The sequence below is a fragment of the Dryas octopetala genome, chromosome 4 (assembly GCF_963921425.1).
Source record: "Dryas octopetala chromosome 4, drDryOcto1.1, whole genome shotgun sequence".
Taxonomy (NCBI): domain Eukaryota; kingdom Viridiplantae; phylum Streptophyta; class Magnoliopsida; order Rosales; family Rosaceae; genus Dryas; species Dryas octopetala.
In genome coordinates, this window is record NC_141369.1 from 21,895,692 (window position 1) to 21,963,674 (window position 67,983).

Below are 67,983 nucleotides of genomic sequence, written 5' to 3' on the forward strand. Positions count from 1 at the left end.
ATCAACGAAAATTTTCACATACAGACACTATTGTATGTACGTGATACATTTACTTTTTGACCCAAACTATATAAAAAATGATAAAAACTCTATCTTCCCTAAGATAAGAAGAGAATCCAAATTTCTTATAGACAAGAGCTTTCATTATATACATACTCATTCATATAATTTCTATTATTGGACAAATCATGCATATGTATGTGGCCACTGGCCAATAATATTTTAGATTGCAATAATATTCTATCAACAAACTAAGGCCTTGTTTGATATTGCGGTGGAGACCCAAAAAATGTTATGGATGATAATTCTCAATCACCTACAATAGTTTTGGTGTTTGATAAAAAAATTAAAAACTGTTTTTTCCCACAATTCTCAACTCCTCACAGCAAAAATAAAAAATAGGTTTCTACATGCTTTTGAAAACTACAGTCTACAGTGAATTACAACAACAATTTTTAGTAATTATACATAGACATAACACTTTTATATTAACATTTATCTTGATACTGTTTTTTACACTTACAGCACTTTTGAAAACATAGTTTACTAAACACTCAACTGCTTTACTTTACAGCTGACTTTACTTCTTAGATGTTTCACTTCACAGCTATTTTTTCTCACAACAATATCAAAATGTCCCTTATTTACCAAACAATGTGTGAGTGTACATGGTAGTATCTTAAATTCTTAATTATGAGGTTGAGAGTGGCCTTATATTTCAATAACTAAAAAATTGTCATATCAATACTGTTTAGATTAAAGAATTACGATTTCATGCCATATTGAAGTTTAGGGCTTCTTGTTGGTTGGGCTGATTTTGGTATTTGGCCTTTGGGCTATCCTGTTGTTTATTTGGGGAATTATGTTCTAAAGTCTCTCAGATAATAGCGGTTATTTAGTTAACCAAGAATTGGAGACCTAAAATTCGCTGGTCGATCCTATTATGGGTTGTGATGAGCTTTTAAGAGAAAGCTAGCTAGGCCTGCACTTTGGTCCACATTCAGAGAGAGGGAACATGCATGGCAGCATATGAACTTGCCAACTTAGGTTATCATTTTTAGTGAAACCATCCAACGTGATGCAAACATATTCACGTATGGAGAATCTATACTATAATATATGGAAAATGGGAACGAATTCATTAATACTTAAAAGTATGAACTGTTGTGTGAATGTAAAACATACCTAGCTCTACTCTATATGGGTAGGTCAGTAGGTCCAAGGCTATTTGTCCAGGCTCCTAATTACTCTGAGTGGATGTACATGGTTGATCTGTAACTGTCGGTCGTATATATGAAAGAGTGAAAGAGATGCCGCATGCAGGTACCATACCCTCCTACTTAATTTCTTAAGGCACATAATGATTTAGGGCATGTGGTCTCATGAAATTGAAACAACAGTCGAACCCAAAGCCTTTGTACGTATCTGCATACATAATTAAGCTACATGCAAACTTGTACATCTTTATTAAATCCTTGTGCGAACAGTATGCAGTTTGTCTAAGCATATTGCTAACTCATATTCAATCAATGAAGACAGCCAGCAAATTCCTGCCACTGCCAGGAAGGACTCATTTCATTATTTTTCCATTCAACACATGCACTTTTTGAATGTGTATGGAGTATGGACACAAATGTATCATGTATGTACGTAGTAGAACTACATTTCAGTATTACTATTTTTCTATTCATCGTACTTTTTGGACAACTCTATTATATTTTGTGTTATTTAACTTATTGTTAATGCTATATATATAGCATAGGCCCAACTCTAGGAGTTTAGATTCTAGAATATGGTCTGCGCAGTCTGCATGTGATGGAAACAAACATTGCAGATTCTTCGGTTTCCTTTCAGTGACAGTGGCAGTAGCTAAGTCCTGACTGATTAGGTTGTCATAAAAAATTCATGTCTTTGGAAGGACACCTTGTTTCAGACCTTTATAGCTAAAAGCCTAAAAGGACAGCTTCTGTGCAACTACAATCATATATATATATATATGCCTCCTTTTAATTACTGAGTACTCTCAGTCTCTCCCCCTTTTTCTTTTTCTTTTTTGCCCTTTTCTCGCATTAACCATACATATTTAGGCCGGCCAAAGGTTATACATTGAACAACATACATATTATATATGTTTATAGAGACCTACCCTCTATCAATGAGATTGTACATTTAGTACAATTGGACAAAAATGCACTTGTCTCACGACAAAATGGTGATGCTCAATGGTTAAAAAGAAAAAATCTAACCGGCTATGCCATAGGTCCATAACCCTCTTGTAAATATTATCAAGTTGATGAATTATGGGGTTATTTTTGTAATTCCATTGGAGGCTACATTGGATATATAGTTACAGATAGAAGAGAAACAAAAACAGTGTGTCAAGTTGTTAACTGTTAATTGCCATAAGATTATTATTTTATATTGAAGAAAGAAGAGAACTGAGAAGTTTATTTTGGAGTCCAAACTGTGCAAACAGTGCAACCAACATTTTTGCGTTAAAATAGGACAACACAAAAAAGTAGACAACGTAGTCAAGCTGATTGACATCGAAATTAACGAAACGGTCAATTGGTCATCATTGATGTAAAAAAACAAAAACATCGTCTATAGGAGCAAGGAAGGAACACTTTTGTAAATTAATTCACTAAATTCTCGAAAGGCGTGACAAAGATGCTCTTATATACAAACAAACCCAACCCATGATCCATGATCCATGATCCATCCAAGAATAAGAATTAATTTAAAAAATTTAACAGCTGCTTTCCAAAATTAAAAAAGAAGAAAAAAAAAAAAAAAGAGTAAACATAAACAAAAATAATTGTGACAAATTAAATTGCAGGCTTTGCAGCTAAGCATGGACAGGACCTGGAGTCAGCTGCACCTGACTTGGTGGACTGTACTGAGGCGCTGCCGTTGAAACTGGCGGCGGAGGCGGTGGCAGATTGGAGATTGGATTAGGCGGTGGCGGATTGGGGGTGGTGTCAGTCGGCGGAGGTGGGCTCAAATCGGGGTTGGGTGGGCCGGAATTGGGGCTCGGTGGAGGTGGGCCGAAATTGGGGTTAGGTGGGCTGGGCTGGGTCAGAGCACTGGAATCGGGGCTGGGTGGGGTGGGTTGGTTGGAACTGGAGCTGGGGTTGGGGAGGAGCTGCGGCGGAGAAACAGAAGGGCAGGAGCCGTCGTCGGCGGAGCACTTGTGGGTCTTCTCATGAAGGCCATGTCGCAGAACGCCGAAGCCCAAAACAAGTCCGAGAACCACCAAGACTGTGACGACGAAGATGAAGATCTTTGTTGCTTTGCCCACATAACACATTTTTGTTTATCTGGGTCTTGTGGGTTTTCTTTTTTCTGGGTTGTCTCAGAGTCTGAGAGATTGGCAGAGGGAATGGTGGGTGTGGGGTTTGGTTCTTTTTCGTCTTCTTCTCATGATGAAGAAGACGAAAGAGATGGAGTGTGCATTTTGGTTTGGGTTTTGGCTTTTCTGTTTTCTAGGATTGGGAAGGAGTAGATAGGTGGCACGTGAAGGCCAATTCATACACAGAAAAAGAAAAGGTAGATGGGCAGCAGAGGCAGAGCAATAGCATCGGTTTTCTTCTTAATTGGGTGCCAATGCCAGATTGCCGAGTACATTGACCTGTTCTCCAAACCAAACGACCTGTTGTAGCTGCACTGCTGCAGTGTAGCAGAGAGTGTGTGTGTGTGTGAGAGAGTGTGACTTTCTCTCAAGTCTCAATGCCCTTCGTCTTCCTAGTAATCACCATTTTGGGTAGAAGCTAGAGAGAAGACTTGAGGGACATTTTGGGTATTCAGGAAAGGTAAGTAGTATTTTCTTCTTTTTTGGGTAAGTAGGTAAGGAGTATTTAATCTTACATTAAATGGTAGGGTTCGTAATTAAGGGGAGAGATAAATCTGGGCCACATTAAAGCCGTTGAAGGGGATATATTGGGAGTCGAGCCACCAAAACATGTCTGCCATAGTGCCATGTCATTCCTTGGGATGGAGCTGGATTACTTGTTTAACCTTATTTACCATCCGATGGGCTCCCAAATGCCTTTCAAAGCCTTTTTAGTTGTGGGCTGTTTTTGAATGATCACAAATAGTCCACTTACTTGGGCTTGGCAGGAGGAGGGGTCCTCCTTTTTTTTTTTTTTTTTTTTTTAAATAAAAATAAAAAATAAAAATTTAAAAGATATTTTCTTATTGTTCATTTTAGTCATTTTGTAAAAGGATATTGTTGTCATTAAAAAATTTAAACCTTGAGTGTTCAAAAATGATTTTAGGGTGTCCATAAAATCACTCAAGATTAACTTAAAAAAAGAAAGCTTGGATTTATGATAGCCAAGCCCAATGTCCAAAATTATTGGCTCTGCAAAATGTAATTTGCTTTGGAGGGTAATCTTCATATCACAATTTACAAACTTGGCTTCTCACCACCCCTCCTTTTAAACAATGCAAATTGAAAAATTCCGTTTTACTTGGTTTTTGAATAGAGATAACCTTTTTGTATGGATGCATTTTCTGGTCCTGTCCTTCAGCAGATGCTCTACAGTCCACAAAAAATAGACTCGAAAGAAGACAATAAGCAAAATAAGCATGGCCAGAAACTAATGTGGGAATTGGGATTGTATTTCTCTACTCGTTTTGTATCCACTATGTGTTCTCTTTGTCTTGCCAACCAGAGGTTTCTAGTAAAGACTCCATAAGCATATATACACCACTTTGAAACATCACTAAAAGAACCCGATATCAATAAGCTTTAACATATCAATGTAAGAAACAAGAAAGCATATTTTTCATGCAAGAAAATTGTGCTAGAGTTATACAATCCATCACACCATTTCATGCTCTGTTCAGAACGTTCTCTTTTCTGCTCAATTACATTATAGTATAGCTATAGCATTGTCATGTCAGCACCTTGGTAACCATAAGCAAGAAAAGAGCCAGATAAGCCATAGTCACCATGACAAGCATAAGTCGAAGTGGTTTGGGAGAGAAAATTAGGCTGCACAACAGGTACTTCTGCCGAGATGTTCGATTTTTAAATCTGCTTGAAAGCGCAGAAAGAACAAGCAAAGTATGGAGGCAAGGAGCCAAAGGTGCTCCTACATTCATCAGCTTCCGCAGTATGGTCAGAAGTACTCCTCAAGCTGTGGCATCTGAAATTTCCACCACAGAACCAGAGGTAAGTGACTGCCTCACAATACTTTGGTGTACGAATTCTGCTGTACATATCTTAAGGCCTGAAACAGACACACCAGCATGAGTTAAAATAGCTTTTCTAACATGTGCCCGAGGAAGTGAGTCGCTCCAAGTTTATTTTTCATTTTGAGATTATTGATGGTAGGTAAAGTTCTGTAGCCAATGGGGACCAAAATGACCATAACGACCCTTAGTTCCTGCATTTATGACACACTTTTGTAAAGATAAATGAGGGCATCAAGATCACTAGATCACGCTGTTAGAAGTGGTCCAAATGGCAGATCTGACGCCTATAAGATACCCATGTGAATTTTAGCAGACACATGGTCCCCATTGGCTTGGCAATAATTTATGCACTCATTTTAATGCAAAGATAAGATGCCTACAAAGTGTTGTTCTTTTTGTGTTTTTGGTCATCAAGAGAGTGATATATTTTCTATAAAAGCAAGCGGGCTGAAGTAGTAAGTTTCACCAGTTCCATCCTTTTAGAGAAATTAAAGCATAAAACATTAAAACCTCTTCTCTTACTCAAAAATGCAGGCTGCAAGTACTCTCACTTACAATGAAAAGATGCTCGCAAATTATGTGCCAATCTATGTGATGCTCCCTGTAAGTGACAAACAATTCTAGTATATTATGCATGCACTGTGCTGTAGTATACAATATAATTATCATGACCAACTACCAAGTAAAAGTGCTAATTTTTGTTTGAATTTTCCTTTCATACCAGTTAGGAGTTATTACGACTGATAATGTTTTAGAAGACAAAGACAAACTCGAGAAACAGCTTAAGGAGCTACAAGCAGCAGGTGTTGATGGGGTCATGGTAGATGTGTGGTGGGGGATCATAGAATCCAAAGGGCCTAAGCAGTATGATTGGACTGCTTATAGGAGCTTGTTTCAAGTAGTTCAAGAATGTGGACTGAAATTACAAGCTATAATGTCACTCCACCAATGTGGTGGGAATGTAGGAGATGTTCTAAACATCCCACTCCCCCACTGGGTACTTGATATCGGAGAATCAGACCCTGATATCTTTTATACCAATCTAAAAGGTAACAGGAACAAGGAATACCTCACCCTAGGTGTGGATAACCAGCGTCTCTTTCATGGACGAACTGCAGTTCAGGTAAGCTTCTCAAAGATTTCAATATGATTAAATTCATGCAGTCATCTAGTATTCAATCTTTTATGGTTAAGTATAGGTTAATTGTTGTATTACATGATTTTTTCGAAATCAAGATAGATAATCTGACTCAAATAATCACAGGGTCAGCAAATTCAAGTTTGTCTTTTATGCATTTGTTTGTTTAAAGTCTGGACTAGTGCTTTATTAGGTTTAAAATCTATCTGGTTACCCGATCATTTAATTTACTTCATGCCAAAACTGACTAGTAATTTTGTAGATATATAGTGACTACATGAAGAGCTTCAGAGAGAACATGTCAGATTTTCTAGAAGCTGGACTTATTATAGACATTGAAGTGGGGCTTGGGCCTGCCGGAGAGCTTAGGTATCCCTCTTATCCGCAAAATCAAGGATGGGCTTTTCCAGGCATTGGAGAATTTCAGGTGGGACTGATTTTATTAATTTGATAATCCTATGGCTTATTGGTCCTGTTCAAACAAACTCAAGTTTAAAACACATTACCTATCGACTATTGCAGTGCTATGACAAGTATCTCAAAGCAGAGTTCGAAGAGGCTGCAACAACTGCAGGTCATCCTGAATGGGTGTTGCCAGATGATGCAGGAGAATACAATGACACTCCTGAATCTACAGAGTTCTTCAAATTAAACGGGACATACCTTACTGAGAAAGGGAAGTTCTTCTTGACTTGGTACTCTAACAAACTGCTGAGCCATGGTGATCAGATCCTGGATGAGGCCAACAAAGTTTTCCTGGGCTGTAAATTAAAGCTAGCAGCCAAAGTAAATCTTCTAATGTCATAACTAACTCATATTAGGAGTACTTACCATCTTTCACCCAATGTAAATCTAAGAGTCCATGCTTGATCATGAAAACAGGTCTCTGGAATCCACTGGTGGTACGAAGCTGATAATCATGCTGCGGAGCTTACTGCAGGATACTACAACTTGAAAGATAGAGATGGTTACCGACCTATAGCAAGGATGCTGTCAAGGCATCATGCCATGTTGAATTTCACATGTTTAGAGATGAGGAACTCTGAACAAAGTGCTGATGCCAAAAGTAGACCTCAGGAACTTGTTCAGCAGGTAAAATCGAGAAATCTATTAAAACCTGATTTCCTAAAACATATGAAATGCTCCTTTTTTTTTTTTGGAAGAAACCTACAGAAATATATCTTTCTTCACTCAACAATTATATAGTATGAGAAACATGAAATTCCATTCCAAACCTCCAGTAAAACCCAGGCACTAGCTAGAACCTATAAAATATAATTCTTACCTTAAGTATTCTCCACAATTAAAGAACATAGGAAAAGTACAAAGAACTTTAATAACCAGGAAAACGATTATGATAGTGATGCATCACAAAGTACAATTGCATACTATGACAAATATGTGTTGCACATGCATGTGCAGGTTTTGAGTGGAGGTTGGAGAGAGACCATAGAAGTTGCAGGGGAAAATGCACTTGCAAGGTACGACAGTGCAGCTTATAACCAAATCCTTTTAAATGCTAGACCAAATGGCGTCAATAAGGAAGGCCCACCAATATTGAGGATGTATGGCGTGACATACCTTCGTTTGTCTGATGAACTGCTACAAAAGACGAATTTCAATATGTTCAAGACATTTGTAAAGAAGATGCATGCTGATCAGGTAAGCCACCTTCATGCATGTGCCTTAAGAATATGTTCTTTCATGATGAAAGATAAAATCTCATACTGTTCCTCTTTACTGCAGGATTACTGTCCAGACCCAGAGAAGTACAACCACCACCTAGTTCCCTTGAAGCGGTCAAAACCAAAGATTCCAATTGAAGATCTTCTGGAAGCAACTAATCCAGTGGAGCCATTCCCGTGGGATGAAGAAACAGATATGAGTGTCAGTGGTGGTATACTTGCTAATTTGATTAGAAAAATCTTTTCTCTATTTAAGTGATACAAGTATACAACAGCCAAGTAGGAAGGTCTAGAAGCAGCCATTAATGAATTAAATAAAGTAGTTGGATCGGGATAACCAATAAATTAGCATAGTGGCAATGTCAAAACAGTTTGAGATGTCTGCTTTCTGAATGAAAGAATTTGTATTTCCCTATGGAATATATGTACAAATATGTAATGAAAAAAGATTAAGATTATTCACCAATAATCACCACAAGAGCAAACTCCCTGTCTAAAGTGGTGGAACCTATGGATGTCTCGCATTATAATCTCTCGAGTCATAAGCTTAGAAATCATTTTCGTTACAGTGTGGCAATCATTGCATACTCGGAGATTCTTGGTGATCCTGATTGTGGTACCTGGTTCTGTGTTAATAAGGGCGAAAGCAATTGCCAATCTCTCACTATGATCCCAAAGCATCTTCTCCTTGACTTCTTCTTCAACATCATAGAACACTGAAGTGGTGTCAGGCTTGTATCCAGCCTCCTTGAGTCGCAGGTTCAAGTCTTTTAGCTTGGCATAAATATCCTCTGTCTGCGGGTGTGACTTATCTCCCACTACGAACCAATGTACCATCTTATCTAACTCCACAAAGCTGCAGCCGGGTGGTTTTTTCAATCCTTTCTTTCTCACCATGGCTCTCACTCTTACCACATCATCCCATCGCTTCTCAGCAGCATAAATATTGGAAAGGCAAATGTAGCTGCCAACTCCTTTTGGGTTCATTTCGAAAACTCTCTGTGCCGAAATCTCCGCCAGCTTGACATTTGGGTGTAGCCTGCAAGCAGAAAGAAGTGCAGCCCATATATCACTGCTGGGTTTTACTGCCATAGTCTTAATGAGCTCATATGCTTCATCTAAGCGCCCTGCTCTGCCAAGAAGATCCACCAAACATGAATAGTGCGCAAGTCCAGGCTTCACATTGTATTCTATGGCCATTCTATTGAAAATATCTTTACCCTCATTGACCAGGCCTGCATGGCTACATGCTGACAAAACTGAAGTAAGAACCCCCTCATCCGGAGTAAAATTGTTTGCCAACAATTCATGATAACAGGAGACAGCCTCTTCTCCCCTTCCATGAACACCATATCCTGCAACCATAGCACTCCAACAAATCAAATTTTTTCTAGGCATCTCATCAAAAACACGACGTGAACAAGACAAACTTCCACATTTAGAATACATGTCTATTAGGGAAGTTCCCACAATGATATTTACACCAAACCCTTTCTTCACAAGGTATGAATGAACAGACATGCCAAATTGCAAAGCGCTGATTTGGTAACAAGCTCCAAGCATAGTTATGATAGTTACTTCATCAACTTCTGCACCTTCCATAACCATTCGACAGAAAAGTCTTAAGCTTTCAAAAGCATCTCCATTCCGCTCATAACCGCTAATCATAGAGTTCCATGACACAGTATCTTTCAATTTCACCCCATCAAATAATCGCCTTGAATAAGCCACAGATTTGCAATTGCAATACATTTCAATAAGAGAATTGGTCAAAAACTCATTACAAACCTCACCGCTATTTCGAACCACATAGGCATGAATTGCCTTCCCCTGCTTCAAGGCCATTAACTTAGCACAAGCAGTGAGGATTCCAAGCAAAGTCGTACCATCTGCTTTTAATCCAGCTTTTCCCATTTTTTCAAAAACTGCTAACCCCTCTCTCGGGTTATCGTTCTTCACATAACCCGAAATCATTGTATTCCAAGAAGTTAAATCTCTCTCTAGCATTCTATCAAACAGCATCCTGGCCGATCCCATATCCCCAAACTTCGAGTACATTGCAAGAAGAGCATTGGCCACATAAATATCTGACTCCAACCCACTAACCACTACCTCACTATGAACTCTTCTCCCAATTTTCACAAGCAACAAATCACCGCACGCCTTAAGAACAAAAGGGTACGTAAAATTATCCGCCTTTTGTCCAAAACTAAGCATTTCGCGGTACAAAACAATGGAATTCAATGAACATCCATTACAAGCATAGCCCCTAATCATGAAATTCCACAAGAACGAATTTTTCAACAGAATACCATCAAAGATCACCTGGGCTTGGGCCATCCTACCGCAATTTGCGTAAAAAGCAGCGAGCTTGGTGCTTAGATAGGTGTTGTTTTGCAGATTGCCAGAAGTGACCATGAGGGCATGGAGCTTCTGGCCTTTTGGGAAAGATTTGGTGGTGGTGAGTGATTGTAACATGGTTCCACATTGTAAGGAAGTGAATGGTGGGCTGAGAGCTTGGTCTTTGAAATGGACAGTAATGGAGGTGCAGAGAGATTTCCTGAGGAGTTTGAAATTGGTATTGCCATTCATGAGAAACGAGGTTCGGAAACATAAAAAAAAAACTTCTACAAAGTTGTCAAAGACTATGGCAGTGTATTAGTGTAGTGTATAAGAGGTGGCGGGCATTTCAGTTCATCACTGTATTTTGGCTCGTCTCACTCTTCAGGCTTCACTCTCCAAAAGAGTACAGTAAATTAAAACAAAAAACCTGAACAAAATCAATAAACGTGGAGATGCGGGGTATCGATCCCCGTACCTCTCGCATGCTAAGCGAGCGCTCTACCATCTGAGCTACATCCCCTATTTGTTAATATTATGTACTGAGTATTTATTTAACCGTTGGATCCATTTATTTGATTTCGAAGTCCTACTCCAATTTCTGCCTCTGGTTTATAACGGGTTCGGAATGAGCATGAGTGGAGCTCATCACTCTTCTTTCATGGCAGGTAAAGCCTCATGGATTCTTTATTATTTATCAGATGAGTTCGAATGACCTTTTAACGAAACACATGCAATAATCAAGTGGCATTAGGCCTACAGAAGTTGCTCGAATTGATATGCTATTGCATCAATTGATAATTTGATTTGACAGCTACTGTTACAAAATTGGTGATAATTCGTAACCTCTAGTGTTGAGTGTTGACCAAGATTGCTTGGCAAGGACCAACTGGGCACTATATATATGTGTATTAGTTTTATTATTTTATGTGTTTACTATTAATATATGTTGGGTTGGTTTCTTATAATAAATCTTGCACTAAAAATATTTGTTAAGAGAAACAAATATGGCAGTCGCCAGGAGGTGTAATTATAGGGGAGAGCGTCCCACATCGATTGTTCTCCGCACGTCTACATTACATTACGCGACGTTTTCTTTCTCTCTCCTCCTAAATCCCCGAAAAACAAGAAACATCCGGACGAAGAAAACTCCCAACATCCTTTCTGGGTTGGAATTGGAGGAGGCGGAGGAGGCTCTGCGCGCATGACTCTGTGCTTTGAATATTCATTTGCAGAGCATTTGTTACATTGGTGGTCGTGGAGAAGACATTGCATTGTTTGGATTGGTAAAAGTATAATATGCGTTGCTGCTTTGCATGAAACGAATATTGAATCTCAGGCGTTGAGAATGAAGCTTGTGGGTTCTTCATAAAGGTGAAGAATTTTTACGTGGGTTATCGGCAAATTGAGTTGAAGAAGACGCAGAGACGGGCACGCGGCCGGCCATTGTTGGAAGATAAAGGCTGGTGGTGTGGAAACGTTTCTGTTTGGTTGGAGGGAAAATTTGGAGGATTTTTCTGTCAAAGTTCTATGAAATGAGAAGGGAAATATACGGTGGATATGGTGATTTGGGAAGGATCAGGAACGCAAATGAGAAGAGGGAGTTATGCGGCTGTTTTCGGGATTCTGCTGTGTGCATTGGTAATAGGGGCCTCAGAGGGGGTCCGGAGGACAAAGGAAACGTTTTGGCGCGATGGAGGAGCTGATTGGGTTCCTCACCAGGACATAGACCAAGACATGGTAAGGACAAAATTTTAATCCCCTTCACTTTTTTATTTCTTTTTTATTTCTTTACAATTGGGATGGTTGTTGCTACATATAGCTGTGTGCTTTAAAGAATTGGGAAAATTGTTTTGCATTTAATTAGAAATTATTTGAAATATTAATTCCATCTAAGATTCAAAAGAATAGGAATTCAAGAGAAGAGAGCCGAATTTTATTCATTGGGAATTCTAGATGAATTTGCAATAATTTTGCGTAATGTAATGTGTGTAACATATTGAATATTCATCCCAAAAGTTTAAGCTAATAGATGGAGGCACTCGATGAGTATATATATATATATATTCTTATTAGACGCTTAGTCCACCAATTTCGCAGATAGGAGCAAGTGATTTGTAGAAGTAGTTTCAATTGAAGTGTACATGATGCTGACAGAAAAAGGTCAAATGACCAATGGCAAAAATAAAATAGCAGAACTATCAAGGAGAAGAATATAGTGTTAAGATTGTAATATTGGGAAACTGGATTTGGCTGTGCGGAGAAATGACACCTGCAGTAAGAGGAAAGAGTGAAAACTGCATTTGGCTGTGGAGAAATGAACTCATGCTAGTTTGTTAGTTCATTCTTACACAAGATTATCACCAAAATTGACTAGATATTCTGATTACAGGCAGAACAGGTATGGGTCCATTGCACGAAAGAACTGATAGATGGGAAAGATGCTGTTGAGAATTTTGACTTGTATATCCCACAGGATGCAACAAGTGACTTGGAAGCAGTGTTCTTAACAAAAAGAAACAAGCACAATGAAATTTTAGATCTTCCTCCTGATGTGAAACAAACACTTGTTGATTGCTTAAGAAAGAAAGGAGTTCTGTTCCATGCTTCTGGAAAAAGGGCTAGCTCCAACAATTGGTATATCTACTGCCTTGAGTGGCTTTTAGGTTGGCCAAATGCTCCTAGAAGATATTTGGCCAGTGATTCAGATAGGCCAATGGAACCAAGCCCTGCTCCATCTCTAGCTCCAGGCCCTGCTCGAGTTCCAGCTCCAGGCCCTGCTCGAGTTCCAACTCCAGGCCCTGCTCGAATTCCAGCTCCAGGCCCTGCTCGAATTCTAGCTCAAAACCCTCCAGCTAAATCGCCCGAAAAGAAAGCACCTTCAGGTTCAAGTTCTAAAAAAAGTCCTACTGCTTCTGATTCCGTTCCAAAACCACCATCAAAGGAAGCAAAAGAGAAAAATACACCATCCAAGAAGAGTGACAGCAGTCGAACCAAAATAATTGCTATTGCTGGAACTGTAGCAGTAACAATTGTCGTTTTTGCACTGTTTTTGTTTTGCTGTCTTAAGAAAAAGAGAAACACACAAGTTGGTCCAAGAAATGAACAAAAGGATGACAGGCCTCTTCTCACCTTAGCTTCTGCTGGTATGTAATTTTTACATTTCTTTTATTGACTGGTGACCGTCTTCAAATTCTAAGGCATGCCACAATCTTTGTAATGCCGCAGGTTCTTCACAGAAGTCTACTAGTATAGGAAATGTCAGTAACAAAGAGTTCAACGCTAGCGTTAAGTTTGTAAACAATTTGTCCATGAAAAATGAAAATGATTCTTCACTGGCTGAGGCAAAATCATCAGAAGCTACAGCCGCAGCACCATTGCCTCTCCTACCACCTCCTCCTGGAAGACCAGCACCTCCGCCTCCTGGACCACCTCCACCACCTCCCCCTCGTGCTCGCCCCCCACCACCTCCAAAAGCTGCACCTATTCCACCAAAACCATTGCCTGGAAGAACCCAAATTCCACCAGTAGGAGCACATCGCAAAGGAAAGAGTGGCGACAGTGGTGATTTTGATGGTGATGGATCTCAAAAGGCCAAGTTAAAACCATTCTTCTGGGACAAGGTTGTTGCCAACCCTGATCAATCAATGGTCTGGAATGACATCAGTGCAGGATCATTCCAGTAAGTCTATAACTCTATCATGATGAATCTTTAAAAACTAACTTTCCACTATTAAACTGATTTTAAATACCCCAAACTTCCTACTTCTTTACAGGTTCAATGAGGAGCAGATAGAGTCTCTATTTGGTTATGCCGCTGTGGATAAAAACAAAATTGAGCGCAGGAAGGAGTCATCATCCTTAGAACCTGCAATCCAGTATATTCAGATTATTGACAGAAGAAAAGCACAAAATCTATCAATTCTTCTACGAGCATTGAACGTGACAACCGAAGAAGTTGCTGATGCCCTACGAGAAGGTGAATCTCCCTCCCTCCCTCCCCCCCCCCCCCTCTCTCTCTTTCTCCTCGAAGAAATGTCTCATGGTGACAAAGATTTTATGTGAGCAGCATACATAAAATAAGTTTCTTTTATAGGAGACATTCAATTTGTCATATGCTCTTTACTTGGGGACATTCTTCATTGTTTGCCAATCTAAAGTTCCAAGCATATCTTTTATTTGCTCTTCGTGTTAATGCTGTTTATGTGGCTTCAGATCAAACCAATGTCCCATGTCAATTGTTGAAGAACTGCCCCTCATACTTGGAACCACAAGGAAAATTCTATTTAAAGAAAATGGAAGATTATTGAAAAGTTTGGTTTGGAAACGATATTGAATTGATCAGCACATGTACAGGACTAACTATCAAGTTGAAAATAATAAAAACTAGAAATACTATGTTTTTTTTTGGTTGACAGAAATACTCTGTTTTTAGTCACTATTATGTTGTCCTGGATAATTGGCTAGCCAATGTGTTATTTCTTATCTTTTAAACATTGAGACTGTCAGGTTCAAAAGGTATCAACGACTTACCTCTATTGATTGAATTAGGTAATGAGCTTCCTGTGGAGCTCCTCCAAACCTTGTTGAAGATGGCACCAACTTCCGAAGAAGAACTGAAGCTTAGGTTATTCACTGGTGATCTTTCTCAACTTGGCCCTGCAGAGCGGTTCCTCAAAGTCATGGTCGACATACCATTTGCTTTCAAACGCATAGAGTCACTACTCTTCATGTGTTCTCTCCCAGAGGAGGTCTCTAACGCTAAAGAGTCCTTTGCAACTTTAGAGGTGAGACACTAGATCTCTCAATGCATATTCATATCCAATCATATGTTGCAAGCTTTCTTTAGAACAATTCTTAGTTTAATAGTCAGTCATGCCCTTTCTTTTCTTTTTCTTTTCTTGGTAATAAGTATGTGCATATTCGGGATAAGAAAGCATCATTTAAGTAATAATAGCAAGATGTTTCTGTATTTCTAACTATCCTCATCTTAAATGGCAGGTTGCTTGCAACAAACTTAGAAAGAGCAGGCTATTCCTAAAACTTTTAGAAGCAGTTCTCAAAACTGGCAACCGCATGAATGACGGTACCTACCGTGGTGGTGCTCAGGCATTTAGGCTTGATACACTCTTGAAATTGTCTGATGTAAAAGGAACTGATGGCAAGACCACACTCTTGCACTTTGTTGTTCAGGAGATCATCCGTTCTGAGGGCGTACGTGCTGCGCGCGCAGCCAAAGCAAGCCGGAGCATGTCCAATATGAGTACAGAGGATTTTGTCGAGGATATCGGTGAGGAATCCCCAGAGCACTATCGTAGCCTTGGTCTTCAGGTTGTCTCAGGTTTAAGCGATGAACTTGAAGATGTGAAAAAGGCAGCACTTGTAGATTCTGATGGCCTAACGTCGACAGTAGCAAATCTTGGCCAGTCACTACTAAAAACTCGAGAATTTATAAATATTGAGATGAAGAATTTGGACGAAGACAGTGAATTCCAACGTACACTGGCGAGTTTTGTGGAGCGTGCAGAATCTGATATTACATTGCTGTTGGAAGAAGAAAAGAGAATAACGGCTCTTGTGAAGAGCACGGCAGATTACTTTCATGGGAACGCAGGGAAAGATGAAGGCATTCGTTTGTTTGCAATTGTACGCGAATTCTTGGTAATGCTAAATAAGGCATGTACAGAGGTTAGAAATGCAGCAATGAAGGCGGGGAAGCTTGCCAAGAAAGAGGCTCCCACCACAGCAAATTCAAAAGAGGCTCCCACAGCAGCAAGTTCGAAAGAGGCTCCCACAGCAGCAACTTCAGAAAATGGTCAACCACCTTCAGAAAATTCTCAGCCACCTTCAGAAAATCGACAGCCACCTGCAGATTTTCAACAGTCAGCTGCAGAAATGCGTCAGAAACTCTTTCCAGCAATTGCAGAACGGCGGATGGACATTTCCAGTTCAGATGATGAAGAATAGGTATGCAAGAGTTTTTCATCTCTGGTTTCGCTATCTGAAATGAGAAGAAAAATTTCAATTATGTATTATATATGCTTTGGCTGGGTTTGCAGGCATTGAAGGTAAGCTGGAGTCAATCAGTCAAGTAATCCAATCGTGCTAAAATTACATATGCATAATGAAATTGGCCTTCAATTTTTTGGATTTTAGAAGACAATGCTATGTATGAAAAACTATGCTTCAAACAGATATCTATTCCCTACAAGTAAGCTAGTAATCTTTTTTATGTGCAAACTACAACTTCAAACAGATATTTATTCCCTAAATACATGTCCTCACTATTTTCCATTCTCTGCTGCAGATATCCAGGTGACTTAGAAATCATGAGGACCAGATGGTCCTTTGCAGAATTAGTCCATATCTCAAAACTTGTTGGTCAATGAAGGCTATCCGTTTCCAGAAAGAGCACTGCTTGAAAAAGGGACTCCATCCAGAGGCAAACAGGATGTTCAAATATACAGAAAGACCAGAACACCACCAACATTATTGCTGTTTTTGTCATCTTTATGATTGTACACTCTCATACGAACCAAATGCATTTAGTCCATAACTTTTAGTTTGTATTTTATGAACGTGATGTCTTGTTGAAGATGATGGGGGTTACATATTCTCCTAATCTTTTGGATTTTTTTTTTCTTTTAATCTTTTGGAATTGGAAGCTAGCTAGTTAGTTGTTCTAATTATTATGTTAAATATATAATTATATCAATGCAAAATTGGCTTCTCCAAATATATGCTTTAGCTTTGAAAAACATATATATATGCTTTAGCTATAACATTTTTTATGTGACCAAATCACACTTGTGACCTTACTTTGTTTTATTATGAGAATACGAGGAAAATTTCCGTTGAATTAGGCAATTAGCGTTGGAAAGCAACCCAAGGGATGTGGTCCCACCACCATAGCCCAATAGCTCCACGACACGTCACGAAGTCGCTGGTCAAAACCCTACTACAAGCCCTATATAAATCCTCTACTCTCTTATCAGCAATCGTCCCAATTACCCTTGTTATTCTGAAGGTTAGAAATCAAGACCGTCTCTTTCTGAATTCTGATGGCTCCGAAGCAACCTCTTGAAGACCAACCTCCCGCCACTTTAACTGTCGAGGAAGAGTCAGACGACGACACCGTCGACGAAGAAGAAAACGGCCCCGTTGAAGGTGAAGACGACAAAGAAAATTCTGGGGACGACGATGAAGAAGAAGAAGAAGAAGAAGAAGAAGAAGACGACGAGGAAGAAGAAGAAGAAGAGGATAATGAGGAAGAGAAAGAGAAATCCTTTTCTATGAAGACCCTTGTGACTTCTTCATCGGCGGTTTCAAATTCCCAATCGCACTCCGCCTCCGAAGACGAGTCCGAATCCGGGTCGGACACAGAGTCCGATAACAACAACAACAACCAATCGCCTTCGGCTTCGGACTTCACCATCAAGCCCATTGTCTCCAAGCCCATGAACGACTCCGTCAAGCCCGAAAAGAAGAACGCTCCGGCAAAGCCCAGCTCGTCGACGCCGGCCAATCCCGGGTCGAAGCGCCCGGCGGAGAGTGAATTGAATCCGAAGGATCCCAAAAAGAAGAAGGTGATGAACAGTGGCGATGATGAGGATGCCAGAAAGGGACGGCTTTGGAGCGAAGACGATGAGATTGCGATCTTGAAGGGAATGATAGACTATCAAGCCAAGAAAGGGTCCGACCCTTATGCGAATATGGGTGCATTCCATGAATATATGAAGAAAAATTTACGAGTCGATGTGAGCAAGAACCAGTTGATGGATAAGATCAGGAGGTTGAGGAAGAAGTACCTGACCAATGCGGAGAAGGGCGAGAATGGCGAGGACCCAGTGTTCTCTAAGGCCCATGAATCCAAGTCCTTTGAGCTTTCGAAGAAGATTTGGGGTGTTGAAGCTAATGGGATGGATGATAATGCAAAGAGCAGTAAGAGGAAGCCAAAGCAGAGTAACAAGGTTAGCAATGCCACAGTCTTGGCGTTGCCTGTTTCGGGTGTGGCTGCGAAGAAAGAGGAGTTGAATGTGACTAACGGTGGAGTTAAGGCTGACCCAGATGAGTTTTGGTCCAAGTACCCATGCCTGAGTGGTTCTTTGCGGTTGGAGAATTGCTCGCCGAGGTCGGAGGATTTAGTGAGACTTATGATTCAGAGAATGCCTTTGATTGGGAGTTCGAAGGCTAAAGAGTTGGACGACAGGTGGAGGAAGTTGCAGCTCGTTGAAATGGAGCTGTCTGTCAAGAAGCTTGATTTGATGCATGAACAGTCTAGACTTGTATTGGATGCAATGAAGTCCCCGAAGGATTAGAGTTTAGCTTGAAGGTAATTCATGGCATCTTCGATTTTATGTTTATATTTTGAGCTGAAACAGTATTTTAGGTTTTGTTCTGATGAAAGCGGTTTTGTTTGAACCATGGGGGTTCTCAAATTTTGGTGAAGAGTATTATTTTGCTTATTACTCAGGAGTATTATACATCTGTTACATGGAGATTATATTGCTATAACTCAAGTGTTTTTCTTTATGGCATTATAGATCTCTCTTTTGAAGTTTAGCTTCATTGGAATTGAATTCTTTTTAATTTTGAGACTGGATGATGTCTGCTAAATTGTCTGGTTAATCTGAGAATAATATTAGAAAATGGCCTTTGTTGCGTGGTAACAATTTGTTTTATTGGTGGTGGAGACCATGATAGGGTTCTGTGTAGTCGTATTCTGAAGAATCAGGGGTAGGAAATCAGATCTAATTTAACGTATTAAATTTTTACCAAGCTGACTTATGGGGAGAATTTTGTCCTGTACAAGGGGTAGGCGTCCAATAGTTCAGTTTTGCATTACTAATCCAGTACTTAGATGGGTGGGATTATAAGAGGCACATAACATTTCGCTGTGAGCTGCAATTGTCATCCATGGAGTCCCCATCGTACCCAGTTGGGTGCAGTGGATCTTACTTTCTACGGATAGCAGCCCTCCATAGGCTGCTCTACGATGGAGTTGTAGCCAATACTACTTCCAATTCCATACTTGGTGTGTGTTTCATATGATACCAAATGATATGAGTCCATCTGTTTGCTATAAAACTGGCTTGCAAGGGAGTAGGGTTCAACCATCCGACGTGGGATTACAATTTACAAGAGGCACATAGCACAAGCTTTCTTTATGGAATTGTGATGCCTTTCTAAGTCCTGTTTCTAATTAATATGCATTTTTTAGGGTGATTGGTGTCCGTACTGAAGAGGTTCCTTGTTATTGTGGTCTGGAGAATCAGGGTAGGGACTGACCTAAATTAAATTTCATCAAGTTTTCTTTATGGAATTGAGATGCTTCTCTTAATCTGCTCTTTAATTAATACACATTCTTAAGGGTGATTAAAACTAATGGTGAACACGATAGGATAACTTTATGGTAAAGGGTCTTATTTAATTTTGGATAGGATAGGAAAAAATCCTCCCACATGTCTAATGTGTCAAACGGGGGGCGGGGGGGGGTTGGTTTTCCATTGGAGGGAAGCTAGCTTATGATGTTTGACTTGCGGGTTAAGTTTACTAGTTGTTAAACAAGTATGTCAATTAGGACATGCATCTGGGTACGAATTTGTATAAAGTCCATGATTTCAAATGTGCTGGCTACCAATCCCTTCTGCTTCTGGATTGATACATGATATTTTTGATTGTGTCCTCTCGTTTTGTATTTGGGTTTAGAGCTTCAAAGTGATGCACACTCCAAATGGCAGTGCTATCCAGCTGATCTATTTGGAGGATGTTTGAATTTAGACCCAGTTAGCCTCTTGTGTGTTTCGTTCTGCCTGCCCTGCTTCATTGAAGATGTATTGCACCGTTATCAGCTTTTTCAGTTTTTAGTTGATAGCTCTGTCATACTTAACTCTGCTACTGCTTACTGAGCTGATTCTTGTGACTGTAAGCAGTGTGCCTAGAAGAGATTTTGGCAGAGGACTAACTAAAAACATTCCAAAAATCTGTTCCATTTGAAGATAAGCTAAGTTGAGATGAGATTCTGTTTTAAGTTTCTGAGTTTGCATGTGGTCTATATTCTTGAAAATGTCGGTAAAACTGCAATTTTTTTCCTCTCCCTAGGAATGTTTGAATTATTGGACCTAATGAAGAAAAGATAGAGGTTGCTTAAATCACAGATACGAGCACCTAATTGTTATCGTTCATTAGCCCCATGTTTCCAAGTCTTAAAATAGCTCGCATTAAAATGGTTCCTTGGATGAGATGATCTTCTGTGATGTTGCAAAACCCATTCAGTGCTTCATACTCTAAATGTAGAAAGTGCCAAAGTTCCCCCAGTCAGATCAAATTTCTCTCATTGTTAAATCTGAACCATTGAAACAATCTAGCGGTGGAAATTAGCATCCCGAACTCAAATCGCATTTATTGTCCTGCAATCGAGAAAAATCCTACACTATGGTAGTGGTCCTAGTGGACATGGCCCAAAGAAAAGAATGCTGCTCTGTAAAGGCCCAAAAATGGGGAACATGTTTTATAAATGGTTCTGTACATGTAAGACTGACGTAATTGAGCACTATGGACCATGGTAGTGGAAATTGTGGAATACTGGAATTGGGATCTGTTCATGTGGAACACGTTTTTGCCTTTTTGGTGTGTGTTTCATATGATACCACGTTATATGAATCCATCTGTTTTTGGTGTCCCACTGTTGTCACTAACGACTGCAATATATAATTAAAACGTGCAATAAAACCTGCAAAAAGATATATTTTGTTCGTTAATTAATGTTCATCCAAATCCTTTCTTTTATGTAACAAATACAAGAATATATATGTTTGTCTGTTTCCCATCCAAATTAAACTTCCTCGGACCTGCAATGAGATATATTTTGTTCGTTAATTAATGCTCATTCAAATCGTTTCTTTAATGTAACAAATATAAGAATATATATATATATGTTTGTCTGTTTCTCATCCAAATTAAACTTCCTCATAATTAACGTGTTTAAAGTATCTTTAATTGCTATTTGTATTAATTGTATATAACTAATAACTCTCTTTTTTCTTCATTGGTGGGCTTGCTAATCTATTGTACTATTTATATAATAATGTGACGAAGTTTCTACTCTCTCTCTCTCTCTCTATACCCAGTGGACCATATTTAAGCACGTAGTCTGCTAATATGTATTCATCATCAAAATCTCAACACAAATGGAACTTGCATTATCCTTCCTTTCTTCCTCCTTGCCCTTGATGAGGACAACTCCTTCTCGTTGTCGTCAAACCAAACTAATTTCACGACTTACGATGACGACGACGACAACAACAACAAAAGAATCCTCCTCGATTCTACTCCAAAACAGTCCTCCACCTCAGCGCCGATTTGCTCAGTATCATCCTACCATTTGGGATTTCAAACTCATTAACTCCTTCACCACTCATTACACTGTACGTATCTTCGACACTTGAAACCAAAATTAAACATACACATCAATTGTTAGCAGCTCACTTTATTTTTCGTTTTTGAAAATTTTGATTTCTTGCAGTACGAGTTACATGGCACGCAATTGGAGGGTCTGAAGCAGAATGCTGCTAAATCACTACTGGCATCCTGCAGTATTAGTACTTGTTCGATTCTAAAGCTTATCGACTCAATGCAGCGGCTGGGAGTTGCCTATCACTTCGAAAAAGAGATCGAGGCAGCTCTTAGCCTTGTTGCTTCCAGTTGTACTGTCAATACCACAAACGATGATCTCCACACGGTTGCTTTGCAATTCCGAATTCTGAGACAACATGGCATTTCTGTTAGTCCAGGTAAAGCTCTTTGGGCCTTCATGTGTTGTACATTAGGCTGCAAAGGCCTAATATGTACAACACATTTGAGAGAAGCTTCTTAATTACTAACTCTTGTACTATATATGCTGACAAATTGATTGACATGCAGATGTGTTTAACAAGTTTAGAAGCAGAGACGGAAACTTCAAAGACAGCATAAGCAAGGACGCGGAGGGACTTTTGAGTTTGTATGAAGCCTCACACCTTGGAATGGTTGGGGAAGATGATGTTTTTGAAGAAGCAAAGAGTTTTAGTATCAAAAATTTGAAACAATTAATGGCCACGATGGACGACAACAATTTATTGAAGCAATTAGTAGAGCAATCACTGGAAACTCCCCTGCACTGGAGGATGCCGAGGATCGAAGCTTGGAACTTCATCGATATCTACCAAAGGGACGATTCTAGGAACTTGGCTTTGCTTGAGTTGGCCAAGTTGGACTATAATCTTGTCCAATCCATATATCAAAGGGAGATAAAGGAGCTATCAAGGCAAGATGCGCATATATGCATAATATTAGAGAGGGATCGATCATAGCTTCATTTCAATATTCAAAATTTGTGTCTGCTGTTCCTGCTACGTGGCAATGTTCAGTAGCAGAACAGTCTGTTTAAAACATAGCATGTGTCCAAGAAATATAAAATTATTATCAAATTTGGACACATATCATTTTTAATTCTGCTACGTGACAAAACCAGCTTGATTGACCCAAGTTTTGCTTTCACATATATGCAGGTGGTGGAGAGACTTGGATTTTAAAGATAAGGCAAGTTTCTCGAGGGATAGATTGATGGAGAATTTCTTGTGGGCCTTGGGGATCGTTTATGAGCCCCAACTCTCGGAATGCAGGATTGGCCTCACCAAATTTGTATGCATATTAACAGCTATTGATGACATGTATGATGTGTATGGATTTTTGGATGAGCTTCACCACTTCACAGATGCAGTATCTCGGTAAGTAATTAAGATCATGTATGATGTGTTAGGATATTTGGTTAATTAATTACTTTAATCTTCTCAAAGCTCCTCCTACATCCCTACATTCCTGTATTGGGAGCATCAATCTTAACTCATCACTTTGTGAACCTTTTTTCTAATAGAGGTGGAACCCACCTGCGTGAGTATCACATGGTTTGAACATGATCGAGCTATCTATGTGGGTCTCATCTTTATTAGAGAGATGGTCCATAATATGATCAGTTAAGATGATCCAAATAATTTTATTCTTACTAAAATAAAACTTAATATATAGTTCTCAAATTTGTTGCATGAATATTATCTGACAATAATATTAATGATAATAGATGGGATATGGAAGCAAAGGAGGACCTTCCAGGGTACATGAAGCCACTGTATATTGCCATGCTCAAGTTTGGCAATGAATTAGCTGATCATAACGCATTAAAAAATAATAATGGTTTGAACATCCTTCCTTATATTAAGAGAGAGGTAATTAGTACTTAATTAATTAAATTATTAAGAAGTCTATCTCTTAATTAAATTACTCTAACAAAAGCGCTACCTTTTTATTGCCTATATATTGCAGTGGGCAAATCTTTGTGAATCATATTTGGTAGAAGCAAAATGGTTTTACAGTGGACACACACCAACTTTGGAAGAGTACATAGAGAATGCATGGACTTCAGTGGGTGGTCCTGGAGCTATGCTCCATGCTTATGTGTTAAGGCTGGGTTGCCACTCAACAAAAACTTCACTTGACTCCTTTAACCATGCCTCTCAGTTAATATATTGGTCTTCCCTCATGACTCGACTTAGCGATGATTTGGGGACCTCCAAGGTATGTATATGTGTGATCTACCTAATTATATTTGTGTTAGCTTAATTACTAGCTAATTAGCAAACTCACTTGATAAATTGTAATTATTAATTGGCATGTGTTTTTGTTCAAAGGCTGAGAGGGTGAGAGGTGATGTTGCAAAAGCCGTAGAGTGCTACATGGAAGAGAAAGGCATATCCGAAGAAGAAGCACAGGATTACATAAAGGGTTTGATATGCCATTCATGGAAGAAAATCAATGAAGAGAGTGCCAAACCTAGCATACCAAAACCCATTGTGAACATGTCATTGAATATGGCGAGGACTGCTCACTGCATCTTTCAGCATGGAGATGGCATTGGAACATCAAATGGGGTCACCAAAGATCGTTTGATCTCTTTGATTACAAATCCTATCCCTATCACCATCCACAATTAAGATTTGTTTTACAATTAATTAATTAGATTTTTAATAACATGCCCCTTGGATAGCTAGAAATTGTAAGTTTTTGGTGAAAAGCCGAAAGCAATTGTATGAACGCTACGGATGGATGAAGATAATGTCGATCTAAAGATTAACTAAATAAGTCATTTTTTATTTATGTTTTATGTGTTGAAATTGCATTAGTCCAAGGGTTCACATTGCTCCCAATTAAAATGTAAAGTATTCAAAATTGCATGTACCATCTTTTATATTCCACGACATCGATCCTTTAAAAAAAAGTACCTAACATGTTGTTGGCAGTATTTTTATAATATATATGCAATGCATTCCTTATTAAATTAATCAGAGAGTAATTAAAGACTAAAGACACTACACCATTTCATGCCTTTCATCACCTTGAAAAGCAACTAGATTAGAGTTAGTGGCTATTGACTTCTTTTTCATCACTAATTATTAGTTTAGTAGAGGTAAATATGTAGAGGTGGAGTTAAAAGTTGCCACATGTTCTACTAATAGGTATATTAGTTGACTTATGGGTAGTATGAGACAAATAAAAATCTGTTCGGTGGAATATTAACTAAAAACAACTAACTAATGACCCAAACGTCTGTTATACAACTAAACAAGTTGGTTGGGCTGTGGGTGGTAAAACCCCCTTGTCTAGGATACTTTCTCCCCACCGCAAATTCAACCAAAATTTTGAACAGTTGGAAATTTCCCTCACTTCCTACAGTGGCTGGCGCATGAGTTTGGGTTGCAGCCCCTTCGGTCACTGTTTACACCTGCGTTGCTACTGGGTTGTTCAGGTTTAAATATTGGGATGAAAGCTTCCACGGTAATCGGGCAAAGGTGGGAGACAATTAACAAGTGATATCGTTATTGTTGATGAATGGGTTTCCACTGTCATGGAAGATAGAGAAATTTCTGTGGAGTTTGTGATTATCCGAGCTATTGACCCCCAAAGAGAAGAGGCAGAAGATAATTCAAGCTGGCATCGGCAACAACAGCAGCTTTTTCGAATTCGACTCTCAGGTATTCATTCAACCTTTTCCTTTTGATTAATGTTTGTCCTTTTTGTTTTGTTGGCTTTATTAATTGGGTTCTTGTCTTTCTCTGCCTCACCCTGTTCTATGATTGTCTTCAAAAATTTACATGTCTATTGCGTAATTGGGATATGGGTTTTAATACAGTATCAATGGAAAGTAACTCCGGAGAATTAGTGGTAATACCATCAGCTAGTGAAGGCTAGTGATATTGTGATTTCAAGAAGCCATTTCTCACATATGTGTCATATGTGAGATCAGGATTATAGGAGCTAACCACTTTATATGATTAAATCTATATTTAAACTCTATACCCAAAACTACTCATTGATTCGGATATAAACACAGACCAATCTACACTGAGAATCCTATTTCCCTTCACTTATTATAATGTCAAATTATTTGTTTATATCTACATAAAATTTACACATTGAGAATCCTACTTGGTGCTTGCTTAAAACAGAGGATTCATTGTTGGGATTAATCCTGAGAAAACTCTGTAACCGAAAAGAAAGAAAAGAAGAGGAAAACTCTACATTACCTTAATATAGTACAGTGTTCATACCAAGAGTTGGGCCATGAGGAACACTTCTTCTCCTCTTCCAAGATGCGTTCTTACATTTGGGACATATTTCAAATATCTTAAACTCGGACAACTGTATTATCCAATTGAAGTCCAAGTCCCCCACCGTTGATCCTAAGTTTGGGATTAATCCTCTTGATATCTGGTTTTCATATGAAATACTTGAGTTTTTTTCTGGTGTAATGGAGTTAAGCTTCACAAAATTGGTTGCAAATAAGGACAAGAGAACAGATAGGGCGGCATAAGGAAAGACCTGGTTGTCCATGTTCTTGCTCCCATTAAGGATATTTCTTATGTCTTATACTCAAATCAGGACTTCAGCTTCCTTCTTTTTTTAAATCTTCCTTTTAACTTTCTTATTTGCATTAGTCTACTTGTTTATCAAGTTTACTTATTTCACACTTTTCCTACTTTCTGATTTTGTCCTGTGATCAAATATATCACAAGGGCTACAGTTCTTATACTTGCAAAACTGTATGCAATTGAAACTCGAATGAGAAATAAATGTTTGCTGAATTAGATGTTGAAATCTATTGTCTTCCGTGTTTAAACTTTGATATTTTCCTTGAACTTGTAAACTGTTTCTTTTTTTCATTAATTCATTTTGGGCTGATGCAACTTGTTAAACATTGCAGGCTGAATGGCAGTAAGCGCCATATTCTGGTACCAATTTTGAATGATAATCTTGTCCATTTGTTCTTGCTATGAGGGATTGAGAACTGTGGTGCAGACATATTCAATCCTCATTAAGGATGGATAAAGGGTGGGTAAGGCTCAATCGCATGAGCGCTGAGTATCAAACCAGATTGCGACAGTTCCTTGATTTATGTTTCGAAAACCACTCGGTAGATAGTCGAGTCAAGTGTCCTTGTCGAGCATGCTACAACCGATTTTGGAAGACTAGAGCTGAAATTGAGGAGCATCTCACTGTTGACAGTATGGACCCCCGTTACATGGATTTACCATGGATCAATCACGGAGAGACTATTTATAATCCAACCCTTCCCCGCGGTCAGAATGAGTTGGAATTGAATGAGCAGGACAGTGACAGAGATGACATGCACTGTTTGCTAGATGATTTATTCCCTCCAGATGGAAACGCCACAACTCCAGATGCTGCATCATTTTACAAGTTAGTGGAGGACGCAGACTCTCCACTTTATCCAGGCTGTACAAAAATTAAAAAGCTTGAGTTTATTGTTGCCCTCTACCACATCAAATGCTTACACGGGTGGACTGACAAGTCTGTTTCGGACCTCCTAACCTTGCTGAAGAGATCATTTCCAGAAGGCGAGACGCTGCCTCCATCTTTTTATCAAACTCGAAAGCTAATTGGTGATCTTGGGTTGTCCTATGAGAAGATAGATGCTTGCCGCCATGACTGCATGTTGTTTTGGAAGGATAACCTCAATGATGTTATATGCAAAGTATGTGGAGCAGATCGGTACACTATTCAGAGTCGTCAAAAAGGTCACAAGGTCGCTGCCAAAGTGTTGAGGTATTTTCCACTATCACAAAGACTTAAGCGGATGTACATGTCAGGACACACCGCTGAGCATATGACTTGGCACACCTCAAAGCGTATCAAAGACGGCATCATGAGGCATCCGGCTGACTCTCCTGCCTGGATGGAGTTTGACAAAAGATACCCCCAGTTTTCAAGTGAACCACGAAATGTGAGACTTGGTCTTGCAAGTGACGGTTTTAATCCATTTGGGCAGATGAGTAGTCAACACAGTACATGGCCAGTTGTGATGGCAGTGTACAACCTGCCCCCTTGGATGTGCATGAAGCAGCCATACCTATTTCTGTCCTTGTTGATTCCGGGCCCCAAGGCACCGGGAAATGAGATTGACATCTACTTGGAACCCCTTGTCGATGAGCTAAAACTATTGTGGACTGAAGGTGTTCGCACCTACGACATTGCTAATAATGAGTCATTCAACATGCGAGCAGCTCTCCTGTGGACTATCAATGATTTTCCCGCATATGCGAATTTGTCCGGATGGAGCACGAAGGGCAAGATGGCTTGTCCCCAGTGCGCTCATGCCACAGAGTCTCAATTCTTAAAACGGGGACACAAACACTGCTATTTGGGCCACCGGAGATTTCTTGGAAATAATCACAGGTTTCGGAGGGAAAAGGCTGCTTTCAATGGTTGTTCTGAGAGACGGGTGACCCCTGCCCCATTAACCGGGACAGCTTGTTTACAGCAGCTATCCACGCTGTCATTTAAACTTGGGAAAAAAAGAATTAGGCCATTCGCCACACAGCGTACCACTTCAGGAAGCTATGTAGAATACACCGGTCCATGGAAAAAGCAGAGTGTCTTCTTCATGTTACCATATTGGGAGTTTAATCTACTACGCCATAATTTGGACGTCATGCACATAGAAAAAAACATTTGCGATAGTCTTGTTGGGACGTTGTTGGGGCTAGAAGGCAAGAACAAAGATGGAATCAATGCACGGGCTGATTTGGAAATTCTTAACTGGAAGCCTCGACTCCATCCGATTAGGCGTGGAAATACAACGTACCTACCACCGGCTGCTTTCACTTTGAGCAACAAAGAGAAGCTTATGTTTTGTCAGGTGCTGAAAAACGTGAAAGTACCAGACGGTTATTCATCAAATATTAACCGGTGCATCAACGTGAAGGAAAAAAAAATAGTGGGACTCAAGAGTCATGACTGTCATATGCTTCTGCAGCATTTAGTACCACTGGCTATTCGGAGGGTATTGCCAAAGCACACCACTCAAATATTTCTTGAGTTATGCACCTTTTTCAAGAATCTTTGCAACAAATCATCTACCTCTGAGGCCTTCCTTAATCTGAACCACCGAATAGCAGTAACTCTGTGTCAGTTAGAGCGTATTTTCCCTCCTTCCTTTTTTGATGTCATGATCCATTTGCCAATACATCTTGCAAACGAAGCTGCCATTGGTGGTCCGGTCCAATATAGATGGATGTATCCGATTGAAAGGTGCGTATTGATACAACTATTTGTTTTTGGTATTTCTAATTTATTAATTTATAACATTCAGCCCGGTTGTTGTTTGGATAAATTATGGAGAAAAAATCCTAAATTCCGAACAGCATGGGCTGCCCAAACACTATATATTTGGCCTTTTTATGTGATAACCTATGTTTTAATTAAACTTTACAAGTTAACTTGCATTGTTATTATTTGTTTATTGATGTTGAGTTGTGATATTTGTTGTATTTCATTTTAAATGATAATTATATATATACATATATGTTTCTTTGTAAGTTGTAAGCTGTGCAAGTGTCCACTTTCCAGCACCCACTTCTTTCATTAAGACAAAAGGCTAGGAGATGGTTCTATCTCTTCTCTCTCCTCCCCATCACACACGTGATGTGTCTGAACCTCTTCTATCACTCATTTCCTCTTGTAGAATTATTTATAGAGTAATTTAGAAGGTTGACAAAAGAATAAAAAATTAATGTGTTGGTTAATCTTTATTTTATTCCTATCCAGTAATTCCTCACACTTCTAGCTACTCATTTATTTTATTGGTTCTACACAAGGACTCTCCAGAATATCTCTCCCACCACCGAACCACCCCTTCATCTTTATCTATTTATTTGTCTTGTCTCTTTCTCACCCATTGTTCTCTCACTTAATTATCCTTGTCTCTAAAAGCTTCTTCCTCCCATCTCCTTAAAATTTATCAAAAAGTCAATAGAGTTAATAGACAAAATCAAGGGCTGCCATTATTTACAGTTTTGTCTCACTAAATCACTGGTTCCTTATCACTATTATTGTGGGTGATTGGGCAAGAAAATTGTGGATGATAACTTGTGGGTCTGGTAGCTCTGTTAGAAATTTTATATTAATGCAGTAATTTACATTCAGTAATAAAACAGTTGACATCTCATATGGCAATTACGACATCTCATATGGCAATTACTACAGCAGTCGAATGTCAATTGGAAATCAAATGCCAATTGGAAATCAAACTCCAGTAAAAATTACTTACTGTGCGGAAGTGTCTTGAATTAGTGTACAATATATATCTCAAGGATAATAAAGATAAAATCAGAGTTGCATACCGTTGTTGGCCATTGAGAATTGATGGAGATTGGTGATTGAAACTTCTTTCACAAACCTTAACTCTGAGACTTCTTCTATTCTCTGTCTCTCTTTACACAGATTGTTTCTATACTGATGGAATTGTTAAGTTACAAATATGTTCAAGAGTCTGTGTCTATTATAGAGGAGAGTAGAGGGCCACAGAAAATGATAAGAACGTGCTATTTAGAAAACCACCCATCATGGACTTTTATCTAAAAGCAGTTATGTGTTTACTGGCTTCCTTAATTTGTGGAGTCCAACATACATGAAAACTTGTAGTGGCTAAATGGGTCACTAACGTGAAACTAACAAGCTCTTCTTGGGTACTTAGTTGCTGACTTTACAGACTTGAGGTAGGGAGAAAAACAAAATTCTATTGTAGCTTTGACACTATCTTAGTTGTGCATTTGGTTTGATTATTTATATAGGTAGTGTTGATAATATTGGGTAATTCCTTAGGATGGTTTATTTATTTATTCATCACTTTAGAAGATCATAGAGCAAGTATTTGTTATATACATTTATATATACGAAACAGTTATAATTATGGTTTGGATATTAGTTTTATGAGTCTGTTTCATACAAACTCAAGCTTTCACTCTCATGTGTTTATTTTCAAAGTATTTTGTTTGTATTTTCAGGGTGGAATTTGCCTCATTTTGAGGTTATTAGATACTAATTTTCTGAACATAAGTTGACATTTGTCTGTCTTTGACACAAATCAGTACACACATTTGAGTAATCGAATTAAAATTGTTTGGAAGCATCACACGAACTGTATATGTTAAAAGCTAGCTCGAGTATTGTTTTTTTTTTCTTCTTCATATTACTAAATAAATCCATCACTACAGTCATGTTCTGAGTTGGAAGGGGCGTGACATTTTATGTTTAATATGCTTATATATTTCTTGAGTCTTTATAATTTATTCTGTCATCATAAACTTATTAATTTACAAGAGTGTTTATTGGTCGTCGTTAGGTACCTACACACATTGAAATCGTATGTGAGAAACAGAAGTAACCCGGAGGGCAGCATAGCCGAAGGCTACATTGTGGATGAATGCCTTTCATTTTGCTCAATGTATCTGCAAGAAGTTGATACTCGTCGTAATCGTGTGGGTCGAAACAGCTACGAAGGAGAAAATGAAGCCCGCACGGGTTACGCCATTTTCCATGGACTAGGAAGTGGTAAGGGTGCTGGCACCTATTTTGCTTTAGACAGTAACCTGTGGGAACGTGCCCACCGCATAATTCTGTTCAATTGCACAGAGATGCAGCCTTTTATTAGGTATGAATTCATTTACTTGATCCTGTTTCATATAAGTAAGTAACCATTTTATAAGCAAAATGGCATTTTGGCTGATTAATGTGTCTATATTTTCATCAAATATACAAAATAAATGGTGGCTCCCTGTCTATTCTTGTTCCATCTGGTAGGGAACATCGGGAAGCTGTTCGTGGGGTCCGGGATAGGCGAACCACTCTATTAGTAGCTGACAACCTGGCTGATTCCACTTTGACCAAAGCATTTAAGTGTCATGTAAGTTTGACCAACCACGATTATAAATTACAAATTATAAATTTGGCTTGTCTTTGTAATTAGTAACATGTTATAACCACGATCCCCTCATATCACTTAGGTTAAACGTTTAGTTGAAGGAGGCAGCGAAGTAAATCCTGACTTACTCGCCTTGTCAAATGGTCCTGGTCAGTGGGCAAGGCGGTTCAAGAGTTACTTGGTAAATGGTTTCCGATTCAGAATACACGAAGTTGACGTGAAGAAGAAAAATCAGAACAGTGGTGTATTTGTTGTGGCAGATACTAATAGTTATGCCAGTAGAAGGGACCGAAACCCACGGGTTGGACCGGTTGGCTATTATGGGGTCTTGACGGATATTATAGAATTAGAATATGACGGCGGAAGGAAAGTAGTGATATTTGACTGCGACTGGGCTGATACATTAACCGGGGTGAAAACAGATGAGTTTGGATTTAAACTAGTATCTTTTGAGCGATTACAACAGTCTGATGACACCTTCATACTTTCAGCTCATGCCATGCAAGTCTTTTATGTGGACGACCCAGTAGAGACTGGTTGGCAGGTTGCAGTTAACACACAGCCCCGCGATTTGTATGACATGACAACCACTAGTGCTAGTAATGTGTGTGGTGAGCAAATTCTAGATAGGCTCGGTGTGGACGACAGTCATCTGCAACATAGACTTGATATTGAGGGCATAACTATAGATCGTCCGCTGACACCCCCTCCATCCATGGAGTGATTTAATTTATGCATATTTAATGGTTAGCAATTTATTGATTGCTTTCAACTCGTAGGTTTGTTATGACAATGGGGAGTTATAAACTATTATTTTGGTATGTTATTTTTGATTGCTGATGTCCCCAGAAATGTAAATTAGGAATGAATTTATGTATCTTATCATGAATTGATCTTTACCTAAATAGGTTCATGCCATGTGTGAGTTCTCTGCCTGTCTCTTAAATGTCGACTTACCCATTGTTAACCCCTTGTGGTTGTATTTTCTAACTCCGAACTCTTTTTGATATGATATAGTAATATGGATATGTGTTTTGGGCCTTGCATAGGTCTAAAACCAGACTCAAATAAGGGTCCTTGTATATACATATATATGTATAGGGAAATGCAGAGTGCCAAAAGATCATGTGTTTGTTGATTGACTACATGGATGCCAACCGTGGGCTGTATTCGTTTTCAAGGTTAATTATTTCTTCATCAATTTATGAATTTTCATAATTTTTGCACTGAATCCTGGTAAAATATTGCCACATATTGATTTTGAACCTATAGCAAAACTCCATGGTACTAGACAATATAAAGGATAGCATATTTAAAAATTTAAAGGTTAGGATATTACTTTATGGGAATTTGTTGTTTCTTTTGTACATGGTGAATAACTGAAAACAGGAATCCTTAACTGTCTAGTTTGAATGTAACTAGATAGTTAACCATACAACTTTATATTGGTGTCAAATCCTAATTCATAATCCAGGTGGTTGATAAGACAATGTTTTCAGGTAGTAGTATAAAATAGAGAGACCATGTAGCTGTTATCCATATATTTGCAATCGTCTTTGTGTTGCACTTGGGATTGTAGATCCTTATATCCTTATATACTTGCACCAGACACACCATGCCAAGGAAGATAAGGAAACCTGTCAATCTTGTAGCTTACAGGCGTTTGTTTGTCGAATATGTCCCAGATTATGGGGCTCCTATGGACGATGCTTGCTCCCAGACTGATTCAACTCCTTCAGTTCAATGTGAGAGTGATTTCGTGAACAACTTGGTGAACAATTGGGTGCCAATGAATCGTTTCGTTCCACGAGTCCCCAGAAATGGTCAAGGTGAGTTAACTTTTGTTCCCCCAGCTTCTTTTAGTAATGGATTATGTGAGAACAGGGAGATGGAACCACAGCTGGACAGGCCTGCTAGTATGCTCACCCCTGCTACCATGCCACTCGATGATGACGATGGAGAGACTGAGCGTATAATTAACAAGTATTTTCCACCCCGCGAGAAGGATCTTATAAGCACGGGGCATTATTCACCCATGGTGCCCATGATGTTTACACCACAGCTCAATGTTGTAGCAGAATCATATGGGGCTCAAGATCTAGCTGCAGTCACAATTGCGAACAATTCAGTGGGCCGTAGCACGTCTCAGCATGATGAGCAGAGTACCGAGATCTTGTATGTTCCAGACACATATGATGAGTCTTGGGTGACTCCTAGCATTGACCACGAGTGAAGACCTGAGCTAACATGTCTGAACCATGGTTGGGATGATCTGTTTGTGTTATTGTCATTATGCTTGCATACAGACTATGTTCATGTGCTTAAGAACCATTTTATTTTCAATTGGGACCGTGTAATATTGTCATAAACTATGTAAGAGACCTTTACACTTTATGGACATGGACTGCAGGGTTATCATTTTATTATGATATTTGCTTAAGATGGTATGATCAGGTTATATATATGAAATATTTGACTGCACAGAGGACTATGGCTAGAGGGGAATGGTGACACACACGTGGTGGACCTAATTCATTTACAGTGGGAGTGCTTACATGGTGAGTATATCTTTTATAATTTCCCTTAAAGCTAATTTGGTAACTCGGACACTTGTATTAAATGAACACTTTCTAAATGCCTACCCCATATGCAGCGGTTTTGGGTTATGACTGAAGTTATAAAAATGAATTGCTAAAGTGGCACATCCTTAGCTAACTGAATTTATTGAGTGTGTCATCTATATGTGTGATTATTATTATATCAAGTGCAGAGAATAACAATCTAATATGTTAGCAGGTGGGGGAAGTGGCACATCACATGGTCAGATTGTGCTCATTGATGAGGAAGGGTCATGATTATGGTTGTGTGGCCAGTGGATGGGGGTTGCACGCATCACAACATTGGATTAGACTGGATGAGAGTTGGACAGAAGCTTGATAACTGCTATATAAGAGGAGTGAGGGTCGCATATATGCATGGTCATTTCAGTAGGAGGAAGCTGCACTACACATAGGTAAGTTCTTCCATTTTCTATTATTTCAAATACCATGTTTTAATTATTTCAAAGGTTAAATGTATATGGTATGTCTCATAAATCAGTATATGTAGATGAATTAAACTCCCACAGATAAATAATGCCTTATTGATCTATTTACCTATGTGGTGTGCTGGTTTTTGATAATGGTTCGGGCAGCCTGATTTTGAACTTCAGTCACTTAGCGCCATCTTTGGGTGATAATGGCAAGTTCATCTGGAACAAAAGGTGTTGTGAAGGATGGCATGCCGATCCGGCAAGAATATCGAGCATATTCAAAAGGGTGCACCTCAATTTGTCGATTGACTTCACTGACTGGGAAGGGCTCGGTGAGATCCTGTAATAGGCGTGAGTTTCGCAAACTTGTGGAAGAGGACCGCACCTGGGAGGCAGATTGGATTGCATTCTGCATGCATGTTGAGCAGATCAAGTCAGATAGAGATATTCGTTTTTTCCCTAACTACCTGGATTACATTGAGTTCTATGAGGGAATTTGTACGACTCATGGGGCAGACTATGTATGGGGCAGGAATGATGTGATCAACTACATGTTTCAACTGGACATTGAACCTGACAATGCTCCGAATGATGATGGTCAGATTGAAATGGAAGATGACTAGTTTTAAGAGGGTTTGAATATTGTATTTCAAGTGTTTCTCTATGTTAAAAAGTATTTCTGAAATCTCCTTATCTTTGTAATTTAGTAAATGCATGCAGGGACAGTTTGAGACATATGAGATCAGCATGCAGTTTTGTATATAAGTTATATATATATATATATATGTATATATATAATAAAGAGGTGCAAGACATAACATGTAACTGACAAGTATTGAAAATGAACATGCATGCTCAATTTTTGTACCAGTAATTGAAAGCAATGGTAAATTGGATAAATGTAATGGTAGTACAGTTTAAGAAGATAAAAAAATTTGTAGGAATGTAATGATCTTGAAGAAGGCTTGATCAGTAGACCCTCATACAAACAAGTGGTGTTTTTTTAAGGAAATGGTATACATACTGACATAAGTTAAAAAAAATGCTCATCATGCAGAAAAACAACCTCATAACAGTATTAGTTGGTCACTCTTGACACCCAAATCGAAGGAAGCATGGAAGAAAATTGAATCATAGATTATGTTTAAGTGGCAGTGTGCATATAGTACGTCTGAACCTCCATTTATCAAGTCCAGTCTGATTTTTTTCATGACCATATTTTCATCTTATTTGTAATAGAGAAAAAATGTAGAAACAATAAAGTAGAATGATTTACCCCAATATCAAACAAGTACCAACCTCAAAATATAAACAGTTGGCTGATTTTATTGTGTAAATATAAGTGGAATAAGTATGAAGATCAAACACTAAAAATACAATAACAAGTATTGTGGATAATTTTGTCCAAAAATAAATGTCTAACTCAACAAGTATTAACATCAAATCTCATTACTGACAGTAAGACAAATAAGTACAGGTAAAGCTTCAACAGCAGGACAACTTGGACTTTTTTATATTCAATATAGTACATGATAGGTAGTTAGTTGGTTGCATTTGAACTGGATTCAAACCAGGGGGTTTGGTCTACTCAGCATTCTTGCCTTTGCATGTTGATGGTTCAACTTCAAACCCAACTATCACTTTGACAACCATGACTGGGACACCAACCAAGAGGATATCAAATAGATTCCCGCCCAGAGGATGAAAATTTTCCCTCCATCAATTACCCCCCTAAATTTGGTGATCACCATTCCCTATGGCAAAAGTGAAATTGCTGTCACAATTTCGTGGCTCTGGCTAGCTGGGTTTGAATTGACTGTAAGGACAACATATCCTCCATAAAGCTGAGGAGATCTTTATATCTCAACTCAAAGGCACCGAGAGCTACCCCCATACTTTGTATTGAAGATCTTGGCGAAGAGAATCACTCAGAGATCACCTGCTGCAGGCAGCCATACTTTCGAAGATCAATACTGCAAAGTGAGGTCTCTGCCATGAATAGAGAGGCATCTTGACTTTCTGCATATTCTCTCGTATAGAATATAATTTCCCTGGTTGTTGTTGGCTTTATCATATATGCTTTGTCTTGGTTGCACTTATTGATAGCACTAAATGCATATACAGCACAATCAATTTGCATATAAACACTTACAAAGGTTTTGACTATGAATAAAGAGACCACCAGGTGGTAGATCACTCTTCATTTATACTTAAACCATGCTTTACAGTAACAACAAAGGCTGACATCATACACCAAATCAATACATAAGTCATGTTCAACAATAACCATGAATGGAAGTTTTGTTGGCCAAAACCTTTTACGCACTTGCATCTTTTTTAGAACTATAAACTAAATTTTTTAAGGCATAACAATCACTGGATATGTACTCATGCGATGGCAAATTTACATTTATTGTTTCTCACCTCTACTGTACTGAATTAAAGAGCACTGTAGAATATATGTGCTTCTGATTTTTCATATGGAAAGACATACCACATATGACTGCATCTGTGTATTGGGTTCATGCTGATACTTTGATTAGTAAGTAAAATAATGGACCAAATAAGGACCATATACATCTTTTAAAAAAAAAAGAATATCAGTTATTTGTTAAATTAAACATACAATGACTTCTGACCTAACCAAATAAATGTGCACCCACAAGATATGAAATACAAATTTCAATGATGTATATTTATTGAATGTGATCCTTAGTTCCCATTCAATTTGTAATGCTAGTATCTATATATAACCAGTGTGTTGTTTCCTAGGCACGAACCAACCTAAATGGCTGATTCACATGTTGTCTTTGACGAGACTTCCCAGCTGGAGGTTGACGTGGTATGTGAGACTCAAAACATACCTAGGGAGGGTGATGAGGTGTTGCCTAGAGCCAGCTTAGGTGTAGGTTCGGAAGCACCGGGTGTCGAAGAAGAAGAGCAGGTTCCCATTGTCCTCCCTATCCCAACCAATGTTGTTCGAGTACAAAGGGGTCGAAATAGGGAGAACTGGGCTGTAGAGCGCGCGGAGGTCATGAGGTTCAACCACTATGGGCAGGCTGTTGCCCCCTCTAGGACAGTGGCCAGGTTTGCTCGGTTTCTTGGACAACAAGCCATAGATCGAAACTTGTTCCCTATTGATGTGCTGGATTGGAGAGGATTTAGGGGACGTGTTCTAGACCGTGCATGGACCAAGATTGAGGTATAATTAATTAAAAAGCCATTGAGTAGGACTAGTTGTGTAAACAATGTTTGAGGTAGTAGACTTAAATGTTAGATTGATTTAACCAATCAAATATGTGGGTTAGGTTTTAATACACTGTTTGATAGAAGTTAATTCATCATGTGACTTGCAAACAATGTTGTAGGCAACTATTGATTGGAGGGATGACAGGACAATGGCTTTGAGCCATAGAATTCGTATTGTTGCAGAGGCTAAGATGAACGAGAGGTGGAAGCACCACAAGTGTCATCTAAGGAAGGTCTGGTACAAGCCATTCCGCAACACACACCAGCGATTTGTGTGTGGAGATGGGCACGTTGATCCGGACCAGTGGCTTGGTCTGGTTGCTCACTGGGACACGAACGAGGGACAGGTGAGAATGTGATTTTCTTTATAATTCAATTGTCCGCTATCAGCATAATTGGTAACCTTCATATGTGTTAGCTAATTGTTGAGCAGAATTACTGAAAGCACACTACTGATTATGTTTTGTCTATGCCAAATGCAATAGAATCGATGTGCAGTGAACACCATTAACCGTGGCAGGATGCACTGTGGCCATACTACTGGGAGCAAGTCACACGCCCAAGTGAGAGATGAATACGTAAGGAATAGGTCTTCAGACACTAGTATACAGAAAATTTTAACTTGGTTTAATTTGATTGCATGATTTAGGTGTGTAAATTAATGATTGTCATGTTTCCAGGCGCAAGATCATAATGGTAATGAGCCAAATCGAATTGAGCTTTTCAAGCTGACTCACACAAGATCCAATGGCAACCCAGTTGATGAAGCAGCCAGGGAGATCATGGTCAGTACGGTGATGGAAAAAATCACAGTTACCCTATATTAGTTTGTGTTATTTGCAAGTTCTATAGTTCAGCTGATATAAATTAACCTTCTTCAATTACTGCCACTACTATAAGAACAACTACATATGGATCTTAGCCACTGTTTGCAATCATGCTTGCACTTAAGATAAGTGATTTCATGAGTTAAGTGAAAAAAATATGATTCCATTGACACAAATTCAGGTTGTTTACACTCACATTGAAAACCATTGATCAGGCTATTGTTTTAAGGCTTATTATGATTTTTGCCCCCTGAACTATGATCCCATTCCTAATGTGCCCCCTGACTTATTAATTTTATCAATATACCCCCTAACAGTTACAACGTTAGTCTAATGTACCCCTTCGTCCAATTTCCGTCTCAACTTCCGTCTATTTTGCTGATGTGGCAGGGTATATTGGTCATTTCGACCTCCCTGGACCATTCAGCATCCCATTTTTTTCCACCTAGACAGCCCCCAAATGCCACATACCCACATGTGGGACCCACCCGATGCCAGCTCAGCTGGCCCTCTTTATCAATGCAGTAATTTACATTCCGTAATGTAACAGTTGACATCTGATATGGCAATTACTAAGCAGTCAAATGGCAATTGGAAATCAAATGCCAATTGGAAATCAAACTGCATGCCAGGGAGGTCGAAATGACCAATATACCCTGCCACATCAGCAAAATAGACGGAAGTTGAGACGGAAATTGGACGAAGGGGTACATTAGACTAACGTTGTAACTGTTAGGGGGTAAATTGATAAAATTAATAAGTCAGGGGGCACATTAGGAATGGGATCATAGTTCAGGGGGCAAAAATCATAATAAGCCTTGTTTTAATAAACCAAATTGCTATTTGTCAAAATGATATTTTCAGATTGTAATGGCTTGTATCTTTTCTGGACAGATGGACATGGATAGGCGTGTGGCAGAGTACGAGGAAGTGCCACAGAACCCCCCAATCACTGCTGTTGTTTACAATGAAATATTTGCAGCCATCCTGGGACCTGAAACCAGTGGTCGTGTAAAAGGATATGGCCTCGGGGTTACTCCTAGGGACATTGAAGGATTGGTTGTTGGGCGCCGTGGAGTTGGGGCAGAGCTTCAAGCTTTGAGGCTGGCGAATGAGCAGCTGATGGCGGAGGCAGCGAGGCAAGCAGAGGTTCAACGTGTAGAGATGGAGAACAACCGAAGGGTGATGGACCAATATCGAGCTGAAGTGGAGAGGTTGCAGATTGTGAACAACGCAGAAATACTTAACCTTCAAAGGCAGCAGTCCCAGATGGACTTCAACTTCAATGGGAGGGTGTCCACAGCTTTAGACAGCTACTTCAGGGGGAGTGTTGGTAGTGGCACTGCTAACACTTCGTACTTGTCACCTTCCCTGCTGCCACTTCCGCACACTTCATGTCCGACTTCATTGCCAGCAATGTCATCATCATTTTACCCATACTCCAAAGCAAGATCAAGTTCTGCCTCACCAATGGGATCACAGCACATAGTGAACACACCAAATGAGGCGGATGATGGTGGGGGAAGTGCTGGAGCTTCAAGAAATGAAAGGGAGGGGGCACACACGCACTGAAGGTGCAAGTAAGAATGTTTTGATCTTTTGAGTTAGAAGCACTGTTCTTTTGAAACCCTGTTTTGATAGAAAGGTCAGCTTGCTTTTTTATATTAGGGGAGTGTATGCCTTGATATATCTTATCAAGTTTTCCATTTGGATTCATGGCTGGGAGTAGTCTTCTTCATATGGCAATCAGCCATCAGTCTATGTTTTTTTAGTTTACAAGTGCTAGCTGTATGATGTCCTGACAATCCCAAATGTTAGTTTGGTTGAAATGTCTGAATTTGGAGGTCATGTAATGCTATATCTAATCATGGTATGCAGGGTGTAATTCAGGATATTCAAGTGTAACTGCTTGCAGGTTGATTTTGATTTAATGAAAGTATCATTTATGGTTTATATATGCTATGTGAGTAATGTTGGATGAGATCGAATTATAATTTTTCTGTAATGGAGAAACCACATGGGGGCTGATATTTTATACTTAAAGTGCAAATATTTGATGCATTATTTCCTATTCAATTGCAATGGCTAGCTGATCCATATTAATTGGTGGAAATTACTGGGAATGTCCATTTGTATTAGAGATGTGCTATACTAGAAAATAGCAGCAACCACCACAAATATGCAGAGCTATTATGTGCAAATGTATTTTCCAATTAATTAATGAACAAATCCAAACCCACCACTATAATAGATTGGTGGGAACATGCATTTGGATTAATACCAATTTTGATACCAAAGAACCAACTGCGATCAAATTAGTGGGAGCACATATGACAAGTGAACAGATTAGTGGACTTAGCTTCTCCACTATAATACAAAAGGTCCTAGAATCCATGGCTAGTGTTTATTTAATCTTTTATTAAATGCACTAATTTAACAACCCTCTACAACAATGGTGAGCCATTGTCTGCAACTATCTGCAACATTGGTGGAGCCACAAGCTGTCAGCAGAGAAAGACAGTTCTTGTCTCCAAACTCCACCATTCCAAAAAAAGGGTTTGCTTAGCCACTTTGCCACCCCATTCTGAACAACCATCAACCTAAAGGTGACTGCAGGGTGGCAATTTCCAAATCACAACCAATGATAGTGATTGCTGCAGCAATAGCTAACAGAAAAAAATAGTGATGATAAGGGGGAAATGGTGTAGTGAGAGAGATTAGCACTACTATTGTCTCACATGGCACGAAAACGTAGTAAAGGGTAGCATTGTCATTTCAGAGTTATGAAATGTAATGTAGCTCATGAAAGGGATGGATTAGTAAAGTAGCAAAAGGGAAATTAAAGTCCTCAAGCATGGCACTAATTATGGCTGAATCAATGATATACTAATTAGTGAGTAGAGGCAGTGGCAGATATGTAAAATGCAACACAAAACAGCCCATGAACAAAACACAAGATCCCTCCAATTGACAGAAAATGGTGGTGTGTGAAACCACATGAAGCTCTTGACTTGTGGTTTGACCAAGTCCCTATCACCAGCATGGACAATCCAACGGCCAAAATGATCCTGATATATGATTGACAAGTACAAATTAATGAAATTAATTACAATAAACTTGAATTAATTAAGCAATTCTAATGATCATGACTCATGAGTAGGGGTTACCACTTACCAGGTGAAGATGAGGCATGCCACTGAGAGTTGCCTATTGGGAGGAGCCTTTTGGAGCTCTTCCTGAGAACAAACGCAATTGCATCCACCAAGCAAGTTAGCAATAACATGGGCTAGAACCAGAAGTGCGGCTGCAGCTAATCCTAGTTTGAATGCTGCATGACTTGGCTCTCTGCACTCAAAAATCCATAACCTCAAGTGCTTCACCTGTTTCAATTAAGAACCAAAACCCCAAGTTAATTAACATGCATATATATTGAACACAGAATTAATAGTCAAAAGAATTATATACCTTGTTTTGTTCAAGCTCAGCTTCGATGCCAAGAATCCCAGCTACGATGTCCATTGCCACGATCAACAGGCAGACAAAAAAACCTACCACTTTAACCATTGTCTCTGTCTCTCTCTGCTTTTCTCTAATAATGGTGCAAATGAGTGGTGAGTTTTAAGATGAGAAGGGTAGGAAGCTAGGTAGGAGAATGGGAACAAATTAAGATTGAGGGTATTGTATATATTGTATGAAATGAAAAGGTATATAGTAAAGCGTGTAGAGAATGGATATATGTAAGTGGGTAAAAGCTTCTTTTGTGTACACAGTGCAAGCTTTATTTTGCTTTTGGCTTCTTCTTTTCTCTCCTTTTTCTTCGGTCTTGGATTCCTTTGATAGGGGGCCAAGGAAAGTAGGGCATAAACCAGCTCATGGAGGAGCGTGCCGAAGCATCTATCACAACCCATATCCCAAGGCCCAACATCATCAAATGTTGAATCGCTGGGTACTTCTTCAGGACCTTTTTGACTTTTATTATAGAGACACTTTGAAACCATTTTCACTGCTGTTGCTTTAGAAATCTTTGTAGGGTTAGAAGGAAAGTTAGTAATAATACTACTCCGAATCCACACACATGCATCCTTCTTTTTAGGACATCATAGACGTGAGTTGTAAATTTTCTTAAGTTGGGAGATTCCATCGATTATAGACAAGAAGCAATTGCATCCGAGTTGATTCGTTGGGCTTAATTTCCAGGCCTGTGAATTGCACTACGCTGTAATATGGGCCTTTTAGTGCATTGCATTGTGACACGCTTTCATATATATATATATATATATATATATATATATGGTCCATGACTCCATGAGCAGGAAACTGTTCGTGTTGGGCCTTGGCCTACTTTCATTTTATCGGACCCAGATGTAGCTTACACGTTAGAGTACTTACACATTAGGTTTTCATTTTTTTTATATGACCTATATAATAGTATATAGGGTATTCAAATTTTGAGTCTCATAATATAATTATAGTAGGCGTTGATTGATATCCAAAAGAACCGTTACCACAAATTGGGGAAGGAATTAAATGTAGTGTTTTTTTGGGTCAAGGTTCAAGAACCAGATGGAACTTCATATATAGCATGAAACCAACAAAAAAGAATAACAAGACCAGAGATAAGCAAATTAAAAAGAGCAGGAACATCCGAACATGAAATAAATGAAAAAAAAAAAACCACTGCAATACATGGGACATAGCTGAGGAGCAGCCGCAGATGTATAGGTTGTCTTGTATAGACACAAGTGAAATGATGCATATAGTATATTCTTCATGTATGCATGAAAGAAGAAAAGTAAAGACCTCATTTCTTTGGGAAAAAGCAAAAAACAACTAGACAGGACCATGCACAATGTCAGACTAGCAGCTACTGCAATCAGGATCAGTAGTTGAGTACCTTTGCAAAACTACCAATAAAATATATATACAAAATATGTAATAATGATGATGATTGCACAGAAAAAGTAACTGGTTCGCAAACTTTGATTTCCATTTCCCCAAATTTCAATTCTGATCTCTACCTTTGGAACTCTGATTACAATGTAACACACAGTAACCCAAAACATATATATATATATATATATATCCCACTGACAAGAAAGAAATTAGCTAGCTAATGCATTCTAATTAATAAAACAGTAAGCAGCAGACGCTTCAAGTAGTGATTAAGCAGTGATGAAGAGTAGTCGAAATTAAGCAAAGCTTAATTATTAGTAGAAGAAGAGTCGAGAAAGAAATGGTGGAGAACATGAGATGAAGACCTGATCCTGCGGTTGAGCAGAGGCAACTGCTCGACAGCAAAGACACAGCAACCCTGGGAGTACATCTTGGTCTGCGCCACAGGGGAGTTCACCAGCACCTGCAAAAGCTGGTTGCGGCTGAGCCTGGCCAGCCCACTCATGACAGCACCATCATCAACATCACCAGGACCACCCGCAGTGCCACGTGGGAAGACGGGGGACGGTGATGACGTGGAGGAGGAGTAGAGGGCGTGGATGGGCATGGCCTGGAGGGCAGTGAGCTGGGCCTGGAGGAACTTGACGTACTTGTAGGCCTCCTTGAGCATGGTGGCCGTGTCCATCTTCTTGTCCCAGGGCAGAAGCCTCTGCAGGCACCGAGTCTTGTCACTCAGCGTCTGCCGGCGCAGACGGGCCAAGGTGCTGCCGCATCGGACCTTGTTCACGGCCGGAGGAGCGTACGATGTGGATGGGAGGAGAGGGTAGGTGGTTGGGGTTTGGGGGTGAAAGCGAGAGAAGTGAGATGAGTCGACTCGGGCGCGTTTGTAGGGTGATGTGGAACTATTAGATGGGTCGAGGGAGAGGAGATCTGGGAGGTGGTGGAAGATGGAGGAGTAGTCATGGTGTTGATGAGGAAGAAGAAGGTCATGATCATTGGGGTTGGGGTTGGTGTTGATGTCAATGTGGGTTGGGAAGTAGTCTTGGTAATCGGAAAAGGATTCGGGTTTGGGAAACCTGGGACTCAGGGGGGTCTCGGAGGCGGCGGGATAATCGTCCAAAAAGGGCATTAAGGGGATTTGTTGATGACCGGAGAGAAAGGAGTGGACGCTGACGCCGGGGAACATGGCGGTGAAGGTGGCCTCGTCCCAAGTAGCAGCTGCACTATTATTTCTCATCTCATCTTCATCTTTGCTCCCCAACAATAACCTCAGAAACTGATCGCCCTCCATTTCTCTTCTTTTCATGAATGAATTGTAATACAAGAAATATAAAGTGATAAGAGTGAGCTTTGAGCGTTACGGGGAGGGTGGACACGTGGTGCATGGGGAGTGGCCAAGCATAAAGGCGGCTATATGGTTGGCTCCGTACAACATTCTGGCAGGTGTAGAGGTGTAGGTGGGGATGGGGCTCAGACCGTCCCGTCCGGCTTCTTTGTCCATCTTTTGTCTTTTTGCAATACGCGATTTGGGCGTGTGCTATTCTCGTGGGAGTACGGACGGTGGGGCCCCCTAGGCTGCTGTACCTATGACTCTATGAGGCTATGAGCTGTGAGGGAGGGGGTGTTGCCACTTGCCAAGTCCCACCCAAAAAGCATGATATATACATAATTCTTGCTTTGGGAGGCAAAGGAATGGAGGGGCTATTTGGGGAATTCAAAATTTGCAGACAATTTCTGGTCACCAAAAGGATGATGTTGGGCGTGGTTTATCACTTTCATGGACCTACTTTTGGATTGGATGACCTGGCCCTCCCTCCTGCAATGCAAATATGCAATTAAGTTAAAGCTGATAACACAAAGGCTTATTTGCATATTTGTCTTCTGATATTTAGGTTTTTTCTCAATTTGCCCCATCATATTTATTTGTATCATATAACTTTCTAAACTTTTATGTCGTGTCCCACATTATCCGATTCCGTCAACTCCGTCTTAACTTCCGTTACAGATGCTGACGTGGCGGGGTAATATCGTCTTTTCAACCATAAAATATAGTTAAAATTATATTTAAATTAATAAAATAATAAAACTTAAAATTAAAATAATATTTTAAATATAAAATCTTAAAATTTAATTAAATATAAATTAAAAGAAAACTCAATGCCCTCCCCCCACCCACTGCATATGCCGACCAAACCCTTCCCCCACACCCTCCCCCACCCAGCCCATCCCCTTCCCCTCCAACACAGCCCCAGCCCGGATCCACCTCTCCCCCCACCCCAGCCCCTCTCATTTTCTCTCCCTCTTTTTCTTTTTTTCTATCTTTCCCTCTCCTCCCTATCTCTTTCCCTCTCTTCGCAGCCATGGCCGCGACAAAATCAGGTCGGGTTGGACCTTGATTTGGTGTGGCACGGTGGCATCCATGGTATTCTAGCTTCACACGTCGACTAGGTTTCGCACCTTGTGCCTCGCATCTCTCTGTTTTGTATTTCCCTTTTGATTTTTTGTTTAAATTTTTATTTTTCAGTTGTGATCAAATTGATGGATTCTATTTAGTGGTCGAATTTTGGTTCTATAGTGGTTTTGGAGCTGTAATTTTGATTGGGGTTTTGGTGGATTGGTGGTTTTGCTGATTTGAGCATGATAACCCAGAAAAAGAACCAAAAAATGCTCATTAACCAGTGAGCATTTGGTGAAGAAATCTAGTGAGCATTTGGTGATTTGAATCATCAAGATGCAAAGCAGAGACCGAGATGAGAACAGAGGGAGGGATGGAGAGAGAGAGAGAGAGAAAAAAAAAAAAATGGGAGGAGGTGCGCGGCTAACGAGGATGGTGGTCCGGCTGATGGGGGAGGGGGGGAGGGAGGGAGGGAGGGTGAAGATGGTGGTGGTGGGTTACTGTCGGTGGTGAAAGGGAAGCAAGAGAGGGGTGGATGTGTTTTGATGATTTTTTGTTTATTTTGTTATTTATTTTGTGTTAATAATTTTTTAGTTTTATTTTTATTATTTAAAATGTGGAAGGATTGCCAACATGGAGTGTTGGGTCCCACAAATCCACAACATGGCACAAACATGGCAAATGCTGGTCTTATGTGGGTGAAAAGACGATATTACCCCGCCATGTCAGCATCTGTAACGGAAGTTAAGACGGAGTTGACAGAATCGGGTAATGTGGGACACGACATAAAAGTTTAGGAGGTTGTATGATACAAATAAATATGAGGGGACAAAATGAGAAAAAACCTAAAAATCAGGGGGTGCAAATAAGCCTAACACAAATGGAGATGCAAAGCAAGGTGGTAAAATCATGGTCTTATATGTAGCTTGGAAAATAACAGATGGAAACCAACTCTTAATTATGTTAATGACGAATTTACTTGCTCCACAATTGCATAACTTGTTAGACAATATACATAGGCCCCACCCCAACCCTGTTCAAAAATGTCGTTGCTACTTCAATAAAAGGATAAATTTGTTTTGACAAGGTGAGACAAATGGCATGGACTACTTTTTTTTTTCTTTCATTTCTTTCTAAATTAGAAGGGGTGAAAAACAAATGTTCTACAATTAGATAATGAATTACAAATTACAAAGATGAACAACTGTACATAAGAATGATGGCAGCGAGAAAACAAAAATCATGTTTTGGAATGATTACCAACTCCCCACTATTAAAAGGGGCAGCTGCTGTAAAATAAAATCGAAAAATCATTCCAAAATAATTAACAAAGACTAGCCAGTACTCCCGCTGCTGGTTCCTGACACTCGCAAAACTTCACCGATCCCACATAGCCTGATATATCGCAGGTCTGTGCTTTAACCAATGCACCATCTCCTTGTCCAATGAAGAATTATTCACAACACTGTCTAGCATTGGACTCCCAAGAACTTTTGGAGAGCTATTGAACGACCATATTCGGTCCTTGGGCCAAGGTCTCTGGGGTTGCTTCTCCTGGAGAATATTGAAGGAGATAAGCTAAGCAACCAATATTAAAAATAAATAATAAATAAATGAAACTGACAACTAAACAAACACAAGATTCTTTGGGCAACCGCATCCTGAATCAAGCAAAAAGAGGGCTTGTAATTTGAGTTATAAGCAGCCTGAACCAGCTCAACCCCCAGTCTCTAGTATTTATGGATTGGATGCATAATACTTTAAAGAACAAAGGCACCAAAAAGTAAAACAAAAATGCGAAACTCACCATCCTCGCAATCATAAATTTCACAGTCTTTGGGCCATAAACACGCTGTCGCGAAGGTTTCTGAATCTTGGCATAGAAGGAGCCGATGTCAGGTAATGACAAGCAGCCCCTACTTGCTCTAGCCAAGCTACAATCTGGATCTGCATTAGTCTGGTTATACCAAAAAATCAGCTGCCCTAAACAATAATTCTCCCCATAAGTCTTGCAATACTCCTGAAGACCTCCCCCCAACTTCTCAGCGCACTTGGGGCCTAGGTCAAGGGGACTAATGTATACCGGTGGCGAAGTTACTGCCTTGTATTCCTGAAAGTTTAAATGAAGTCTGCTTTAGATTCAAAAAGAGAAGAAACACAATCGAATTAGAAAACCTTGCTAGAGGTTCTTATTAGAAAGGCGTACCCGTATTCTAACGAAGCCCTTTGTGTAAGCATAAATGTGGATCAAGTCAGCAGCAGCGTCTTGCCGAGACTTGTATGTACAGGGAAGATTGCGGACCTCATCTCTCAACCTTCCAAAGAAACAAGAAATCTCATAAAGTTAGCATCATTTACAAGATCAAAACGGCATAGCATAAGACAATAACACAAGTGCATGCCACTCACCATAGTAAAGATTTTTTAAGTTCTTTGCATATGTCATATGAACCTGATGGATCATGATCAAGCATCTTGGATTTGAGATCATTTAGCAAGTGTTCCTCCACGTGAGGGGCCATGCTCTGAAGAAGCTCCTCAACAAGTGATCCTTCTCCCTTCCATAGAAAGCAAACAGCCGCTTCAGGACTCAACCGCTCCAGTGGAGGCGGAGCATTCTTTGGGTTGCCAAAAACGCATCCCATAACATACCTCACCTGTAGATATCATTGTAACAGATCTTCATCAAACTACAGAATAGGCCCATTATCATTTGGTAATTATTTCCCCAATACAAATGATCTAGATTGAATTTGAGAATTGTCATACACAAAGATTCCTAACAAAGAATTCAATACACAATAATCACGTGAGTGTACTAGTTTGGCTCTGAATCCTGGAGATGTAATTTTTAGTGCTTGAAATTGCAAGAAAACCACTAAGTTCAAAATCATCATATCATACAACTTTCTAATTCGGAAATCATTATACCACACGTGTCATATGTCATAATAATGTGCTTGAGCACCAAATTCACAGTACAAAAGATATCCTCTAATTTTTTTTTTTTATTCAATACCTAAATTTAACAAAAAGAATACAGAAATACAAAGTTCTTTTACAATTTGGAAAGAGGAATTCACCTTGTCAAGGGTAACAGCCAAATTCTGAAGCCTTTGGTTGTACACACCCTCCGCCTGAACCTCAGCATCACTCTTCTCAACCTCAAGACAAATATCTGAAAAATACTTCCTTTTTTCTTCCAGATTATGCCTTAAAATCTCCTCAGGAAGCTTTGTCCTCTCAAAATTTATGAACCGCACCTTTAAACAAAATGAAATGAAGAAAAAATAAATGATAGTTGATTTCAAAAATTACCACAAAACCAAAAAATAAAGCAGCAGGAAGGCCACATACCAAGCGGGCCGAATAAGCAATCACCCAATCTGGCAACCCACCAAGCAAGCAACTGCCTAAACCAGCCCTCCCCAACTCAAGATAATCCTCCTCAGATACTGAATTTAACTCGCAAGCTTCCAGCATTAACTGATGACGATCCAGGATTCCATGCCACTCCTTTAGCACCTGATAAATGAACAGCACTCCAGTTAATAAAAAATAAAATGACTTTAAATCAAGGTGAAGTAAAACAATAGAACTTCACTGGCTACACCATCTGCCATTGGGCACCAAGATTGCAAGATTTAAAGTAATAGCTTGGTTCCCTTCAAAGAAACCTGAGCCTCGAAGAGGTGCAGATACTATTTTTCTGATACCTTTTGAAAAGCTCCTTCGCCTGTCAAATTCAAGTAGCTACCCCGACAAACTTGGCTTCCACACAAACAAACAGACGCTTCGTATTCTTCCTTACTCTGTCACAAAATAGATAGGCATCAACTCTTACATACATAGTCATGAAAATTGAAAACTAGCTGTACATGAATCCCATAGGCAAAAGAATCACACCTCTGTAACAGAATTGTAATCGAACGTGATCTCCTCACCATATTGAATTTTACGAACAGTGTAGATTCCAATCTGGTAATGACCATCTACAGCAGTAACTCTGCATTCAAGAAACAATCGATGTTAACAGAACTAGCAGGAAAAGTTCAGCTAGACTAAGGAAAAAGTAACAATCAATGTTTACAGCAGTAACTTGTATCAAAATATAAGACAGAAAAAGAATTATTCAAATTCTATACTTTAAATGTCAAAATTCACAATTCCTGCACCGCTCAGTAAAAATTCCCTGTATGCAAGGTGTATTCATAACCATCAAGGCCACTCACTGATAATCACACTAAGGTGAATTTGTGGTGCCATAATAACAGAAGTAAAACAATAGAACTTACTTTGCTTCACAATTAGGTCGACATGAGTGACAAATTCTACTTGCATAGTTTGCCTTATGCATGGCATCAACAACAACTAAATCATACCCATCTGCATCACCCTGCCAAATAACAATGAATGATCAGATGCAAATCAACAAAAAAAGCTGAGAAAAAAAAAAGATATGAAATTGTGCAAGTGAAATGCACCTTCGGCCTTTCAAGATAAATGTTGTAAAATTCTGGAGCTGGGTCTTTACTATTTTTCTGCAAAGATCGAATCCCATCTTGCTTCTCGAACCATTTCCAAACAGGATAAACCTATAAATTAATATTTTAAGGGGTTGTAAGAGCGGAAAATTCTCACCCAAAAAGAAATCACTAAACTTTAATTTAAAAGAAGAAACATAATTTTAAAAGCAGAAACCATCACATATACACTAATTTTATGAGGTATTATATAATTTTGCAATGCAACATCATGAATTATGTCCATGTTATCATATTTAAGATAATAATAATAATAATCATCATCATTTGGGTAAGAAGGGTCTTCGCAATAAGGCAGCCCTATATAAAAAATATGGGAATTAACCAAAAGCCCACAAACCATGCACATTATGGGTGAATAAATCAACAGAAAAGTCAAAATTAATCAACAATAATTGAGTAAACTTAATGATATTCAATAACAACAATTAACAACAGAAGACAAATCATGAGATGCACTTGTAACGAGATCAGGTCTTGCACATGATACATAAGAAAGAATATCTAAAAGAACCCTGGTTTACCAAAAAAAACCGTCTTAATTGCAATTTCCTGCCCCATGAAAACAGATACAGATGACATCATTTAAAAATTTCCTTTTAATAGTGACTGAATTCAAACTTCATGATAACAATTGGGTACATAGAAATTATATGTAATCCATTATAAAATGATTAAAAACCTATGAGAAAACAACTCCCAAGGACAAATATACAGCCATACCTCTCCCAAAAATTCCACAACAAAATCATCTTCTCCAAAACCCTCTTCTTTGTTGCAAACGACGCCAAGCCCCTGACCATAAAAAGTTAACAATTTTTCAGAAGAGTAATGGATCACAAAACTAAAAGCTTGGAAGAAATTGAGGAAGTAGCATCTCAAAAAATGGAGAAATAGAAAAAGTTAATTTAATGCAATAAATGGATGATGTGCATTTACCTTTCGATAAGCAACATACTTATCATCGGGGCGACTTTCTATGGCCTTCAAAATACCCTGGCACATTTTCACAGTTCGCATATCACCATCCTCCTCTGCAGCTTTTTGGATGTCTTCAACAACAGGCATCAAAGGATAGATCATAGGAGTAGTTCCAGACCCAGTGTAGTGCCTCACTTGCTTATTCAACGTGCGAAGGAGAACATCTTCGATAAACAAATGCTTCTCCAGAAGAGGCCAATCCAACTCCTCTGGCATGGAATCAAGTAAAAGATTGTGGCTATAAGGATCAATGCCATAAACTTCTTGCTCTAGAACCTCATCTCCAAGCATTTTCCTTGGCTTGTAGTCCTTGACTTCAGGAAGCTCCATATCAGACTCATCCTCAATTCCATTCTTCTGAGAATTAAGCTTCTCAACATAGTCATCTGGTAAGGATACCTGCATCTTCCGCTTCACATTCTCCTCATTCGATACAATAACATATTCATCAATGACTTCATATTTCCTAGTAACAGGAGGAACCAAGCTCGATTTTGTCATGCGAGCACCCCACTCACGATCATCAGCGGTAGAATCAAAACCCTCATCAGGTGAAAGGCATCCATCTGCTCTTGACTGACCAGTTTGACTTTGTGATTTGAATTCCGCGTCACTTTCTGTATCTGAGGCAGTACTCTCACTATTGCTCTTGCTATCTTCAGAAGACCTATCAAGATCATCTGAGGTTTCACTCTCTGAATCCATACATTTTTTATTTAATCTGGATAAACGCCTTCTGATTTCTCGATCGGATGTATACTCTCCATAATCCAAACCACCATTCACAAAGGAAGTACCATTACTCCTACTCAAGTACTTCCTTTCAGTGGCTAATTTATTGGGCTTCTTTTTATACTTGGAGGCAGAAGAGAACCCTGGATATGTCCCATCTTCCCACGACTTGATAAGTTCATCTCTTTCATGCGAAGACTTAGAGGCCCCTTCCAAACGTGTGGCAAGTTGAATAAACAATGTAATTATGTGATTCATGTCTCCAGCATCACCCCGGTTCTTTGCTCTGCACCCACGCAATAAAGAATATAAGAGAAAGAGAAGAGAGAGAGAGAGAGAGAGATTTTATAATTGTTACCAAAAAACGTTTTGATTATACATAAAGTGTCACCTATAGAAGACAAAAATGAAAAAGAACTTACTTTATTGCATCCCTGCACATTCGACTGATATCCTCCTTGACAGAAGTCAATCCTCGGCGAATATAATGTCCATTTTTTATTCTATCCTGGATTTCTGCAACCTGGTGAACAAAGAGACAACAAAGTTTGAGAAAACATTTAAAAATTAAATAAAAATAAGTAAAACTGAACTGAACAAAACTATAAGGAAAACAAACAAAGACAGAAAAACCTTATCAAATGCATCTTAAATATGAAAACATAAAAAACAAATGCCTATCAGTACCTTAGGTACAAAGAAATCAAAGGTGTTCTCCTTCATGATGTCCTTCAGACTTGAAGCAAGAAATTCCTCCATCCTCTTATAACCATGTTCCGATTTCTTAATGGACAACCGCCTCATACGAGCATCCCTAGATAGAATGGATGAGGACCGTCTAGCATCAAATAGTTTTGAACGTTTGTATAAACTTCGCCGGAATGATTGATTTGCTGAGTCTCTCTTATCCACACTATCGAAGTACTCTTTTAGTTCACTAAAATCATCCATATCATTTCCTAGAACCTTACTTTTAGAAACAGATGAAGATTTCTCAGTGATCTGTTTCAGACTCCTTATTTTAGAATGTGATTCTTCACATATCTTTGCGCCACGTGAACTCCGGCTCTTGATCCAGTTCAGATTCTGAAATTTAATGACCAACTCACCAAACTGGTTGCAACCCCTGATATCTATGCTAGATAAACAAGGAAATGAACCAAGAATCTCTTCAAGAGTGTGGGGGGTGATGTTGGTGCAACCAATTAGAACCATAGAATTAATCTTTTCTTTACCATAACCACTCTGCAAACAAACAATAACATTAAATTTAAGAGGAAAGAAATGAATTTTTTGCTTTTCTGCAATGCCAAAAAAGAGTAAAACCTACCATAATGTTCACAATCATGGAATCAGTGCAGTTAGGACCCAAGGATGACAAGTCAACCTGTCTTGAAATATCCTTGTAAAACCTGGCAGCAGCTCTCCAGTGCTTACAAGCCAAAGAAGCAAAGGTAAGGGATTTCATGTCTAATCTCAAAAAATGGAAGACCCGTGCCAGCACATGCCCATCCAATAAACCCCAGCTTCCTATCTCTGAGCCATAACTCACACTCTCTTCTTCGTAGAAAGAAGCATCACCACATAAATCCTCAAATGTCGAATCATCCTTTTCTACTTTATGCAAGTCCTCTTCAATGTCGTAGTCTTCTTCACTTTCATCAACCAGCAACCGGGCTCTTTTAGCAGTACGTGCATCACCATCTGCAGTAACCCCAAATAGATTAATATGTGGATAAAATGAAACTCCATTATGGAAACCAAAGTTCAGTTGAAAGGACATGGCATGCATCATATGTAAAAGATAAAATTATAAGAGCATGGGTCGAGGAAACAAGGTTAACAAGGACAATTGCAACTAAATAAGCCATTCTTGACCATTTCTATGAGCTAATATAGTATAAAAACTCAAATGAAATAAGCCAACTCAACAAGGTTAACAAACTCACATGAACTAAGCCAACACAACAAGGTTAACAAACGCACATGAAATAAAGTATAAAAACAAAAACAAAAAGGTACATGAAATAATAATTCCTATTAGCTCCAGACCTGCAACAAGGAGTTCACAAACTGAATAATAGAGGTAATAAAATTAGTTAGAATTTTAAACAAACTACCACACCAAAATCTATTAAGAAGGAGGCTACCCATGAATAATAGCTCGACAGAAGACGTATACAATAGCTCATATTTAATTTGGACTTTTCTATCTTGGTGCCATGCTGCATCCTCTAATATAGAAATGTTGATGCAAACCAGAAGATCAATAAATAACTGAAGAATGCTAAAAAACAAGATAGGGTATTGCCACATGAGTAGAAGATGGTAGAAACTGAATTGCAACAAGAATAATGACTGACATATAATGACTTGCTTGAGGTTGTAGCTTTTCAGGTGTTAACATGAAATGACAGAGAGACAGAGAGAGAGAGAGAGAGAGAGAGAGAAAGAGAGAGGGATAGAGATGAATTTAAACATGGGAGAATGATGCCTGGAGTACGATATGAAAGTTCCAAAAAGGAATTAAGATAATATATATCCTGAAATTAAATTTGAGATGAAAACAAACAAGGACGAGCAGAAATTTAAATTGACTTGATCATACCTGCTTTCCAGTACATGTGTTTCTCCAACTCTTTTTTTGGCTGCCTAGCATTAATCCATGGGTCCAAAACATCATTTATGGCTGCAGCAAACTCTCGGCTTTTGTAAGATTTCATCACCAATTCATGAAGCTTTCCACAGGTATAACCAATGAACTGAGGGTGCAGGTTGTGGAACCGACCCAAATCTGTGTTTGATTCTTTAAGTACAGCACTTTGAGATCGTGAAGGAGAAAGTCCTGAAGAATCACTAGATGTTGAATTCTTCTCCTGCTGAATTGTATTAGTAGCTTCAGAAGTCTCCAAGGCAGAGGTAACGGGAACCCAGACTTTATCAAATTTTCGGAAAACACTGCTATGCTTTAGGATCACTCCTTGATCAACCAAGACCTGTAGCTCTGAAAATGATGAAGGTCCTCGTTCATGCCCAGCACCATCTAGGTAGTACCAGTCACCCAAATGCAACTGCAAGTCATCAACTGTGCCAATACGGTCTTTGGGGGTGTTAATGGATGTAATGCATTTCGAAGAGCCCAGTGAACCTTTGTCACTAACCGGTTTTAATTGAGTATCACCTTCTCCCGATGATCTCTTCCCATCACTACTGGCAGAATATGACCGTGCAGACCTTGACAAATGCCTCTCCATTCCCCGGACTTTCGTGCGGGGCTCAGAAACAAATGAGCCATGGTCTTTAACCACACATGCATTTATCCTGACTACTGGAAGCATAGTTCCTTTTACTCCTCGTATGACAGTAGGCTTACTTTGAATCGGAAGCATAGTTCCTTTTTCATCTGGGCACGAAAAAGCCCAAGTAGGTAGATCAAGCCTTCTGCTCTGTGAAGGATGATACAATTCATCTTTTCTATGCCATCGAGGGTCTTCATACCCAGACTTTGGCATCTGGCATAACGGGAAACCATCATTGACAACAAGTTTCTTCCTAGAAGACCTATCTTGCACAGCTTCATCATTTCTCTTCCAATCACCACCCTTGCATGACCATCGACCAGAAAACCAGTCAGAAGAATCACCACAAGCAAAACCATAATCCTTGTCAGTGGGTGCAGTCAACCTGATTTCTGCAGCTTCTTTTAGTTTAATGTCAGAATATCCTGGTTCCTCAGTTTTCAGATCACACTGTTCATCAACGTGACCTTGGGTAAAAACTGTATACGACAAGAGGTACATGTGTTTAGGCACAGAGAAATGTGTAAGTTCAATAGTTGTATTTCTCAAAACTTGTTCAACTCTAAGACTGTAAAATATTAAGATTCAAAATACAACACATAATATCAAGTTGACGTCCTATTAAACTTTCACATCCTATGGTATCATGTAAATAGTCAGAGCTGATCCAAAAATGAATAAGTGAGAGAGGATGGATGAAAACAAACAAACAAACAAATAAAAGTAAGCAGATCTAAAAAATAAAAATTAATTAAAAAAAAGTAATCAATGCCAATCATTATGTACCTTCAGTGTTTCCCCACTCTTCTCCTTGTGCATATTCAAAGGACATTTGCAAAACTTCTGCAAAATTATAAAATTCCAAAAAAGAGGAAAATCATTAAGAAATCCCCACACGCAAATATAAATAAATAAAATAAGAGTATAAGTTGTCACAGCACAACAGAAATAATCAAATAAAAATTTATTTTAAAATATTAATAATAGCAATCAAATAAAAAATACCTCCAACAGCTTCAAGCTCCCTGCCAGGAATAACTGTTAAACCCTCCATCAGAGCCCCAACCCTTTCTTCAATATGGAGATCTCCTAAAGGCTCACAAGCAGCTCCATGAACATCTGGGAACCCTGGCGGCAGCAAATTGATTGCTGCCTCCTTCCCAGTCTGAGTACCATATTGCCCAGCATCTCCAGTGTCTGCCAATAGATTACCAGGAGCCTCTGGAGGGCTTACTAGACGAGTTATAGAATCCGATACAATGGATGGGAAATTCACGGTTACCAATGGTGAAACAGCATTTTCAACAGTTACCCACCTATCACTATCTGAATGCTTGACCATATGATCAGACATCAGAGCCCCTTCTTGAACAAGTGCTTTGAGCTCACATAATTTAGAAGGCCCACGTTCCACACCATAATAATCAAGGTAAAACCATTTTCCTGTGGATGGATCAGCAACCACTGGGATGTGTGGTGGTGTGTCACATATATCCATATCTTCTTCCATGGAAGGCAGCTCTTCAGGAGGGGCTATACTGATATGAGAACTTTCTTTGCAATTTACACTTGGACTTTGCAGCTCTTCTTTGTGAGGCTCACAGCTGACATTTGTCTCCACAGATCCATTAATATCAACCACAGTGCTTCTATCTTGAGATTCTTTAGCAGAGGAATATGAGTCTTTTCCACTGGGATCCTTCTGCACCAGCTTATCTTCTTGCCCTCTATTACCATGTTGGGAGTTGCGCCTTTCATTTGCTCCACTTTTCCGACTCATCTCTCGATGATTATTAGGTCTACTCCGGTCATGCGGGGACTGCTCCAAATAGTTTGGAGTGTGATCCCTGCGATCATGGTATCGAGGTCGATCCTGTGGAGACAGACTGCGGTTTCTGTGATCATATTGACGACTCCGATCATATGGAGATCTCTCACGACCATATGGTGACTTCTCCCGGCCATATGGTGACTTCTCCCGGCCATATGGTGACTTCACACGGCCATATGGTGACTTCTCACAAACATATGGGGACCTCTCACGGCCATATGGAGATCTCTCACGGCGAACTGGACTCCGGTGATCATAATATCGGGCCCGGTCACGTGGGGACCGCTCAGAATGACCTGGACTTCGCCCATGCCTATCATAAACCACTCTGGAAGACAAAGTAGATTCGTAATGCCTGGAATACTTGTCTGGTGCTACTCTTGACGAAGAAGAATTCCAATAACACCTCTCCACAGAACCGCGTAAATACTGTTCAGAGTGGGCAGAGCGATTGGTGTCATCAGAAAGCCTGCGACTTTTTGTACCTGCATAATCCCCATAATCTCCATAGTGCTTTCGCTCACTGCTATTTGAATCAGCACCATACCTCTTTAACCTATTAACAGAAGAGTACTCCCTTGCGTGGCACTTACCATTGCTGTACTCATTCTTGTACACACCGTCCTCGTCAACAATTTTGGAACTGATCCTTATATTCCTCTCCTGGCCACTCTCCCACCTGGGAGTACTCTTACAATGCTGAATTCCACTTCTATTAAATTCTTTCCTTCTAAAAGCATCATCATTTGAGTACTTCCCAGAAGGTGGTGAACGATCACATTTCCATCCCTTGTCCTTACCCATATCATACCTGCGCATTTTAGTGTAACTGTAGTCATCTCTGGCCAGTTCCCCTTTCTGCCATCTTTCTGGAATGAACTCACCTTTCTCAATTTCATCCTTGGGTGGTCTCCATGACCCAAATTCTGTTTCGCCTCTTCTACTCTTCTCTGAAACTATCTCCCCCTTCTCTACATCCCCTCTTCGCCATCTCCCGGCAACTGACTCTCCCTTCTCCACCTCACTTCTCCTCCATTTCTCACCAACAATCTCTCCTTTCTCAATCTCGCTTCTCCGAAACTTCTCCGGAGGCACGAATTCACCATTCTCGACTTCCACTTTGGGCCACAAAGTCCCCAATTCACCCTCTTCTACTTCCTCCTTCTTTTCCTCAGCATTTTCACCATTCTCAGCTTCCTTAGTAGCACTCTTCCCACTTTTATCCAATCCCAATGCACTTCTTTCGGACTCCACCTTCTTCACGTACCCAGATTTCTTGACGAGCTGCTTCTTGGGCTTCATTACCTTCTTCTTAACGGGCTTGGAATTGAAGCCATTGTTAGCATTCTTGCCTCCGCAAAGCGCAGTCTTCTCCGGAATTGGAAACCTTTCCATGATATTATGCTGCAAAGGCATGCATGCGACACCTCCATCGCCCATGGAAATCCCAGCCCTCTTCGCCAAACTTCAAAACCCTAATTGTCCCCTCCCCCGGGGCTATCGATGCTCATGCTGCAATTGGCTTCAACTTTTTTCCTTTGTTGGATCCTCGCACCAATTCAAAACCCTATTTCCACAAATTCAACAAACAAATCAATACAAACCCAATGTAGGGTTTCAATGTCAAACGCACGCATGCATAAATAAAACGAAGCATAAACCTTTGAATTGAATAAGCTTCGAAAATCAAAACCCTAGCCCGAACGTCAAAAGAAAACCAATTGGAATCAAAAGGAGGAAAATTACCGATAAAATTTGACAAGCTGAGTGTACAGATCGGCGAGAAAATCTAGCTGCGAAGCGAAGAGCGTGTGAAGAAATAGACTTAATGAAGAAAGATCGAGAAAACGCCCAGAACAGAAAGCTCGAAATCAATTTTCTCTCTGAGAAAATCTCTCTGAGTTCGTGTGTCTCTCTGCGTTCTCGTCTCTCTCTCTCTCTCGCTCTCTCTCTCTCCTGTTGCTGTTCTTGGTCTGAAAGACGAAACCTCCGTGTTAATATTTTGCTTTTTCGTTTTATTTTTTCCGATCTTTGCCCTTTGGGCTTGTGTTTCGATTGTGAGAGTCGCGTGTTACATTATCGAAAGTACAAAAATAGCCTTGGGGGTCTTGGTCTCCGTAGCGACTAGCCTAATGTTTTATGTACATACGGATCGGGCCACACGCAGGCGCCGGAGTTAGCCGACTTCAGTAGTTCACTCACGCACGGTCACTTCGTTACTTCAATTGTGGGACTCACTTACTGGATTCTCAATTCAGTGTCCTTTTTTTCCTAAAAATTCAATATCACAAAATACAAACCCCAAAAAAATGCAGAAGGCCAAAAAAGTTACAATAAAGGGATAAGTACAGTATTTTCTTCAAATTATTAGTGCTTTACACTTTATTCTAAAAAACTTAGGAGCAGATTGTCTGTAAATTATTCATAAACAAAAAAAACTTACATTTTACCAAAAATTAAAATTTAAAAGAAATAATATAGAATTTAAGAATAACAACTTACGTCTGATAATTTGAATAATCAATATAAAAAAATCATAGGACACTTGCTTTTATTATTTCTTCATTGAAAATAAATAGCAACCAAGTAAATATTTTGTAATGACAGTATAAAAACGATGACCAATCATTAAAATCATGAACAAGAGCAGATCCACCAAGAAGCAAAATGTGTCAATTGGCTACTAGAACTTAAACTTGTTGCATAAGGCATTTGAGTCATTATATATTGGTTTAGTCTTTAAAATTGGGGGCAATGTATTTGTTGAAATGCCTCAAATAAATGGACAATGTATTTACAAAAATGTTTCAAAGAGATGGGCAATGTGTTTGTATAAATGCGGACAATTGATTTTTCCTCCTCATAAAGCGTGCTAATGTGCCTCTACGTAGAATCAATTATAACTAATATGAATAATTATGAAATTAATATGTACATACAGCATATGACATGATTGCGTAGGAGACTACATCTAGGAGCCGTTATGGATGGTACAGCCTTGTTTTCCGCTAAGGAAAAAAAGTGCAGCCTTGTTGGATGTGCAAAATTACTAGAATATCATGCATTAAGAAGGACGGGAGTGAAGGGTTTATTTGTCTTTTCAGGATCATAGAAAATAGGGCAGGGTTATTTTGGTAAAGTAGGATGGTTTTGGCGCTCAAGTTGAGCGAAATATTTTAGGAGGGGAGGGATGCAAATGCAAATTAAGCAATGGAGGGACTCCCAAGGAGGCTTTTGAGCTGTTATAGACCAGAGGCTTTGAGGTTGAGTTGTGGAACCTGTGTTAGAGTTCGGAGCAGCTTTAGGACTTATTAAAATGGTTCATGTCCAACATTCCTGGAATTGGTCAAATGCTCACGAGTGTGTATTTGGATAAGGGTCTCATGAGCTATTTGAAGCCCACCATTAGAATTCTTGTATGGGCTGTGTGGGTTTGGGTCCAGTGCTGTTGCCAGTGGGTGTCACATAATAGCACGTTTGGCTAAGTAGTTGTTTCTTTTATAATTACTACCTCTTGGCACGCTGGGTGTCAATTGATATTTTTATTGTGATTTTTTTTTTTTAATAATTTTTCACCGCTTTTTCTACATTTTAAGGTAGTGAAATGTCTTCTTTTATTTTTAAAATTTTATTTTAATAGTTATATTTTACAACTATATTCTCATTTATTAGGTTGTTTTGATGTGGCTATTTTGTTGAATGAAAAATATTTTAGGCAATTCTATTTTTAATAAATCTTATAACATCAAACCCGACTTTATAATAGTAATAATGTAAAAATTACCAATGACAATTTTTTAATTTGTTTTTAAATTGACGGGACTCTATACATATCATAATCCTAACTCATTATTCTCATTTATTAAATTGTTTTAATGTAACTGTTTTGTTGAATGAATAGTATTTTAAGCAATTTTATTTATGATAAAGCTTGTAATACCAAACTCTCCTTCCTTCCGGCTTTACAATAATAAAGATTAATGGGTATTGCTTCAGTTCTATTTCAAGGCCCTTGTGTGGTAACAGTACCACAAGCACAAGCTCCACATCTTCTACACCCCCAATGGCAATTTTTTTTTTTTTTTTAAATTAACGGGACTCTATACCTATCATAATTCTAATTCATTATTTCACTTTTTTTTTGGATTAATAACAAATTCTTTTGGCTGTTGTAACTAGTTAAGTTCGTTTTCATGCCTCTTGGTCTTTTCTTCCTAGACCAGATCGTTAATCGTTATAGAAGCTTTTTAAGTCATTTTGCAAAGATAAATCTGTCTTTCAATTTTATTTTTTTTCTTGAATATAGGTATTTAGAGATGAATTTGGGTGCCATAGAATCACCCTCTATGAAACCATATATACCATCAAACATTCAAAGTGATTGAAAGCTTTTAGTTGGACAAGGCTGGCTAGTAAGCCCACTGTTTTCAACAATCATATTAATCATGACAGCTTTCAGCTTCCTTAAACCAACTAATTAGCAGCCCACTGACATCAACATCATTAGATCAATTAATACACTAAAAGTTGCATTGGATACCATGGTTTTTGCAAAGTAGTTTATATTTTGAGCCCCTTATCTCCCCACCATAGTAAAAGCCTAAAAGCTTAAAGCAAGCAATTTAGTAAATATTAAGAGCCAGAACGCCCGCTAGAAAGAAAGAGAAATTAGAATAAAAATAAAATGTGATTGGTTGTTAATTCTGTGGAGCAAGCCATGAAAATTGCAAATGCTGAATTTGAAGCAAATTAAATCCATCCTTTACTTTGATAAATATATACAACCACGAAAACAAAATATGTAAAAAGTGAGGTGAGACTGGTGAACGATCATAAGCATGATATCGAACTCAAAACATGAAGGGGGTTGGCGAGAACGCTGCAGGTATGATCATCGGCGTCTTGCTCCTCCTGAAATTAATCAACAACTAATTAATTATCTGATCAAATTACACTAATTAAATCCAAATCAATCCAAGGCACAAATAAGTAAAAAAATAAATTACCTTGTGTAGCACCGGTCATCGTTACTGAAATTGCGAGGCTTGGCCTTGGATTTAAACAGAGACTTTGAAGAAACGGCAGAAACCACTTCCTCGGAGATTGGCACAAGCGCTGGCAGCCATTCACGATTCTTTGCTGCGGACTCTGATCTGGAGCGTGCCACGTGTACGGTGATGGTGGTGGTCCCCTCTAGCTCTGGGGGTGGTGGTGGCGGTGGCGGCCGCCTCGCTGCAGCAGCTGAGGCGCTGCTCGGACGGTAACACGAACCCAACTCCGACAAGAAGGACTTCATTGTGAATGGCTGATTAAATGGTTGTGAAATTGGTGTGAGTTTTTTTATCGGTCTAGGCAAGTATTTATAGAGACGGATTATGATGAGAGTGTTGTTTCCGAGTTCAAAGAGGTTTTGTGTCAACGTGTTATCCATGTCCTTATCTAATTACACACGTTAGAAGGCAGTTATTACCGTAGGATTAAAGACTAATGTTACTTGCCCATTAGGTTAAAAGATTTTCCTTATCCTCTTGTTAGAAAAATAAATACCCTTGCAAGTTGCAACTTAACTTGTTTCTTACAACTAAATTATTAACTTCCTTAATGTATTGATATGCAACGTGAAATCTCTAAATAAACAAACATAGACTTAAAAATACATATTCATTTACTTAATTATTTATCGCAAACTTTGTAAAAAACATCTAAAGGTTATTTTAATACGTTTGTGACACTGCTAAATATTATTTATCTTTTAACTGGTTCAAATGATTAGTCTGATACACGAAAATTGGCCCATAACACCCTCGATTATAAAAATATATATATTATTTATTTGTACTTATTTATGAATATATTTGGATAGATATATAGAGTATGGTATGGACCGTATGGTTACTAAATAAATAGTTAAATAATGTAAAATTCCATATTATTTTTTTGTTATATTGAAAACATTAGGCTTTTAACTTATCCTAAGTATCATAATCTATTAGTTAACCATCTCTTACCACTTGGACTGATTTAAGACTTAACGTACCCTACATCATTTGGGAAAATAAAAACTGTATATACATCGATCAAACAAACAAACTAAAAACTGTATATACACATACACCAAATAATCAAAGAATATAAATATATAAGAAGTGCATTCATGAATCAAATGATAATCGCACTATGGAGGGAAATGCCGACGCTTGTCCACCACCACAAAATGTTGCTAGAAATTATCAGAATTGAAGGTTTGTCGTACAATCACGGATCATCACATTGATATGCACTACAATGGTGGTCATGGACTTGTGGCCTATATATGCATCTTTTTTCTAGAGACGTACTTCTTCCCAACAATCAATTAAGAGCCTCAAGGACAAAGAAAGGTGGTCCCAACTCCCAACCTAGCTAGCTAGCTCTTGGATGGTTGTATATATAAGAGTAATGTTTGTTCAATAGTTTAATCTTTTGAACAATTTTGGCATCTATTAAGTTGAAATATAGTTTTACTTGCAATAGTATAGTTCAATAGCTTTTTATTGATAATTATATTTTTTTAAATGTTACACGTTTATTGATCTTTTCTTTTGTGATTTTCTTTTTTATATAAGCTCATGTGACATGTGGGGCTCTTTGTCTGATTCTATTGCAATTCATACCATGATGTTATTTCATACATCCTCAATTGCAATTACATTAATTGCAATGAACTAAACTACACCACTGTAAGTAGATTTTAATTTATTAGTTCAATTTTATGCAAAAAAATTGCGGTGAACACCACCATTGCAAATGCTCTAAGGGCTCGTTTGGTTCACGGAATTTATTTCCTAAGAAATCAATTCTTTTTTTATTTTCCAGGAGGAAGGAATGTGAAATTCTCTTTCTTGTGTTTGGTAAACTTGAGAAAATAAACTAGGAATTAGAAGCAATTAATGTTGTGTTTGGTCAATTTTCCAATTTTTCAATTATACCATAATCTATTATTTATTTTGAAATAATAGCACGGTTAGTTTTGTCAAAAAAGAAGCAATAAATGCTTTCTCAAGAAAGGGGAAATAAATTTCATTGCTCCAGCAAAGATTTCATTTTTCCCCCAATAAGGGCATCAGATTCCCTTAAGCCAGGAGTCAAATTCTTTTGAGCCAGGAATTGATTTCTCTTCCTTGTACTTACCAAACATGATAATGAAATTGAATTATCATTCTCAGACTTCTAAAACTTGAACCAAACGGACCATAAATACGCAAAAAAAATGAAAGAGCATGAATTTGCGATTCGCAAAAGTCAACTATACAAGGTAACATTGCCATATGTATAGGTCTCAAAATTCAAAATGCATGCACCCCACCCTAGTACAAATTTCATGTTTGGGGGAATAGTTTTCACAATAGTATTTTCCTGATATGAAATTTAAATTCTCTCTTTTTTATACGGTATGGAAAAACTAACAACAACTTAATGCCCTACCCTCATAACATTATTACAACATTTATCCATAGCACATGAAAGAAATGTTCGCTCCCAAAATCTTCAAAATACAAGTGTCTCTTGACTCTCTTCCCATCTTAGCATCAAAACTTGCAATTCAATTAGCTTTCACGATTTTTGGGTCTTTTGCTATCTTATGTAGTTATAAATTGCGAAAGAGAGGTCATTTTCCGTATTAGTTAAGACTTGAGAGGAGCATCCAATTGACAATTCTTATTAACTCTGTGGCCAAAAAGAAAGACGATTCTTATCATATCATACAGGTCATACATATTTCTATACAACATCCAGCACCATTAAAAAGGGGTTTTTTCCAGAATAAAAATGGGGGCATTTTCCTCTGAGTTGGCTTTGAATTTCAGTATTCAGTGCTTGGAAGTCATTATTGACACAATTAAGGAGTTGTTTTGCTGATTCTATGTCTCATAGGATTCATACCTGATTGACAAATAATTATTAAATAAAACATGGGCCGACTTGGGCTAATTAAGATTGGGCCATCAGATATTTACAAGTTTTGGTTTGGGTGGCCAACCAGTTGCATGCTTCTTATCTAAAGGCCCAAATCAAACCCAACCCAGAATGTTGTACCAATGGGCTCAACCAACTAAGCTCCATACCCTTTTCCTTATTGTTATGGGCTTAATGGTTTTTTTTTTTTGGGCCAAAATGGGCTAATGGTTTAATCAAGGCAAGCTTGAACATGAGATTGATATTGATTATTGAGTGAAAGACTGCAATCTATATGATATGAAGTTATGAACTCCTTTAGGTGAGGTCAAAACTGGTGAAGGTGAATAGGATAATAGATTAAGATTATCATAGGTTTATAATTCGATTTCCTCCAATGTAATTAAAAAAGAGAAAAGTTATATAGTATGTGTGTAAGTATGTGGTTTTGTTGGTATATATCATATAATTGACAAACATATATAAAATAGAATGTGATTTTGGAACGAAAGTTTGGGTGAATATTACTATGCTTAAATGGATGATTTTATATTTCAAATCAAGTAAGCATCTGCGGCTCACTGTTTTAACGTGGCATAAGTGCTGTCTTACTCTATTGAATCATCTTTCAAGCAAACATTTCTACAAGTACTTCCTACCACATAATTAATCAGTTGCATATATATATATATATATATATCTCCTTTAGGAAGCATTCCACAACAAACAAAATAGAGTTCAAGAGTTCTCGGCTCTTTTCATGGTTCTCATATATTGGGAATATTAATAATTGGAGCATTACATGCATGCCCATTTTTCATCTATTGATCAAGTTAATTTCACTTTGAATATTCTTTTATTTTTTTATTTATGATTTATGATATGTGAAATCTTCGGTTTTTTGCTCTTTTGTATAAAATAGGGAAATAAGTTTGGATTGAAGATGTACGTTGAAAATGTTGTTCATGAAAGCTAGCTCTTGGTTAGTAAACGCAACAAATTGTATATAATGAGGTTTCCAAAATGATTCGTATGTTGATAACTTGATACCAAATAAAGTGATAATCAAGCTCTATATGTTTATTTATTTATAAGTTGAGTTGATCTTCACTTAGTTTAAACAATAAAATCTAGCACTAATAAAGGATGATAAACCTGCATTACATTAGCTTGATTACATGCATGCATTTACCAAAACTGGTTTGTGCATTATATTGCATATGTATGAATCATGGAGACAAGACAAGGCTCTTTATCACCGTACATTACACATAAAACAATTCCCTTTTTTATTTTTGGGTAGTAAGAAAACAGTTCCTTTTACCTGTAATTGTATGTGAAATTCAAATCACAAGATTTCCGTCGGATTGTCTCGGTAAAGTGAGTGTGCAGCTTCACACGTCTTTTATGTGCAGCAGGCTTTTCAGTTACCAAATTATTCCAATCGAAGAAATATTATGTTACTGACATTCATGAATCATTGTGGTTCAAGTCAGATTTGAAACAACCCCGTTTTTTCTTTTTGTAATTTTCTTACAGTCTAAATCTAAAAAGAATATAGGATTACCTACATATACCATTCCTAATTATGTCATATCTGACACTTTATTCCTTAAATTAAAGATTTTAACACTCTATTCCTCAAATACTTAGATAGTTAGATCTCAAAATTATTTAAAATTTAAAATTTTAGTCAATTTTATACACGTGGCCCCGCATTAGCACCACTTGATCTTTGCATGCCATATATATGGTGTTAAAGTTATATAGAAAAATTTAAGTTTATTCACACCATTGTCCCTGTAAGATACACTTTTTTTCACTTTGCCTCCTAAAACTTAAATTCTCTCAGTTTACCACTGAACTTCAAATAGTTGTTGCAAAAGACCATATGCCGTCAACTCTGTCAATTTTTCCATTAAAAAGCTAATGTGGCACCTACATGACATGGGTGGGACCCTCCTCTAGTTATGTAAGATCCATGTAGACACAAAAAATTATAAAAAATTGACATGGATCTTATTATTTTTTAGTTTAAAAATTATTTTTTATTTTTTTTTTGTCCACATGGATCTTACATAACTAAAAAAGGGTCACACTCATGCCATATAGGTGCCACGTTAGTTATTTTAACGAAAAAATTGACAAAGTTGACGGCATAGGATCTTTTGCAACAACTATGTGAAGTTCATGTGGCAATTTGAGAATATTTAAGTTTTAGGTGGCAAAGTGAGAAAAAGTGTATCTTATAGGGGCAATAGTGTGAATAAACCAAAAATTTATGGTAACTTGGTAAGAGAATTTTTTAGCCTATACATAAGCCATAATCCCCGTTTAAGTTGTGTAATTCCATTAATTTCCTTTACTCAACTAATGATTGAGTACGAATTTTTTTTATATACTGGTTTATGCGAATGTTATTCTGTGGTGTTTAACTCATATGGGAGGGACATGTTTGTGAGAGAACCTAATTTGTCCTGGTGGGAAGAGGTCTAATTTGTCTTTTGCTGTGGCATCAAATGGCACAAGCAACCAAGTCGAACTCGATCTCATATATATCGTGTATGTGGACGGATGGCAATGAAAGG

General features: G+C 38.7%; 8 protein-coding genes, 1 non-coding gene and 1 pseudogene across 9 annotated transcripts; 5 read left to right on the plus strand and 5 right to left on the minus strand.

Moving 5' to 3' along the window:
• The first annotated feature begins 4,654 nt into the window (after positions 1–4,654).
• On the plus strand, positions 4,655–8,494 carry BAM5 (beta-amylase 5). The gene is made up of 8 exons (XM_086240195.1): positions 4,655–5,179; positions 5,737–5,805; positions 5,927–6,325; positions 6,603–6,767; positions 6,863–7,126; positions 7,223–7,432; positions 7,763–8,002; positions 8,087–8,494. Exons 1-8 carry the CDS (start codon positions 4,958–4,960, stop codon positions 8,282–8,284), a joined length of 1,767 nt encoding a protein of 588 aa, XP_086096321.1. The 5' UTR covers positions 4,655–4,957; the 3' UTR covers positions 8,285–8,494.
• On the minus strand, positions 8,485–10,702 carry LOC147288193 (pentatricopeptide repeat-containing protein At3g12770 pseudogene; annotated as a pseudogene).
• Positions 10,703–10,815: 113 nt separating this feature from the next.
• Positions 10,816–10,888, minus strand: TRNAA-AGC (transfer RNA alanine (anticodon AGC)). The gene has a single exon. It is a non-coding gene; the product is annotated as a tRNA-Ala (tRNA).
• A 568-nt stretch (positions 10,889–11,456) lies between these two features.
• LOC147288195 (formin-like protein 3) lies at positions 11,457–16,906 on the plus strand. The gene is made up of 7 exons (XM_086241574.1): positions 11,457–12,105; positions 12,758–13,511; positions 13,594–14,047; positions 14,142–14,344; positions 14,917–15,152; positions 15,367–16,332; positions 16,673–16,906. Exons 1-6 carry the CDS (start codon positions 11,926–11,928, stop codon positions 16,330–16,332), a joined length of 2,793 nt encoding a protein of 930 aa, XP_086097700.1. The 5' UTR covers positions 11,457–11,925; the 3' UTR covers positions 16,673–16,906.
• A 462-nt stretch (positions 16,907–17,368) lies between these two features.
• Positions 17,369–18,902, plus strand: LOC147288196 (STOREKEEPER protein-like). The gene has a single exon (XM_086241799.1). It carries the CDS (start codon positions 17,427–17,429, stop codon positions 18,681–18,683), a length of 1,257 nt encoding a protein of 418 aa, XP_086097925.1. The 5' UTR covers positions 17,369–17,426; the 3' UTR covers positions 18,684–18,902.
• Positions 18,903–21,515: 2,613 nt separating this feature from the next.
• On the plus strand, positions 21,516–24,489 carry LOC147288197 (putative terpene synthase 9). Its single transcript, XM_086239172.1, has 7 exons — positions 21,516–21,791; positions 21,890–22,157; positions 22,288–22,669; positions 22,914–23,132; positions 23,483–23,627; positions 23,725–23,976; positions 24,090–24,489. Exons 1-7 carry the CDS (start codon positions 21,555–21,557, stop codon positions 24,390–24,392), a joined length of 1,806 nt encoding a protein of 601 aa, XP_086095298.1. The 5' UTR covers positions 21,516–21,554; the 3' UTR covers positions 24,393–24,489.
• A 2,287-nt stretch (positions 24,490–26,776) lies between these two features.
• LOC147288198 (uncharacterized) lies at positions 26,777–32,778 on the plus strand. The gene is made up of 4 exons (XM_086240990.1): positions 26,777–29,007; positions 31,100–31,408; positions 31,558–31,660; positions 31,761–32,778. The coding sequence occupies exons 1-4, from the start codon at positions 26,777–26,779 to the stop codon at positions 32,400–32,402; spliced, it is 3,285 nt and encodes a 1,094-aa protein (XP_086097116.1). The 3' UTR covers positions 32,403–32,778.
• An 8,759-nt stretch (positions 32,779–41,537) lies between these two features.
• On the minus strand, positions 41,538–42,458 carry LOC147288199 (protein VASCULATURE COMPLEXITY AND CONNECTIVITY-like). Its single transcript, XM_086241971.1, has 3 exons — positions 42,251–42,458; positions 41,960–42,165; positions 41,538–41,853 (listed from the first exon to the last, which is right to left on the minus strand). The coding sequence occupies exons 1-3, from the start codon at positions 42,347–42,349 to the stop codon at positions 41,676–41,678; spliced, it is 483 nt and encodes a 160-aa protein (XP_086098097.1). The 5' UTR covers positions 42,350–42,458; the 3' UTR covers positions 41,538–41,675.
• Positions 42,459–43,985: 1,527 nt separating this feature from the next.
• Positions 43,986–44,969, minus strand: LOC147288200 (basic helix-loop-helix (bHLH) DNA-binding superfamily protein). Its single transcript, XM_086240991.1, has one exon. It carries the CDS (start codon positions 44,967–44,969, stop codon positions 43,986–43,988), a length of 984 nt encoding a protein of 327 aa, XP_086097117.1.
• A 2,194-nt stretch (positions 44,970–47,163) lies between these two features.
• SDG2 (SET domain protein 2) lies at positions 47,164–59,448 on the minus strand. Its single transcript, XM_086239729.1, has 19 exons — positions 59,207–59,448; positions 56,635–59,027; positions 56,416–56,472; positions 54,939–56,108; positions 53,661–54,034; positions 53,018–53,575; positions 52,753–52,853; positions 51,557–52,616; positions 51,341–51,412; positions 50,558–50,668; positions 50,369–50,469; positions 49,980–50,079; positions 49,790–49,885; positions 49,431–49,598; positions 49,157–49,336; positions 48,483–48,730; positions 48,280–48,388; positions 47,881–48,183; positions 47,164–47,627 (listed from the first exon to the last, which is right to left on the minus strand). Exons 2-19 carry the CDS (start codon positions 58,898–58,900, stop codon positions 47,451–47,453), a joined length of 7,251 nt encoding a protein of 2,416 aa, XP_086095855.1. The 5' UTR covers positions 58,901–59,027; positions 59,207–59,448; the 3' UTR covers positions 47,164–47,450.
• Positions 59,449–67,983: the final 8,535 nt, after the last annotated feature.

Bases quoted from the DNA above. Each gene is read 5' to 3' on its own strand.
- LOC147288199 (XM_086241971.1), bottom strand. From the start codon at position 42,349: ATGGTTAAAGTGGTAGGTTTTTTTGTCTGCCTGTTGATCGTGGCAATG. The intron at 42,166-42,250 runs GTATATAATTCT...TAATTGAAACAG, and splicing joins CTGAGCTTGAACAAAACAAG to GTGAAGCACTTGAGGTTATG. The intron at 41,854-41,959 runs GTAAGTGGTAAC...ATCATATATCAG, and splicing joins GCATGCCTCATCTTCACCTG to GATCATTTTGGCCGTTGGAT.
- LOC147288195 (XM_086241574.1), top strand. From the start codon at position 11,926: ATGGTGATTTGGGAAGGATCAGGAACGCAAATGAGAAGAGGGAGTTAT. The intron at 14,048-14,141 runs GTAAGTCTATAA...ACTTCTTTACAG, and splicing joins ATCAGTGCAGGATCATTCCA to GTTCAATGAGGAGCAGATAG. The intron at 15,153-15,366 runs GTGAGACACTAG...CTTAAATGGCAG, and splicing joins AGTCCTTTGCAACTTTAGAG to GTTGCTTGCAACAAACTTAG.
- LOC147288197 (XM_086239172.1), top strand. From the start codon at position 21,555: ATGGAACTTGCATTATCCTTCCTTTCTTCCTCCTTGCCCTTGATGAGG. The intron at 23,628-23,724 runs GTAATTAGTACT...TATATATTGCAG, and splicing joins TTCCTTATATTAAGAGAGAG to TGGGCAAATCTTTGTGAATC. The intron at 23,977-24,089 runs GTATGTATATGT...TTTTGTTCAAAG, and splicing joins ATGATTTGGGGACCTCCAAG to GCTGAGAGGGTGAGAGGTGA.
- LOC147288196 (XM_086241799.1), top strand. From the start codon at position 17,427: ATGGCTCCGAAGCAACCTCTTGAAGACCAACCTCCCGCCACTTTAACT.
- SDG2 (XM_086239729.1), bottom strand. From the start codon at position 58,900: ATGGGCGATGGAGGTGTCGCATGCATGCCTTTGCAGCATAATATCATG. The intron at 53,576-53,660 runs GTAGGTTTTACT...GTTTGTTTGCAG, and splicing joins CCATGATTGTGAACATTATG to AGTGGTTATGGTAAAGAAAA. The intron at 50,470-50,557 runs GTGCATTTCACT...GTTATTTGGCAG, and splicing joins TTTATCTTGAAAGGCCGAAG to GGTGATGCAGATGGGTATGA.
- BAM5 (XM_086240195.1), top strand. From the start codon at position 4,958: ATGACAAGCATAAGTCGAAGTGGTTTGGGAGAGAAAATTAGGCTGCAC. The intron at 6,326-6,602 runs GTAAGCTTCTCA...GTAATTTTGTAG, and splicing joins ATGGACGAACTGCAGTTCAG to ATATATAGTGACTACATGAA. The intron at 7,127-7,222 runs GTAAATCTTCTA...TCATGAAAACAG, and splicing joins AATTAAAGCTAGCAGCCAAA to GTCTCTGGAATCCACTGGTG.
- LOC147288198 (XM_086240990.1), top strand. From the start codon at position 26,777: ATGGATAAAGGGTGGGTAAGGCTCAATCGCATGAGCGCTGAGTATCAA. The intron at 31,409-31,557 runs GTATGAATTCAT...TCCATCTGGTAG, and splicing joins GAGATGCAGCCTTTTATTAG to GGAACATCGGGAAGCTGTTC. The intron at 31,661-31,760 runs GTAAGTTTGACC...CATATCACTTAG, and splicing joins CCAAAGCATTTAAGTGTCAT to GTTAAACGTTTAGTTGAAGG.
- LOC147288200 (XM_086240991.1), bottom strand. From the start codon at position 44,969: ATGGAGGGCGATCAGTTTCTGAGGTTATTGTTGGGGAGCAAAGATGAA.